This window comes from Pelecanus crispus, chromosome W (assembly GCF_030463565.1).
Source record: "Pelecanus crispus isolate bPelCri1 chromosome W, bPelCri1.pri, whole genome shotgun sequence".
Classification (NCBI taxonomy): domain Eukaryota; kingdom Metazoa; phylum Chordata; class Aves; order Pelecaniformes; family Pelecanidae; genus Pelecanus; species Pelecanus crispus.
In genome coordinates, this window is record NC_134675.1 from 4,876,013 (window position 1) to 4,948,101 (window position 72,089).

Here is a 72,089-nt window from a genome sequence, read left to right on the forward strand (position 1 = left end):
CCCAGCAAGAACTCAATCTGGCCACTGTTGTAAGAGAGAATAAAAAATGTTTTTGTAAGTATATCAGCAATAAAAGGAGAGCCAAGGAGAATCTCCATCCTTTGCTGGATGTGGGGGGGAACATTGTCACCAAGGATGAGGAAAAGGCTGAGGTACTTAACGCCTTCTTTGCCTCTGTCTTTAATACCCAGACCAGTTATCCCCAGGGTACTCAGCTCCCTGAGCTGGAAGACAGGGATGGAGAGCAGAATGGAGCCCTCATAGTCCAGGAGGAAGCAGTTAATGACCTGCTATGCCACCTGGATGCTCACAAGTCTATGGGGCCAGATGGGATCCACCTGAGAGTACTAAGGTAGCTGGCAGAGGAGCTTGCCAAGCCACTTTCCATCATCTCTCAGCAGTCCTGGTTAACAGGGGAGGTCCCTGATGACTGAAGGCTTGCCAATGTGACGCCCATCTACAAGAAGGGCCTGAAGGAGGTTCCGGGGAACTACAGGACTGTCAGCCTGACCTCGGTGCCAGGAAAGATTATGGAGAGGTTCATCTTGAGTGAACTCAACAGGCATGTGCAGGTCAGCCAGGGGATCAGGCGCAGCCAGCATGGGTTCATGAAAGGCAGGTCCTGCTTGACCAACCTGATCTCCTTCTATGACCTATGATACTAGATGTTTTTTATAATTTTATGAAGACAAGGAGAGTTTTGAACAGAGGCAAAAAATTTAAAATTTCATTACACGCACCCCCCTCTAATTTTGTCACCACCCACTTTCTTATAGAAAAATGTCATTGATGCTTTTAGAGAGAGTGACAACAATTAAAGTTCTTTTAAAATATAGTAACAATAATACATATAAACCATTGTTGATAATTAAAATGAACTGTTTCTTTTCAAAGTAGTACAGTGTTATCAGGACTGCCAGATGGTTATTTTTCACTATGACAAGATTAATCTTGTTTTTGTGTAATGTTCTGCTTGGTGTTAAGATGAAGGCCACAATCATAGGCATGTTGAAGAATGTAGGAAGAAAGATAATTTTAACAGGCTTGTGGGTTAAAAAAATAGTTCCAATATTTTTAGTTACACTTTCCCTATTTGAAGTAAAATTAAAGCTGCAATTGTAATGCAGCTTTATCCTTCTTTGACTTGGGTAGGGATATGGTCAGGCCATGAACTGAGGCCCCAGTCCATGCAGGGATTTAGGAGTTTTCAATGATAAGCATTGCACCATGCAGTGATGCAATAGGCGCCTGTCCCTCTTTGTCAACGGTGAACGCAGTTTTGTGTTATGCACTCAGGCTATCTGTACAACACACATGAAGAATGAGGTCCCTTGAAAGCACTGGATTGAAAACAGAGCTACCTGAGATAGGACATAAGAAAAATTCAGGACAGTAAATGCCTTAATTGCTATCTCTCTCCACTGCTTAGTCTTGGGGCTGCAGGGGGATTCTTCTCACATGGAGCACCTCTACAGCCCTGACAGTGAATGTATAAGTCTTTTCTTTTAAAACTTGGAGCAAGGCAGAGTGTCTTAAATGTATTAAGCGGAAAGAGGAGAGAGACAAAGAAGGGATTTTCACTCCTTTTTTTTCCCAGCATAGCACCCTGTTTGAGTTAAGCACCAGCAGCTAGAATGCTCCCTCAGGAAATGGTTCAGGTCCTGCCTGAAGGGATTCAAAGCTATTCTCCTGTGAGGATATGTTCTTTTTTTCCTGGTTGAGCCACTCCAGTGTACCTAGAAGACCTCTGTGACACATAGTTCAGCAAGCTATAGAATGGGAAGGAGCATATTTTTCCCCGTCAACTATTAAGTTACGAGACTTTATTCGATGTGTATGTGAGGCAATTATAAATAATGAAAGCCTTTATTGAATTTCAGAAGCAGAGAGGGACACTGTTATGCTTACAATGAGAAACCTGGCTTGGAGCTTCTTGACTTTTTGGACAACCAGCATTTCCAATTTAATGTTGCTACAATATAGCTTTTAAGCATGAATTTATATGCATGTTATTTTTGTCTTGCCTTCCTTGGAATGGATAAAAAACATCCTAGTTACAGTTCAACCTCCCAAAGTATTTCTGTATCTTCTGATGAAATACTATGAAATATGACTTGCCCTAATGATGGGGAAATTCAAATTGTAACTGCTCAGCAGTGGTAATTTGTGACCAAGGAATGATTTGGCACGGAGGGCAAGAAGGCCCAACTGCAGAACAGGTTAAACTGGCTGGAAGCAGGAATGCCAGAGACAGAATGACTTCATGTAAAGGAGTGAAATTTCCCTTGGTGATGAGATAAGAAATAGCCACAGCATTGTGTTGTAGCAATTGCAGTATTGTCTTGTAGCAATCCTGGAATGTGAGTGCTCAGGGGCCACTTTTGGGCAGCAGAACTGGTGCTGGGGTATGAACCGAACTCACTGGGCTGAGGCACCTGATGCTGATGCTCACATGATTGGTGCAGGTGTAAGTGTATATAAGGAATTGGTTCATGACACATCTTTGCAGACTCCTTGTAGAACTGCTTTTTTTTTTTTTTAATATTTAAGCACAAATATGTGTTTAATTCACCTCAAGGGGTACAAGAAAAATTCCCCAACACTAACCATTGCAATACACTGGTGTGCAGTCATAGGAGAAGAGAAGAAATGTAGCTTCTGGATAGTCAGTATAACTGGATAAATGACATAACACTTATGCACTTGGTTCTTATACCTTTGTCATCATTAGATATATGAATTGCCTTCAGCTGTGCATTAAACAACCTTGACTGATTGTTTTTCACTAGGAGGTGCTGGTCAGTTATGATCCCAGGAAGAAAGGCACACAGACTCTGTAAGATATAATTTAAAATGCTATTTATTAGAGCTAACACTATAAAGAAAGAATAGTATAGATAATCTTACATCCCTTTACATGGTGGGAACCTCAGGAGGTGTAGCATCAAATGAGCATCAAATGAGTCTTCCCAAGCAACCATCACACATGCTGAGGCCCTACTTTCCAGGAAGTGTCTGGACATCTGCCTGCCAATGGGAAGTAGTGAATAAATTCCTTATTTCGCTTTGCTTCCATGTGCAGCTTGTGCTTTCCCTATTAAACTGTCCTTTTCTCAATCCATGAGTCATCTTGCCTGCCTTCTATTTTCTCCCTGTCCCACAGGAGAGGTGAGTGAGCAAGCAGCTGTGTGGGTGCTTGGCTGCTGGCCAGGGTCAACCCACCACACCTGGCATTTATCTTTTAGATACGGTGAGACTGATGTCAAAGGGTTAAGGCAACCATGAGGGTCTGTTCTAAAACCATGATAACGAGAACAGAAAGTCCCTAAAATGAAGATCTGCAAATACCTGCCTCTGGGCTAGCCATTGTTCAAGCAGGAACCACAGCAGGAACTTAGTGGTAGCTGATAGGATAAAGGTACGACCTCTAGTTACCTTAGGTAATTGTAATCTTAAAAAATACACCCCTAGGAGGAGACTTTAGATGTAAATGTAAGCCCACCTTAATAAAATGAACCAAACTAAAATTAGGGCATGCATGGATGAACTTTTGCATATGTAACCAATCAGATATTTTAGTGTGATTTCTTCTTTGTTACGGTCATGTATAAAAGACCCCATGTATTTCCAAAAGGTGTGCTGGCTGATGTTAAATGCCTGGCACCCCACTCTGCAGACTGGCAATAAAGACAAATATCTCGACTCAGTGTGTTGATTGGTATTTTGCACACTGGGTGAAGAACCCTGATTTAGGGACAAGATGACTTTGAGCATTGAGCATCATTAATATAAATGTCTAAAACTGTAGCCTGTCTCCATGTTCTCTAATAAACCAGCTTTATGAGTACAGCGTGTTTAATATCTTTATGACAGCCTGTGCACCTAAGGGTTCCACTACAGCTTTGTCTATATGACAGATTTTCCCAAAGACTGATGTCTTTATGCCTTGCTATAGTTTCGAAGGGAAAGGCTTCATGTAACATTTGGCCCTGGAAATGAGGCAAAATTCTGGATCTTCCTTCATCTCATTTGTAATAAAGCAAGAAGGAAAATAGATACAGGCAAGCATCAATTCTCATTATTGTCTTGCATGGGAATACCAATGATGTCAAAATGACACAACCCACAATTACACTGGATGGCAACAGCTACAAACACAGAGAGTCAAAATTTGGAAAAATAAAAACCGAAACCCCAAAACAAGAACCATGCAGAATTCACTTTTTGGAACACAAAGTAAACACATGGAAGAGAAAATAAAAGAACACAATATTTGTGAGATTCTATGATTAGCTATGAAATGATCAACACATAACTCTCAGCAAAGTTTTCCATGGTTGAGCCATCATCGCTGGCTAATACCAAAGTCACATAAATACAGAATAAAGAAGTGTCTGGTGGCTGGTGATTGCTACTGTGCATGAAAGAGCTGTTAAAGGTCTTTTCAGTGGTAGCTCCATGACATGAACCAGACAAAAAGCATTGCTCACATGGAAAGTAAATTTTCTATGTATAGAAAAAGACCCCATTTATAGAAGATTTGGCCATTACTTGTCATAATTTTAAAGACTCAGGTGACTTCAACAATACATACATGTACTGGTTTTGACTGAGATAGAGTTAAATTCCTTCATAGTAGCTTGTATGGTGATATGTTTTGGATTTGTGATGAAAACGGTGTTGATAACATATGGATATTTAAGTTATTGCTGAACAGTGCTTACAGAGTCCTTTTTTATCATGTCAAACTGGTGAATCTTAAAAGTTTGCCAATCATTTTTGCTGTCAAACTTTGTAAGCAAGTTCTTCTATCAGCACTCTCTGACATTTTGTAGCACTGTCACACATGGAAATATTAAGCAAGAACAATCCAAGAAAACAAAAAAAAAGAGCAAGAACACTTATCATTTAAGAACTTTACCCTTTAATTATCTATTTGCCCCAAACAATATTCTTTAGTCCCCAAATACCAAGGGAATAGTTACAATACATCACTATTCCATATCATGTTACCTGTTTAATGGCATGCTGCCAGCAAACTCAAGGGTTGTTACAGGGACAAAAATAACATGATTGCTGTGGAAACCATGTTTTCTATCACACAGGGGAAAATATAAGGTCTGTGTGAGCTTGAAGGGTTTTAAAGCTTTAGTCTGCCTGAAGTATTTTATGGTTGTGAAAGTTAAGTGGATGAGAAACACATTAAATAAGATGACAGAATTTAGATTATACCTCTTCCCCTCTTCATGCCCCTTCCTGGTATTTATCTCAGTAGATGAATTCTTCCCCCCATCCCCCACCTACCCCTTTTTTTTCAAGTTTGTTAAGATGTTGAAATCTGCTTTGTGTGATTTATGAAGGAACTTGAAGCAATTAGTTGCACAGTGCATGAAAATTCCTCAAGTTCAGAGGGATGTCCAATCTGTTACACCATGAGCTGTTGACTGGATGAGAACATGAGCAGCTTGAAGCCATAAGGAGATTGTGTTGAGTTATTAAACACTTGTGGTAAAGCTGCTTATTGTTAATTCCCCAATGTTCTGTTGAAGTGATCAGATAAGATCAGATTGGATTAGATTAAAGAGCCTAGGAACCAGCCTTTCGAGCAGATTAATTTAATCAATAAAGAGGGCCTCCAAAGAGAGAGAAAGAAGCAGTACCAGGATCACAAGAGATTAGGGTAGGGAAAATAAAAAACAACAGATTATTCTCCTCTTATTTTTAAAATGTAATTCTGTAAACCAAAGCATGAGTGTGTGTGTGTGTGTGTGTGTGTGCATGTGTGTAAATTCTTGTAACCACACCAGCCAAAAAGGATATAAATGCTCCCTTAAAACTTCATGACCAAGCAGACAGTTTAAAACCAAGTATTTTCTAATACAGTAATACTTTATATGTCAAGCGACTGTAAAAGTATTATTAAAGCTATCAGTACCATGAAAAAAGAACTATTAATAATATATCAGAAGCAGTTTTTGCTTAAATGATTCCCTAAGAATAGGGGATTTGGGGTGGGTTAATCTGTACAATTACTGATCTTTCTTTTATGCTAAAAGAAAATCCAAAAGAAAAAAAAAAAAAAACACAAAACAAAATCCAAGAAAACCCAGCATTGCGTCAAGATATAAATGTATTAAATTAATAACAATGGCAGATATTACAGAATGTGTGTTCTTATAATACATTTAAATACAGTACAAATGCTGCTCTTAATGCCTGTACAGTGAATAGACTCATATATAAGTACTTACAGAACTTTGCTAAATCTTTACTAAAAGCCAGAAGCTGCCAGTAAATGATTTGAAAGTTAGCAAGCATTAAAAAAAATACGAAGAACAGAGAATCAATTGCTGGTTCTAATGAAGCCATAGTATAACTCCTTTCCAGTTTTAGAAGACCAGAATTTGGACCCAAATGATTCAGGGAGAGGGACACATTTCTCTCGATGGTTATTAGCCCTAATATCATTGTAAAAAAAATTACAACTGCTTTTAGGGGTTGTAATTTATATTCAGAGTTAAAGAAAGATACATATCTATAAAATCCTTTCTGTAAAATGTAAATTTCCATCTAGATATGCTGATGACTTCAGGCCCAGAATACCTTTAATGATGGTTAACTACTATTAGAATAGAATAGAATAGAATAGAATAGAATAGAATAGAATAGAATAGAATAGAATAGAATAGAATAGAATACAATCATTTACGTTGGAAAAGACCTTTAAGATCATCCAGTCCAACCATTAACCTAACACTAACAAGTCCACACTAAACCAATCAAGGGTAGACTAGACTAAACCATGTACCAAACTGCTGCATCTACCCGTTTTTTGAACTCTTCCAGGGATGGGGACTCCACCACCTCTCTGGGCAGCCTGTTCCAATGCTTGACTACCCTTTCCGTGAAGAAATTTCTCCTAATATCCAATCTAAACCTCCCCTGGTGCACCTTGAGCACATTTCCTCTCGTCCTATCGCTAGCTACTTGGGAGAAGAGACCAACACCCACCTCACTACAACCTCCTTTCAGGTAGCTGTAGAGGGCGATAAGGTCTCCCCTCAGCCTCCTCTTCTCCAGACTAAACAATCCCAGTTCCCTTAGCCGCTCCTCATAAGGCCTGTGCTCCAGACCCTTCACCAGCTTCGTTGCCCTTCTCTGAACACGCTTCAGCACCTCAATGTCTTTCTTGTATTGAGGGGCCCAAAACTGGACACAGTATTCCAGGTGCGGCCTCACCAGCGCCAAGTACAGGGGGACAATCACCTCCCTGCTCCTGCTGGCCACACTATTCCTGATACAAGCCAGGATGCTGTTGGCCGCCTTGGCCACCTGGGCACACTGCTGGCTCATGTTCAGCCGGCTGTCAACCAGCACCCTCAGGTCCTTTTCTGCCAGGCAGCTTTCCAGCCACTCTTCCCCAAGCCTGTAGCGTTGCATGGGGTTGTTGTGACCCAAGTGCAGGACCCGGCACTTGGCCTTGTTAAACCTCATACAGTTCACCTCGGCCCATTGATCCAACCTGTCCAGGTCCCTCTGCAGGGCCATCCTACCCTCGAGCAGATCAACACTCCCACCCAGTTTGGTGTCATCTGCAAACTTACTGAGGGCACACTCAATCCCCTCATCCAGATCACTGATAAAGATATTAAACAAGGCTGGCCCAAAAACAGAGCCCTGGGGAACACCACTCGTGACCGGCCGCCAACTGGATTTAACTTCATTCACCACAACTCTCTGGGCTCGGCCATCCAGCCAGTTTTTTTACCCAGGGAAGAGTACACCTGCCTAGGCCATGAGACACCAGCTTCCCTAGGAGAATATTATGGGAGACTGTGTCAAAGGCTTTACTGAAGCCCAGGTAGATGGCATCCACAGCCTTTCCATCATCTACCAGGCAGGTCACCAGGTCATAGAAGGAGATCTGGTTGGTCAAGCAGGACCTGCCTTTCATGAACCCATGCTGGCTGGGCCTGATACCCTGGCTGACCTGCACATGCCTGCTGAGTTCACTCAAGATGAACCTCTCCATAATCTTTCCCGGCACTGAGGTCAGGCTGACAGGCCTGTAGTTCCCCGGATCCTCCTTCCGGCCCTTCTTGTAGATGGGCATCACATTGGCAAGCCTCCAGTCATCAGGGACCTCCCCTGTTAACCAGGACTGCTGAGAGATGATGGAAAGTGGCTTGGCAAGCTCCTCTGCCAGCTTCCTTCCAGTAGGGTGGATCCCATCTGGCCCCATAGACTTGTGAGCGTCCAGGTGGCATAGCAGGTCATTAACTGCTTCCTCCTGGATTATGGGGGCTCCATTCTGCTCCCCATCCCTGTCTTGCAGCTCACGGGGCTGAGTACCCTGGGGATGACTGGTCTGGCTATTAAAGACTGAGGCAAAGAAGGCATTGAGTACCTCAGCCTTTTCCTCAACCTTGGTCACAGTGTTACCCCCTGCATCCAACAAAGGATGGAGATTCTCCTTGGCTCTCCTTTTATTGCTGATATACTTACAAAAACATTTTTTGTTATCTCTTACAACAGTGGCCAGATTGAGTTCTAGCTGGACTTTTGCCTTTCTAATTTTCTCTAATTTTTGTATTTGATTATTTAACACTGTTTTCCAAATCAGCCAAAATTTCCAAATCTCCCCCCCCACAATGGGATGGGGAGAAAATCGGAAGGGTAAAAGTGAGAAAACTCGTGGGTTGAGATAAAGACAGTTTAATAGGTAAAGCAAAAGCCGCACATGCAAGTAATGCAAAACAAGGAATTCATTCACTACTTCCCATCGGCAGGGTGGTGTACAGGAAAAGCAGGGCTCCATCATGCGTAATGTTTACTTGGGAAGACAAATGCCATCACTCCAAACATCCCCCCCTCCTTCTTCTTCCCCCAGCTTTTATACTGCTGAGCATGATGTCATATGGTATGGAATATCCCTTTGGTCAGTTGGGGTCAGCTGTCTCAGCTGTGTCCCCTCCCAACTTCTTGCGCACCCCCAGCCTACTCGCTGGTGGGGTCGGGTGAGAAGCAGAAAAGGGCTTGACTCTGTGTAAGCATTGCTCAACAATAACTAAAACATCCCTGTGTTATCAACACTGTTTCCAGCACAAATCCAAAACATATCCCCATACTCGCTATTGTGAAGAAAATTAACTCTATTCCAGCCAAAACCACCACACATGCATAAAATGACTGTAATCTAATTTGACATATTATTAATGATTATTATTGTCATAGATAAATTATACTGAGCAGAAAATAACCTTCATCCTTAGCATGTTTTAGCTCTCAGAATTAATGTGATTTGGTAAACACATATAAATAAAAGTCCAATGAGTCCAATGAGTCCAATGAGTCCTGCTGACTGCAGGGCCTGCTGATGCTGAAGTGTATCAATTTCTTGCAGATGATGAATTCCTTAAGCATTCAATGATAATCTGATGATTTGACAAGACTTTCTCATCCTATTCTAGGACTTTAATTTTTTGTGAAGTTCTGTGTTCATCAAGAGCGCACTTATCTCCTTCTATTAACCTGGCAGCCAATCCCAAGGTTGCCTACCAGTGCTGCTACCAGTCCCATGCCATTAGTATTAACACCATGTGACTGTCCATGGAGAGAAGGCAATCAATGGCTGATTAACATTCAGGTCACATGACATCCAAGGAGAGTAAATGAGTTACACAGTAAGACAGTAAATAAATTTTTGTCTTGAAAGAGTGATTGCTTTTTTTGCTGCTGTGATGTTTTGTAAAATTTGGTCTAGCCTTGTCCAATTAAGCTCCATGAGCTGAATGAGTAGTGAAGAGATTGGAGCACTGTGCTAGGACAACAGCTATGAGGAGTACCACTGAATAATAACTGCTAAAAAAAAAAAAGAAAAAATTGAGAAAACCATCTGGATAAATGGAATAATTGCTTTCAAATTTTTGGATGCTGTTTAGCAGTCTCTAGTACAAAATACAAATTGCTACTTGCTGTATAGGGCATTTGCTTTCTGTCTAACTTAGCAGTGGAAAATAAGTTTGCATTTTCTCTCATAATAAAATTTTTTTTAGATTTTAAACAAATATATATTAATTGGATTATTACTAGCAAATGTGCTAATAAACTTCTTTTGCAGTCTGCTAGAGACACACTGGTGACAGAAGAGCCAATCTTAAAGTATCAGCCAGCATTGATAAAACTACTTTTCACTTTATGAAACAGTCAAAAAAGAGAAGAAAGATATTTAACAGACTAAGTGGAGGAGTTTACACATTAGATTTTAGAAGAAAGTAGCTTTACAGGGCATTGATTTAAATATTGGGTGAGATCCTTAAATAACAATTTAGCAGAGCTCCATTTATATCATTTGAGGAGCTGATCCAGGATATACTGATTATTTTATTTTATTTTATTTTACTTTATTTTACTTTATTTTATGTTACTGCTATATATTTCTCAGGGAAACAAAAATGAATGTTTGAATAAAACTATAATCCTGTTTAGCAGAAAGCTTTTAAAGCGGGTATCCAAAAGTACTTTCTAGGAAATGATTGAAAACTACTTTCTAGGACATTTAGTCAGAAAGTCAATTGCATTTTAGTGCTGATACTGTACTAAATTCTGGTGATATGTTTAGAGTAGAGATCCTATGACTAATAAAGCTTTTATCTAGTCACTGAAGGGAGTTACAGTCACCTAATGGATTACTGAAGATATGAGAGTGTTGGATCTTACTTATTAAGTTCTAGTATGAAATTAGTCAAACTCCCGAGGTATTCTGAAGCAATATTATCAAGTTGGCTTAATAAGGGTGTTAGAGCATGCCAACTGGCAGTCTGAAATAAATAGTAGTTGGAGGCATAAGACAGTGTTTATATCTGCAAAGTTAACAAGATTTTAAGTGGGACTTCTTGGTACTATGGCTCAAGGTGCTGTAAGAAGGCAAGATGTGGAACACTGTGTTCAAAAGAATGTAAGTCAATTCTCAGCACTGCTAGTCAAGGATGGAGACTGCAAATAGAAAAGCAATGAATTTCTGAGAAAGGGAATGAGAAGGGAGACAAGAAGGTAGGGGGCTAACAGTTCAGTGAAAGAAGAAAAGCAAGGAATGTGAACGGGGTGTCAAGTGGGTATTATTGAACCAACCTATGGAGAATGATTTGGCCAAGCAGCTGCCTTTAAGACTGGAAGAGACTTGTAAAGGGGGCAGGATACAAAAAGGAAGGCCCATGCACAGGAATGCATTTAAATATTGATTTGGTGTACTGTTTGCATAAATCATTGTTCATACTATAGTAGCACAGTAAACTTCAAAGCTCAGCACTGCCTCAAGATGAAATATTAGCTCATTATATTAGTGGTTTACTTGTTCCTGCTGCAGCCATGCCAAAGGCTTTAAACCATTAGCTGCTCAAATGTCAACAAAACTAAAAATAGTGAATATTATTATATGCTACACCACTTGCTGACACCTTTAAATCAACAGTGGAGAAGGTATCTAACTTTCTGTCAGTACATTAGGCAGTTATGAATCAGAGTAGTCTACTTTCTGCATAACTTCGTATAATTAAGTTTTTCATGCAAACTGTTGTTTACTTTAATTGTTGTTTCAACGGCTGTTTTCATTAAATTGTAAAGTTCTTTATGTCTAATCCTTTGAGCTGCATTGTTGATAACAGGAATGCACTGAAGCTAGCTTTAGAGGAAGAGAGTCCCTGACAAGCTGGAAAGCAGTCGTGAAGTTACTTGAGAAATGAGGCCTATAGTGGGACTGATTGCGTAGCTAATCCATTAGTCTATTCAAAAGGACCTTACTCTGCACCCTTATAGCTAAATTGACTGAACAATCTATTAATGCTTTTATTTGCTGACTGGCTGCCTATGAAAGGTCTCCATGCTGGATCCAACCTGTAATCAAAGCCTCCCATCAATACCAGGGCCCACAAATGGCCAAACTTTTAATGAGGCTAGCCAGCTTCCAGCCATGCCATTTTGAAGATACAAAGAGGCTGTGTTGTGCTGTGGAATTCACTTTCTTGTTGTCCTGGTTTCGGCTGGGGTACAGTTCATTTTCTTCCTAGTAGCAGGCATAGTGCTGTGTTTTGGATTTAGTAGGAGAAGAATGTTGATAACACGCTGATATTTTTAGTTCTTGCTAAGTACTGCTTATGCTAGTCAAGGACTTTTCAGCTTCCCATGCTCTGCCAGGGGCACAAGAAGCTGGGAGGGGGCACAGCCAGAATAGTTGATCCAAACTGACCAAAGGGCTATTCCATACCACATGACGTCATGCTCAGTATAGAAACTGGGGGGGGTTGGCCGGGGAGCAGCGATCGCTGCTCGGGAACTGTCTGGGTATCGGTTGGCGGGTGGTGAGCAATTGCATTGTGCATCACTTGCTTTGTATATTGTTATTATTATTATCATTATTATATTATTATCATTTTACCTTATTTCAATTATTAAACTGTTCTTATCTCAACCCAGGAGTGGTTTTTTTCCACTCTTACTCCTCCGATTCTCTCCCCCATCCCATCGGGGTAGGCGGGAGTGAGCGAGCGGCTGCGTGGTGCTTAGTTGCTGGCTGGGGCTAAACCATGACACTTGTTTACTTCCTACAGAAACAAGAGCATAAACAGCACTCAGTGCATCATATCAGACTGCTGAGTTGTTGACAGAAACTTGGAGAGGCTTGCCAGCTTTCCACATGAAACATTTTTTTTCCTAATACACCCTCCACAGTCTGTGGCCCTGCAAATTGTAGTACATCAGAGTGGCCACTGAGATAATGACTGTGAAGTCTCATGATACACTTCAATGAAGTGTAACATTTTTTAAAGGATTTTTGTCTGACTAAAAACCACCCCATCAAAATCAAGGCTGATGAATAGCAGGCAAGGATGTGCTTCAACAGAGAAAAGGGAGGAGAATTTACAAAGACTCTCTCAGTGACTATGTGCACTGCAGATTCCTTTATTTTGCTTTTTAAATGATCTTTTCTTTTCAAATGAACGTATGCAACTTTGCTAAGAGAGTAATTTCTCCAAATATTTTGTATTTTGCATCAAAAATGACTCAGCATTTATCTTTATTAATGCTGAATAAATGCCTTTATTACACAGGCTAATGTTATTTCTTAAAGTCAATTTTTGCTAGACAAGTCCATAATACGTTGGGTGAACAATTGGCTGAAGGGTTGGGCTCAAAGGGTTATAGTACTCAGTCGCTGAGGCGAGCAGCTTCAGTGTCGGCACGATCCGCAGCAGAGCGCTCTAGTGCGGTGCACAGGATGGGTTCCTGAACCGGGGGAACCTCAGGGGGAGCAGAGAGGCGTGCCAGGAACTCACGCACAGTGGGTGACGAGACCTGGGCGGGGCCAGGAGCAACAGGGACCAAGCCCCCCCACACGTATAAAAGAAGCCCCTAGGGAGCACTTGGGACCACGGTACGGCGCGGTAGTTTGGGCGGAAGCCATGGCTTCTCTAAACTCTGCAACTGCCTCAACTGACGAAGCTTCCTAGACAGAGCTCCAATGGGAACGTGCTGCCACTCAGGTGTCAGGCTGTAGGGTGTGCCCTACTCTTATGCCAGTACCAGATGGCAGTAGTGAGTACACCTGTGGGGAGGTGTGCCCAGGTAGAGGAACTCTTCAGCTTAGTGACAGAGCTCCGGTAGGAGGGGTGTAGGTTGAGGAGTATCAGGGAGTCAGAGAGAGAGATAGATTAGTGGAATCGCACCCTACCTTCCCTGGGACAGGCCTGCCAGGTAGACAGGATGCATGAGATGGGGGAATCCCTAGCCTCTTGTTGTGGTTTAACCTGGTAGGCAGCTAAACACCACACAGCTGTTCACTCACTCCCCCCCCCTCTCCAGTGGGATGGGGGAGAGAATAAAATAAAAAAAGTAAAATTCGTGGGTTGAGATAAAGACAGTTTAATCGGACAGAAAGGGAAGGGAAAATAATAATAATAATAATATACAAAATAAGTGATGCACAATGCAATTGCTCACCACCCGCTGACCGATACCCAGACAGTTCCCGAGCAGTGATCGCTGCTCCCCGGCCAACTCCCCCCTCAGTTTATATACTGAGCATGACGTCATATGGTATGGAATAGCCCTTTGGGCAGTTTGGATCAACTATTCTGGCTGTGCCCCCTCCCAGTTTCTTGTGCACCTGGCAGAGCATGGGAAGCTGAAAAAGCCCTTGTCTAGTCTAAGCAGTACTTAGCAACAACTAAACCATCAGTGTGTTATCAGCATTGTTCTCACACTGAATCCAAAACACAGCACTATGCCTGCTACTAGGAAGAAAATTAACTCTATCCCAGCTGAAACCAGGACAGTATCCACCCTTTATTCTATACCATCTATGCCATGCCCAGGTCTTACGCTCTCCAATACATTCCAATTAATCACCACCACTTTTCCTGTCTTGATATATACACATGCAGATATCATTCCCTTAGTCTATGGGCCATGCCTCTAAAATGTCCATTGAGATCATTTAGTCCATGACTTTGGGCTCCATATGTCATCACAGTCTTTCAGGGCAGGAGAGATGGTGTGTGGTGTTGGATTGTTGCATGCTGAAGCCAGTTCTCGTTCCATCACTGCTGTACTTTGCTCGGTTTCATCAAAGTTCATTCTTCATTAATCTGGGTGATTAGTATTATATAGTATTATATAGCAGTTAACATCGTACAATTCAAATCATTGGCTATTTTCACCCAAAATCAAATCCCCTTGAGGTACACATGGGACTTACCCATCCTTTCCATGCCCCTCCAAGTGAAAGTTAACTGCAGCCTGCACTCTGCTTCCAAAGGCATTGAGAAAAACTAATTAGCGATATCAGTTGTGGCATACCGCTTAGCTGCCTTTGACTCCAATTTGTATTGAAGTTCTAGCATGTCCAGCATAGCAGCACTCAACGGCAGCGTGACCCAGACTGTCTTCCCCAGCATTTTTTTTATGTGCACTACAGGGACTTTATCCCCCTCTACAGTACGTAAAAGTTTTGAGTGGACAGCGTTTTGTCGTTTGACTTTGGCTGGATGCCAAGTGCCCACCAAAGCTGCTCTATCACTCCCCTTCTCAACTGGACAGGGGGAGAGAAAATATAACAAAAAAGCTCGTGGGTCGAGATAAGGACAGGGAGATCACTCACCAATTACCGTCCCGGGCAAAACAGACTCGACTTGGGGAAAATCAGTTTAATTTATTACCAATCAAATCAGAGCAGGGTAATGAGAAATAAAACCAATACAGCAGAGAGAAAACAGTCTAGGAGGTTCCTGGAGTGTGTGGAAGATAACTTCCTGACACAGATGGTGAGTAAGCCAACTAGGGAAGGGGCCCCACTGGACCTGTTGTTTGCAAACAGAGAAGGACTTGTGGGTGATGTGATGGCTGAAGGCCATCTTGGGCACAGTGATCATGAAATGATAGAGTTTTTGATTCTCACAGAAGTAAGGAGGGAGGTCAGCAGAACTGCTACCTTGGACTTCCAGAGGGCAGATTTTGGCCTCTTCAGGACCCCGGTTGGGAAAGTCCCTTGGGAGGCAGTCCTGAAGGGCAAAGGAGTCCAGGAAGGCTGGGCATTCTTCAAGAAGGAAGTCTTAAAGGTGCAGGAACAGGCCATCCCCATGTGACGAAAGACAAGCCAGCAGGGAAGAAGCTTTGGCTGGAACTCAGGAAAAAAAGGAGAGTTTATGACCTTTGGAAGAAGGGGCAGGCAACTCAGGAGGACTACAAGGATGTTGTGAGGCTATGCAGGGAGAAAATTAGAAGGGCCAAAGCCCAACTAGAACTTCATCTGGCTACTGCAGTAAAATACAATAAAAAATGTTTCTATATATACAGTAGGAACAAAAGGAGGGCTAAGGAGAATCTCCATCCTTTATTGGATGCCGGGGGAAACATAGTGACAAAGGATGAGGAAAAGGCTGAGGTACTTAATGCCTTCTTTGCCTCAGTCTTTAACAGTAAGACCAGTTGTTCTTGGGGCACCCAGGCCCTGAGCTGGAAGATAGAGGTGGGGAGCAGAATGAAGCCCCCATAATCCAAGTGGAAATGGTTAGCGACCTGCTACACCACTTAGACACACACACAAGTCTATGGGGCCAGATGGGATCCACCCAAGGGTACTGAGGGAGCTGGCAGAGGAGCTTGCCAAGCCACTCTCCATCATTTCTCAGCAATCCTGGCTAACTGGGGGTTAGCAAATGTGATGCCCATCTACAAGAAGAGCCGGAAGGAAGATCCGGGGAACTACAGGCCTGTCAGTCTAACCTTGGTGCTGTGGAAGGTTATGCCGGGCCCAAAGAGTTATGGTGAATGGAGTAAAATCCAGTTGGTGGCCGGTCACGAGCGGTGTTCACCAGGGCTCTGTTTTGGGGCCAGTCTTGTTTAATATCTTTATCAATGATCTGGATGAGGGGATTGAGTGTGCCCTCAGCAAGTTTACAGATTACACCAAACTGGGTGGGAGTGTTAATCTGCTTGAGGGTAGAAAGGCACTTCAGAGAGATCTGGACAGGCTGGATCGATGGGCCAAGGTCAACTGTATGAGAGTCAACAAGGCCAAGTGCTGGGTCCTGACCTTGGGTCACAACAACCCCATGCAACGCTACAGGCTTGGGGAAGAGTGGCTGGAAAGCTGCCTGGCAGAAAAGGACCTGAGGGTGCTGGTTGACAGCCGGCTGAACATGAGCCAGCAGTGTGCCCAGGTGGCCAAGAAGGCCAACAGCATCCTGGCTTGTATCAGGAATAGTGTGGCCAGCAGGAGCAAGGAAGTAATTGTCCCCCTGTACTCAGCACTGGTGAGGCCACAGGTCGAATGCTGTGTTCTGTTTTGGGCCCCTCACTACAAGAAAGACACTGAGGTGCTGGAGCATGTCCAGAGAAGGGCAACGAAGCTGGTGAAGGGTCTGGAGCACAGGCCTTATGAGGAGTGGCTGAGGGAACTGGGGTTGTTTAGCCTAGAGAAGAGGAGGCTGAGGGGAGACCTTATTGCTCTCTACGACTACCTGAAAGGAGGTTGTAGTGAGGTGGGTGTTGGTCTCTTCTCCCAAGTAGTTAGCGATAGGACAAGAGGAAATGGGCTCAAGCTGCGCCAGGGGAGGTTTAGATTTGATATTAGGAAAAATTTCTTTGCTGAAAGAGTGGTCAAGCATTGGAACAGGCTGCCCAGGGAAGTGGTTGAGTCGCCATCCATGGAGGTATTTAAAAGATGTGTAGATGTGGCACTTAGGGACTTGGTGTAGAGGTGGACTTGGCAGTGTTAGGTTTACAGTTGGACTCTAAGATCTTAAAGGTCTTTTCCAACCTAAATGATTCTGTTCTAAATGGGGTAACATCAGGCTGGTGTCCAGTCACCAGTGGGGTTCCGCAGGGCTCAATTTTAGGGCCAGTGTTCTTTAATGTTTTTATAAGTGATCTGGATGCAGGCATCGAATGTACATTAAGTAAGTTTGCCGATGATACTAAACTAGGAGGAGCTGTGGACTCCCTCAAGGGTAGAGAGGCCTTACGGAGAGATCTGGATAGACTAGAGAGCTGGGCAATCACCAACCATATGAAATTTAACAAGAGCAAGTGCCGGATTCTGCACCTGGGACAGGGTGATCCTGGTTATACATACAAATTGGGGGACGAGAGGGTGGAGAACAGCCACGCGGAAATAGATCTGGGGGTTTGGGTTGATGGCGAGTTGAATATGAGTCAACAGTGTGCCCTGGCAGTCAAAAGGGCCAACCATGTCTGGGGGTGCATCGAGCACAGCATAGCTAGCCGGCCAAGGGAGGTGATTTTCCCAGTCTGCACTGCACTGGTGTGGCCCCACCTTGAGTACTGTGTGCAGTTTTGGGTGCCTCAATATAAGAAGGGCGTCAAACTATTAGAGCATGTCCAGAAGAGGGCAACCAAGATGGTGAAAGTCCTCGAGGGCAAGACTTTCGAGGAGCGGCTGAGGTCACTTGGTTTGTTCAGCTTGGAGAAGAGAAGGCTGAGGGGTGACCTCATCACAATCTACAACTTCCTCAAGAGGGGCAGTGGAGGGGGAGGTGCTGATCTCTTCTCTCTGGTGACCAGCGATAGGACACGAGGAAATGGAATGAAGCTGTGTCAGGGGAAGCTCAGATTGGACATTAGGAAAAGGTTCTTCACCGAGAGGGTGGTCGGTCACTGGAACAGGCTCCCCAGGGAAGTGGTCACAGCACCAAGCCTGTCAGAGTTCAAGGAGTGTCTGGATGATGCTCTTAGTCATATGGTTTAGTTTTAGGTAGTCCTGTGAGGAGCAGGGAGTTGGACTCGATGATCCTTATGGGTCCCTTCCAACTTGAGATATTCTATGATCCTAACTTTCCAGGGTAATGTTTTGTAACAGCTGGGTCTGAAATATGACCTCTACCACCCCTAAATTATTTAGTGGCAATTGTGTGAACCATGTTAGCTTATGGTAAAACAATTGGAGGTGTGTTTTCCATGCAAACCAAAAAAAAAAGAAAAAGTAAGGCAGTCACTTAAACTTTTACCTTGGTTGTATCAGGAGTGCAATATTTTTCCTAACAGGAAATTCATTACTAGCAATGGATTCATTGATACATACCAGTGCTAAGGAGCCTGATTTTGGAGTAGAATTGTAGAATTTGGAGTAGAATTTCTTGAAATCACCGTTTGCTATGTATCTAGACCACCCCACAACACTGACAGAAGTGTGGTTAGGGGATCTTTGGGTTGAATCAATGGGAGTTGGAGTATATCACAGTTACAGAAACGCTTGTGCGAAATATCTTTGAACTGAATTAATGGCATAGGGGTGCAGAGGGGGAAGGAAGGAGATAAATGGAGTGGGAAAGAGAAAGCTGTTTTCAGTAGCTTTCAACATTTCCTGCTTGTAGAAAGTTGGTCCAGGGGGTAGTATTTTAATATGCCTTTACTGTTACCAGTACAAGAGCTCACATATTTCTTTTATGTCTCTTCAGTACTGTAAGCATAGAATGATTCTGTTTAAAAGCTCTTGCTCTCTTTTGCTGAATTCATATTTAAATATATTTTTGCCAAGCTCAAATTTTCAAAGCATCCTGAAGATCTACAGTGGCAGAGGAGGATACAGTAGTCTTCTGGAATAGAGAAAAATTACTGGTAATAGAACAAAGGTGCAAACTTCACTTTGAGCCCAGGTACACATCACATTGCAAACAACAGTATTATAAGTATGCAGAATTTTCTACAAGGTATAGGTAGAATATATATAGCTTCTTATGTTTCAGTTTACACCCCATATTTCACTTTGAATAAAGAGTACAAATAATTGGAAAAAAAATTAAAAAGGAAAACTTTTGCAGTTGGGAAATATGGAGGTTTCAGCAGTGTTGTCTAATTTTCTGGAAATGCTTCATTAGAGAGACACGCTACTTCAGTGGAAGAGGATACTACTTCCTGTTGAGATACAATTCTCTAGTAGAATAAAAAACATGCTAGCACTTTTTTAAAAGTAACTGGATTTCATTTTGTTTCTGCACAACAAAACCAGGCAAAACTTCTCATTTTATTTCCCCCTTCCAACAAATACAAAGCAGGTCAGATTTGCTAAGCAGTGGACCAGTCTTGATTGATAGACTTGTGGATTTGAGCAAGTCTTTCAGTGAGTTTCAATAAACCAGGCTTTCATACATTGCCATTTCTAAGCGAGGCCTAGATTGTGCCTTACACAAGGGATGTGCTATACCCTTCCATGAACACATCAGTGGATGTACACTGGGAAGCCAGTGCCTAAAAGGCTTTTGAGTCATTAGGTGTTTTAGGATGAATAACTCTAAGAAGTCCTTCCTGGTCATGTTTGCCACTAACTTGGTGAATGTCCTGTACACCTAATACAGACATCTTAGCACAACTAGCGGCCACAAAAAAGCCGAGAGTACAAAAGTACCTCCACCTTCTTGCCTTCTCAGAGGCAGAAGTCTTGTGCAAACGTTCACCAGCATATCCCAAGTGCCTTGCCATCTGCTAAAGGCGATAGGTCTATTAACATTAATGTCGCACTTAAAACATTATGTCTGTGGAAATGATGACCAAATTTTTAATAATGTGGTTTACTGGTGTTAAAGCAGTAGACCTTTCCTATCTTACAGAAAAAGCTAAAGGAACCAAATAACTGAACCCATCTTTAGGGAAAGTGCTAGCATTGCACCATGTATGTGTGAGCATGAGTGACCCAGGAACTATTCATACAGGTTAAGAGTGTTATTTCTCATCTCCTTCCTTTTTTTAAAAGAACATCCTGAGAGTATTAATTTTGGAAAGCAGTTCAAACAATGCAGTTATTCAAGCTGGCTTCATTTTTGCTGGCTAGTGGATGCCAGCACGCATGGAATAGGTAAACTTCCAGCAGCCTGGATGGGAATCAGGATAATTAGAATGCTTAAAGATTTGAACCATAGAGGCAAAGGTTGTCTCCCTCCCACCTCCATTTTTATCCATATATCACAAAAATGGGTAGGAAAGGGAGGACTGAATTAGGCATCTTTGCATCTCTGGGTGGGCATCTGTCATCTTTGCTGCAGAGAATATTCAAGAATAATATATTCCTAGCCGTACCGATGAATTTATTCATTACAGGTACCAGCATGATAATGCCAAATGAATCATAGAATCATAGAATCGTTTAGGTTGGAAAAGACCTTTAAGATCATCCAGTCCAACCATTAACCTACACTACCAAGTCCACTCTAAACCAATCAAGGGTAGACTAGACTAAACCATGTCCCGAAGTGCCACATCTACCCATTTTTTGAACACTTCCAAGGGAAAGGAAGAAAAGGTTGCGGGAAGAAGATAATGGAAAGAAGAGGGGAAAAAAAGACAATTAGCAACATAGGCACATATGTTTCAGTGCTTCTCAGATTTCCTGAAACTGAGCCTAACTGAAATGAATAATAGTTATGATTCAAATGCAGTATCATGACAATCCAGGCAGGCATTTTGGAAACCAGAAAGTCTTTAACGACTACTTGATATTATAGATTATGTTTGGAAGAACTAACATCTGTTGTATTCACCCAAAACCATAGATAAAATTGTATTTTTTTCCTGCAGTTTAATGATAAAGATTTTTCCTTCTTTTTTAATGAATCTGAGTATATCAATTAAAAAAAAAATTATTTCTGGTTTTCTTTATAAAAGTAAACCCACAAATTAGAAGAAACAGAAAATCTTAAGAGGAAAAAAATGAACCAAGAAATGCTAAGCACTTGCAATTTCTACAGAAAAGACTCACAACATATGGTATAAAGTTAGTTGGGGAACCTACTGTGGTTTGTACCTATGAGTATACACCCAAACTGCAAAGGTTTTAACATGCAATGAAACAGAATTTTTTTGAAGAAAATTCATAGGGTTTTTTCATATACTGTTATCAATAATTTTTTAATTGACCAATTTTTATTCATGACAATAATGATTAATTTGGAAACAATTCAAAGTCAACACCAAAGCAATGAATCTATACTTATTGCATAAAAATAAAAATGTTAATAATTAAAATAAAATTCACAAAGATCTATGCTACCATATTCAAAGGAGGCAACAAATTGTATTCCATGTATATGAACCTTCTACTGCTAAGCAGGGTCAGGCCCGGTTAGTACTCAGATGGGAGACCGCCCGGGAATACCAGGTGCTGTAGGCTTGAAGACAGCGAGGAGAAGGGCTCCGGAGTGGAGGTTCGCGACAGGGGACCCTTCCTAAAGTGGCAAATCGGTGGCAAAAGTGCCAAGGCAAAGGTGCAGGGAGAGAGAGGGTGCCCCAGCCCCCGCCCTGAGTGGGAAAGAGCGAGCTCCCGATGAGAGGCAGCTCTGACTCAGCGTGGGCGGGGACAGGAGTGACAGTGGCCAAATCCCCTCACCTATAAAAGCAGCCCCCAGGGAGCGCAGCGAACACGACAGGCAAACAGGGTGTGGCACGTCAGAACAGCATGGCACATCACTTTGTGCAGCAGTTCATGCAGGCAGGGTGACGGGGAAGGCCAAGTCCCCCTCCTAGCTCTAAAGGGAAACTCAGGCAGTGGTCATCGCCCTCCAAGACCTAGCAGCTATGGTTTCCACTCACCTAAAAGCCGTTGCCAGAAGGAATGCAGCAACCCAGCCGGAGCTCCTGCACAAACATGCAGCCGTCCAGGTCGCCGGCTGCAGGGAGTGTCTGAGCCTGTCACTCATACCGGAGGACAGCGGAGACAGCAAATGTCTTGGCTGTGACCAGGTAGATGATCTGCTCAGCCTGGTGGCAGAGCTGAAGGAGGAGGAGGAAAGGCTGAGGAGTATCAGGGAGTGCGAGAGGGAAATAGATTGGTGGAGCCACACCCTACAGTCCCTGGGGCCAAGGCAGCAAGCGGAGGCTCCACAAGGAGCAGAGGATCCCCTACCCTCTTGCCAGCAAGCAGGAGGAGGGGACCTAAGAGACAGAGGGGAATGGAAACAGGTCCCTGCCCAGGGAGGCAGGCAAGTCCCCTCCTGGCCTCCCTCACCTTCCCAGTTGCCCTTACACAACAGATATGGGGATCTGGAAGTTGAGGGCCAGGCAAGCGGGGAGGGAGGTGAAGGTGAAGGTCCAGCCAGGGGGTTGCCGAGGGCCAGTCAGTCAGCCCCACAGATTACGACTGCCCCTGTTCAGAAAAAAAGGAGGGTAATTGTGGTAGGCGATTCCCTCCTGCAGGGAACTGAGGGCCCAATCTGCCATCCAGACCCATCCCACAGGGAAGTCTGCTGCCTCCCTGGGGCCAGGGTTAGGGACGTTACTAAGAAACTCCCCGATCTGGTACAGCCCTCCAATTATTACCCACTGCTGGTTATGCAAGTTGGCAGTGATGAGATTACAGAGAGAAGTCCTATAGCAATCAAAAGGGACTTCAGGGCACTGGGGCGATTGGTCGCAGGATCGGGAGCAAAGGTAGTGTTTTCCTCAATCCTGTCAGTGGCAGTTAAGAGTGCTGAAAGGAACAGGAAAGCCCAACTGATTAACAAGTGGCTCAGAGGTTGGTGCCGTCAATGGAATTTTGGGTTTTTCGATCATGGGGAGGTTTACACGGCACCGGGCCTGCTGGCGGCTGATGGAGATCAGCTGTCTCCAAAGGGGAAAAGGATCCTTGCCCATGAGTTGGTGGGACTCATTGAGAGGGCTATAAACTAGGTTTGAAGGGGGAAGGGGATATAAATGGGCCCGCTAGTGAGGAGCCCAGGGGTGGCATGGCAACGTTGGGGGCGAAATTGATAGCCCATCTCAAGTGCATCTACACCAATGCATGCAGCATGGGCAACAAACAGGAGGAGCTGGAAGCCCTTGTGCATCAGGATAGCTATGACATAGTCGCCATCACAGAAATGTGGTGGGACAACTCTCATGACTGGAGTGCTGCACTGGATGGCTATAAGCTCTTCAGAAGGGATAGGCAGGGAAGGAGAGGCGGTGGGGTGGCTCTGTATGTTAGGGAGTGTTTTGACTGTACAGAGCTCGACAGTGGTGATGATAAGGTAGAATGCTTCTGGGTAAGGATGAGGGGAAAGGCCAGCAAGGCGGATGCCCTGTTGGGAGTCTGCTATATACCACCCAACCAGGATGAAGAGGTCGATGAAGCATTCTATAAGCGGCTGGCAGAAGTCTCGCAATCGCTAGCCCTTGTTCTTGTGGGGGACTTCAACTTGCCGGACATCTGCTGGAAATACAACACAGCAGAGAGAAAACAGTCTCTGAGGTTCCTGGAGTGTGTGGAAGATAACTTCCTGATGCAGCTGGTAAGTGAGCCTACCGGGGAGGTGCCTCACTTGACCTGCTGTTTACAAACAGAGAAGGACTGGTGGGAGGTGTCATGGTCAGAGGCCATCTTGGGCTTAGCGACCATGATATGACAGAGTTCTCGATTCTTGGTGATGTAAGGAGGAGGGGCAGCAAAACCGCTACCATGGACTTCCGGAGGGCAGACTTTGGCCTGTTGAGGACACTGGTTGGGAAAGTCCCTTGGGAGGCAGTCCTGAAAGGCAAAGGGGTCCAGGAAGGCTGGGCCTTCTTCAAGAAGAAAGTCTTAAAGGCGCAGTAGTGGGCTGTCCCCATGTGCTATAAGACAAACCGGTGGGGAAGACGACTGGCCTGGCTGAATAGGGAGCTTTTGCGGGGACTCAGGGGAAAAAGGAGAGTTTATCACCTTTGGAAGAAGGTGCAGGCAACTCAAGAAGAGTACAGGGATCTCGTGAGGTCATGCAGAGAGAGAATTAGAAAGGCAAAAGTCCAGCTAGAACTCAATCTGGCCACTGTTATAAAAGATAATAAAAAATGTTTTTACAAGTACATTAACAACAAAAAGAGAGCCAAGGAGAATCTCCATCCTTTGCTGGATGTGGGGCGGAACATTGTGACCAAGGTTGAGGAAAAGGCTGAGGTACTTAACGCCTTCTTTGCCTCTGTCTTTAACAGCCAGACCAGTCATCCCCAGGGTACTCAGCCCCCTGAGCTGGAAGACAGGGATGGAGAGCAGAATGGAGCCCCTATAATCCAGGAGGAAGCAGTTAATGACCTGCTACACCACCTGGATGCTCACAAGTCTATGGGGCCAGATGGGATCCACCCAAGAATATTGAGGGAGCTGGCAGAGGAGCTTGCCAAGCCACTTTCCATCATCTCTCAGCAGTCCTGGTTAACAGGGGAGGTCCCTGATGACTGAAGGCTTGCCAATGTGACGCCCATCTACAAGAAGGGCCTGAAGGAGGACCCGGGGAACTACAGGCCTGTCAGCCTGACCTCGGTGCCGGGAAAGATTATGGAGCGGTTCATCTTGAGTGCGCTCAACAGGCCTGTGCAGGTCAACCAGTGGATCAGGCCCAGCCAGCATGGGTTCATGAAAGGCAGGTCCTGCTTGACCAACCTGATCTCCTTCTATGACCTGGTGATCCACCTGGTGGATGAAGGAAAGGCTGTGGATGCCATCTACCTGGACTTTAGTAAAGCCTTTGACACTGTCTCCCACAGCATTCTCCTAAGGAAGCTGGCAGCTCATGGCTTGGACGGGCGTAGTCTTCGCTGGGTAAAAAACTGTTGGAGAGACAGCCTTGATGCTGTGGGAGTACTGCTCAGCAGTAGCCAAACACTGGTGTGCTATCAACACCTTTCTAGCTACCCCAGCACTATGAGGGCTGCCATGGGGAAAATTAACTCTATCCCAGCCAGACCGAATACACACGTCTAAAAGTAGATGCCAGTAATCAATTGTTTCATGTTATGCTGCTAGGTTTTCTGATTAATGTTACAGAACATTAATGTTCTCTCAGATAAAACTTCTTCCAAAAAGTCTTTTTCTTTAAAGTACAAGATCTTTCAACTGCAACTAGTAAGTTGCCAGAAGTCTTGCAGGAGGAGGGTTCAAATGTTTCTAGATCTCATACCAACAACAAAACCTAAGACTGCAGCATAAGAGCAATGAAAGGAATAGATCCTTTGGCGCTATTTTATAATAACTTATGTTTAGTATCATTTTAGTATACTTTTACTACTTTAGTCTGTAACACTAGACTGGTGGTTAGTGTTGTTTGTTGGGGGGGGGGGTTGTGGTTGGTTTTTTTTTTTTTAATGTCATCATCAGTGTCCTCCTGCATAAACCTGGAATGTTCTAGCAGGTATAAACATTAGTTGAGAAGTCCTAGGGCAAAACTTGTACCTTGTAGGGCATGAATGTGCTTGCAGTAAGGAAGTGGTGAATTTATTCATGGATGTTTAAGGTTACACTACAGCATTGCTATAGGGCTGGTGCATAGGTGTAGTGTTTTCCCATCTCTATTTGAACAAAAGAGCTCAGGAATAAATATGTGGTAGTATAGAACAGATTAGTTACTGTGGAAAGACTGTATGAGTATTAGAAGTTGATATTTAACTTTGTTTTCTATAGTAGAGCAAATACAGCATTATCTTGTCAATCTGTTCTAAGCTTTTTTTTTTTTTTTCCTTCTAAGAATAGAATATTTCAGTTGGAAGGGACCTACAACAATCATAGAGTCCAACTGCCTGAGCAATTCAGGGCTGACCAAAAGTTAAAGCATGGTATTAAGGACATTGTCCAAATGCCTCTTAAACACACTGACAGGCTTGAGGCATCGGCCACTTCTCTAGAAGCCTGTTCCAGTGTTTGACCACCCTCTCAGTAAAGAAATGCTTCCTAATATCCAGACTAAATCTCCCCTAGCACAGCTTTGAGCCATTCCCACACATCCTGTCACTGGATACCAGGGAGAAGAGATCAGCACCCTCTCCATTTCCCCTCCTCAGGAAGCTCTAGAGAGCAATAAAGTTGCCCCTCAGCCTCCTTTTCTCCAAACTAGACAAACCCAGAGTCTTTAACCGTTCCTCATAGGACACTAGAATCCTCATAGGATTAATTAAATTTAGCAGGGTGTAAGTAACACTTAAGTCACTAATCAGCTTGTGCCTCTTACAAAGGGGTTAATGGGCAACCTACCTTGTGAAATCTGGAGTAGAGAAGTGATGGGAGGTTGGAGGATACCAGATAGTCTACTGCTTCAGTTTTCAGCCTTAGGTTTATGGCTTAAATTACTTCAAGAAAGAGTAAATCTTTGCAGCACAGCACTATTGTAAATTCTTCTTCTCCCTATACACAATGTAACCCCCATACAACTTTTCTTGCATTTAATAAAGATGTAAGGAATTACTATATTGGACAAAATGACTGATGGATGGGAGAACACTTTCCCTGACTTGCCACCAACTTTGTGTCATGGGTTAAAAAAGAATGTCTAACAATGGTGGTTTAAAGGACTGGATATCACCAATACATGTAGCATTCAACAGACCGTGCTTTAAAACCCTGTACAAAATTGGGATAGTAGTATGGGCTTTAGCTAGAAGGAATAGTCCTGAACTTGTTTTTTTTAAATACCAGGTTCAGTGTTGGAAGAGGACAAACATTTCTACTGCAGATTTGTTATGATGGCAGCTGTAGCAGACACATAATGGAAGTCCTCAGGGTAAGGTGCAGCACTGACCTTTTCCTAACTGAAAAGGTTAGTTAGTAGCTCCAAGCAATCCCTACCAGAAACTGCCACATAGCTAAGTCTCTGCATTTTACCTATGGAAAGAAAGCATGAAGGCTTAGAAACCATTATTTAAAACAAACTGCATAGTGAGCAAGAGGAAGCTGAGCACTTGAAACATTTCTGAAAATTGAAATAAGGCACAAAACAGCTTCATGTATCAATTAAGTTTTTCATTTTTATTACATAATGTATAAACACCACTTTTTTAAAAAAAGCAAAGAATGACAGATCTAGTTTAGCAGAACACAGAATTGTGGACTGGCACTAAATGAAGAGACCATGGATTTGATTCAGCAGGTAGAAGAGATCCAGAGTTCAGTGCCAGTCCAGGCAGATTAAATCAGTGTTAAACTAATGCTCAGTCCTGTCATAGAACACTGTCTACCAGGTAAGCTGTCTGTACTGCAATCCTTTGTAATAAAAGGATCCTTAAAAAGTATTCTACAATTCTTTAATTAAAAAAAGGTAGCTCCTTACTGTTTATCTATTATAGATCTCAATCATCCTAGTTATTTAAATCAAGCATTCACCAGTAAATGCTTCAACAGAAGTACAGTTAAATACAGACACAAAACCAGTAGAGGCCACTCATGAGTAGGTCAGGTTTTCATTTTCCTAAGTAACAGGAATTTAACTGTGAAATATCTTATTAAGCCCTAAACCAGATCATACTTTGGGTCTCTAGTGCTTGAAAACATTGCCTTTTAGTCTCAGCATTCAGAATAAGGAATGACGGGCATCTTTAAGAGATATACACCCTCATCAGACTAATCAGTCTCCATTAAAACATTACAGCTCACAAACACATCTAAATAAGTAGGGGAGAGAGTTTCTGCCATAAATTAATCTATGCAGGTATTCAAGGACACTTTCAATACCTAAACCTCTGATCTAATACAGTGGTAAAGTCCTAGGAAGTCATTAGTGTTACTAGCATTGGTGGGGTGGTCAGGGTTTTTTTTTTGTTGTTGTTTTTTGTTGTGGGGTTTTTTTTTAATCTTAACAGTATATTGACTAGTGTGCTAGACAGAGGCACATAAGTTATCCTTAACTGGTTATAGATGGATTAGGACTAACTGAAACACGCTAGTCTCTGTGCAGCCAACTTTCTTTAGAAAGATCAGTCTTTTGCATCTTTACCTTTAGACCAGTTTTGCAGATTATTTTAGCCATTAAGTGCTTTATTCTGATAGTTCCTGAGCTTACCAAGTTTTGAAAGAATATTTGGCTACTTTGATTTTCCCCTTCTGGTCTGCATTCCAGATGACTCAAGCAGATACTATAAATAACTCAATCTGCAGCACACTTAAAAGGTGAAATGTACACAAAACAATGACAGCTTATTCAAAAAGCTCCATCAGTATCGCATTTTCCTAGAATTGAATGGTCTGGTCAAATCTATTTCCTCCAAATTCTGTTTCAGAGTGAATACAAAAACTAAAGTAGTAGTAGAAGGAAAAAAAAAAACAAACCTTTTATCCTGGTTTTGGCTGGGATAGAGTTAATTTTCTTCCTAGTAGCAGGCACAGTGCTGTGTTTTGGATTTAGTAGGAGAAGAATGTTGATAACACACTGATATTTTTAGTTGTTGCTGAGTACTGCTTATGCTAGTCAAGGACTTTTCAGCTTCCCATGCTCTGCCAGGTACACAAGAAACTGGGAGGGGGCACAGCCAGAATAGTTGATCCAAACTGGCCAAAGGGCTATTCCATACCATATGACGTCATGCTCAGTATATAAACTGGGGCGGGGTTGGCCGGGGAGCAGCGATCGCTGCTTGGGAACTGTCTGGGTATCGGTCGGCGGGTGGTGAGCAATTGCATTGTGCATCACTTGCTTTCTATATTATTATTACTATTATTATTATATTGTTATTATTATTTTACTTTATTTTATTTCAATTATTATACTGTTGTTATCTCAACCCAGGAGTGTTTCTCACTCTTACTCCTCTGATTCTCTCCCCCATCCCATTGGGGCAGGGGGAGTGAGCGAGCGGCTGCGTGGTGCTTAGTTGCTGGCTGGGGCTAAACCACGACACCTTTATACACTTCTTCCACCTATAAAGATCAGTTTACATTTTGTGATTGACAATAAATACAGATTGGCCACACTGGAAAACATTCCCATTAGACCTGAAAGCATTTGTTACAGAAGTCTCTTCACTCAAAAGTGGTTTGAAAACTCACTTTTGGAAATCTATAGTACAGGACAAAACCCATTTGTTTCAAGTCATGTAACAGAAGAGTTCCTGCTGTAGTAGTCTTCATTTTGTCAAATTCTGCCCTCTCATCTATGCATTAATCAGCATAAACTTTCAAAGGCAAAGTTCACATTTTCTCTAAAACATTATCTAAAAAGTCACTTCCTCTTCTATAATCAGAGCTTTTTTTTCTTATCAACTTGTAACACATAATCAGAGGCATATAAAATTAATTTGTTGCCAATTAAATATCAGTAGAATTCAGCATAGAATTAGAAAATTAAACTTTCTGGAGAAGTTAAGCTCATACTTGGAATACTGGGAGACATAGGTATTAACTTGAGCTCCAACTACTAACTAGCACCCAGCACATCCCATTCTTCTTCAGTTATAAAGGAACTCAGAACCTAAAATTCCAAACCTTTCAACTTAACACTAAATATCTTAATACTGGAAGAGCAAAAAAACCCAAACACCCACACAAAACATGTCACAAGTTGTATGAAGCTAGAGTTGTAAAATTTTTGAAAAGCATACAAAAGGTTTGTATTTCCATTTCTATTATGTCAACATCAGGATTTGCCAAAATCTATATATCCTTGCATCAAATCACTAGATTGACAGTCAACTTTTCTACAAAAGTATACGTATGAAGGTGTTTAGTTTCATCAGTCCCAGACTGTTACTAAAAAAAACCCCAAACCAACCGTACATCTGAATATTTAATGCTACTGACTTAATACTTGAACCCATCTATCTGTGTTTAAAAGGATGTTCTTTCATGTTTGCCTTACGTGTTAAAAATATCAAGTTAAGACTTCAGATATGTTTCCTTTACACCAGATGCAAAAAGAGCTTAAATATCAGGCTAAGATTTCCCCAACCAAAGGAATGAAAAACATCTCAAGCTTTCTCCAAATGCTCTTGCATCCAAAAAAGCCAACTTCCAACTTAATGCAGCATTGTGATGTGCTGTCTATCTCCAGGAGTTCCCTCTCTGGATCCAAAATTGTTTCAGCAGAAGACACTAGGGTCATTCATTCTTCCAGCAGAACGGTGCACAGTGCATCCTCTGTATCAATCATTATTGAAGCTATCGCCCCATCATTGAACTCGAAAGATGTTCCTCCATCTACAACCATACATGCATCCCAACAACGGGAACGGACACAGACTCTGCAAAAACCCAAAAAATAAGCTTTCACAAAATAGCTTAAAAAAAAATAGGTATTTCACACAAGCACTTATCTGAGCAATGAGACTGGTTCTTGGACATTCCTTTATGTGGGTCAATAAAGGCTTAATCACACAGGAGCATACTTAGAGAAGAATTTAGCATAGTACTAAGCACCAGAATCCCCCAACCTATCGGTACTTTGCTATACAAATAGCAAAGAGTCCAGAGAGAACTGAAGGTCCTGTTCAAATGGAGACTATTACTCCAAGAGTCTGAGAACAGCCTGTAACATAACACTTGATATTGAAAGCTGCAGTTTAGGTGCTTTTTTTTTTTTTTTAAAAAAAGCAAGCTACTGATTATCCCATTTAATAGTGATTTTCTTAGTCTTTCACAGAAAAGTTTTATATTATTTTACAATTCTAGTGTATGGTCTTCATGTTAAGTGGAACATGCAGTTTCAACTAGCAATGCTTGAGATTCAAATAATTTAGATATTAATATAGTCTATTTTGTTACATTAATAATTCACAGAGAGAAGGGAAAGTCACTTCAAACAAAAGTTGAAGGTCAGAATGCTTGCCAGGCAACATCATTAATAGGTATGGCAGTGTATTACCATCAATATTAGAGTTTGACTACTATATATTTAAGCTAATAAATTTAAGCTTAAATTTTATAAGGCAGCTTTTCTACAGATGGACAAGACAGAATAAAGCTACTAACCATATTCTTCATTTACCTTTAAAAGGAAAATTAGCTCAACCACTGGGATTTATCCTTTCAAATATGTAGAAAGTGAAAACACTATTAAACAAAGAATTCTCCAAACGTTTTTCATACTGCTAGATGGGAACTAGTAGTGATGCCAGAGCAGCTGCAAGACTGCAGTCTCGCATGGATGTGCTTGATTGTTCCTGACTTAGGCCTTGGTCTAGACAATCTTCTGATCTCCAAAAATTAATCAACAATTATTCAATGACTTAAATTTTCATGAAGACACATCTTTCACAAATATGGAAAGCTAGAAAGCATGGCCACAGTGTCAAAGCTTAATTGGGCTGTGCATCACTAAAACACAGCCAAGTCTGGACACTGCAGAAGAACATGGAGACATGCTCCACTCCATTTCACTCTGGGCAGCTACTATGTCAAAAGAGATGAAGAACAACAGAGGGGAGATCACTAGTATCAAGAACTAAAAACCAACTGTGACAGGCAGCAAATTCTACTTCAGAAAGGAAAAATGGGCAGATATCCCTCATAGGTATGCAGACATTTGTTGCTCCAGTATAGTTTTTACAGTATATCCCATGCTGAGGACTCCAAATAAGACAAGACTTAGTCCTGTAGGACCCACAGATGAAAATGCAATTATTTGCTCCTATTTTAGCCTCTCCTCTTACAATCTCTTAAGATTTTCTCACCCTTGAGACATCCCAGATCAAAATGACTAAAAAGCAGTAAGCATTTAAAGACATGAGTCATATGCAGTAGGCCTCTAATATCATAATATTTAGCCCCAGTAGACAGAGAAGTCCTTTATTACCAGGTCATAAAATGTTTTTGTAACACTGATGTGGCTCAAAAGGAGTGGAATTTGAGTCTCCTTCCACTCAAAGCAGACCTTACTTGAAAGACAGATTAGGTTGCTTAGGGCCTTGCCCAGTCAAATTTTGAATATCTACAAGGACAGCAATAGCACAATCTCTGGGTAACCTATTCTACTGCCTGACCATCCTTACTGTGAAAAAGTTTTATTTGTATCAGAATCTTACATCCCATAAAATCATGGCTGTTGCTTCATATTCTGCTCTGAAAAAGAGTTTAACTCAGCCTCCTCTGTAACCATCCATTAGGTAGCTGAAGACAGCAACTGGATTCCCCCTGCTTAGTCTTGTCTCCTCCAGGCTAAACAAAAGCAGCCTTTGAGTCTCTCTCATACACCATGTGTTTTGGCCCCCTAATCATCTCAGTGGCCCTTTCCTGAATTCACTCCAGTTTGTCAATGCCCGTGTCTCATACTTGGGGAAATGGCACACACCCAGAACTGGGAACAGTGAGATTATTTTATTCTGTAAGATTGTGCATGGATCAAACATTAAAAAGGCATAACCCAACTTGGAAGCATTTTTTTCCTGTTCTTATGAGAACAATACTCAAGAGCTCCTCAAAACACAAACTGGATGTTGAAACACTTCAAGTGAAACTCCTGGATTACTCATACTTCGACAAATACACGGAATGAAATAACTCTTCAGTGACTGCTGCAGCCAACACTTACTTTGAAGAGAAGCCATGCTGCCAACTACTTGAGAAAACTCTGTTTACAATAGGTTCTCAAATACTGAAAAACATCTTTGGTTCTTCTGGACTACAGAGCAGGGAATCATTGAAATCATTTGTTACTGTAAATAGAGAAATCAGCCATTAGTTTTTCCAGAGAAAATTAGTTATCCTCAGAAACACATATTCTTCCAGAAAAGAGCAGCTTCCCTAACGAGAGGAAATATTGAGTCTTGCCAGATGTTTGATAGCCTTCATCTTCAAAATAATTTTACAGAATATCCCTTTCAGTTCTATTGCATGACTAACACTCACCAGCTCTCTTCCTGTGATTAAGTACTAAGTGTTTCAAACCTTAGGAGAACTGAAATTCTCCTGAACATCTATACATATGAAAATCTAAATAAGTGCTTTCATATTGAGTCAGACATTTTTCACCAAATGTGCCTACTAAATAACATTTGTAAGACAGACTAATATTGTAAGAACACTAAAATACTGGAAACAGTGCTGAGTATTAGAGTACTATCAAAATGAACTGGTCAAAGTTATGATACCTTAAAGAAGTCTTGCCTTTTTCACTAACCTTTTTGTACTAGTTCTGTGTTCAATAGCATATTCAAGCTTCCATGCTTTTTAGCTGTTGAGCCAAGAGAAAGAGCCCCAATTAGGTAGGAGTATCTTTATATAAACTTAGCCAGTAGTGCCACACTGTTCACTCACCAATCTTAAGGATCTCTTCAACAGCTTGATTTGCTACCTTGTTAATATTATAGGACCTAGACAGAGAAGTAGAAGTCTTGTTTGCTAAGCATGCAAGGGGGGGAGGGGGAGGAAACACCATCAAAACACACACACAAAAGCATCTTGCATACAGATGAAGAACTAGGTTCCACAACAGGAATAATAATAATAAAAAAAAAGCTATTAACTGTGAGCTGACATCAATCTCTTCCCAAAAAATGCCTTAAAGTAACTCTTGACTTGACATCTACCTGTGGTTTTGTAAACCTTAATAATCCATTAAGTAAAGTCTTCAGAAAAGCATGATACACAGGGTATAGTCTCCTTATCAATAATCCTCCTGCCTTAAAACCCCAATAATTGGTGATTTAAGTCTGCATTAAAAAAAACCTGAAACATGACAGTTCCATAGACTGTGTGTGTTCTTATCCCTTCTATCCACCTCTTGCTAATTAATTCCTTCTGTTAGTTCTAATTTATGGGACCCGACACTTCTTTATAAATATTATGCCTCCCTGTCCATACCCTAAGGCATGGGCTTGAATCTCACAAGAATCTGTGTATACAGAAAAGGAACAGTTACATCAGACACTTTTGCATTTGCCACATTTGGATGCATGACAAGTCAGCATAAAGCCTCAGTCTGAACCAAGTCTAAACTCCAATAGTCTCCCTCCTGTGCCCAGGATCAAAAGGGATTAGGTACTAATCACAGCCTCCATGCAGCAGTACTGTGAATATCTCAGTTGCCCAGGTCTCAGTAGAGCTTACAATCCTCAGCCCAGCACTTCTGTTGTGGCAGTAAAATACATCAGACTGCAACAGACATCCACTATACATCTAACAGACTACAGAGCTGCTGAGAGTGGTTGTTCAAAGCTCTTCCTCTTACACTCATTGCCTATCTGCAAGCCTGAGCAGATGCTCAGGAAAAATGGAGATGCACAGTCTGAAATTATTCTCTCAACTACATATCCTTTTACACAAGTTTTGACAGCTGAAGGAAGCACTTGGACATTTAAATGCATCTCAGGCTGAGGAGGTCTGAAATCCTAGGAGAGCCCCTAAACCACAGGCTAAGGAAGATCACCCCACTGAGGCTTGGCCTCAGTTTAGAAAAGTCCAGCAGTACACACCGATTACAGCAACAAAGATGGGCAATCCTGGAATTCAGTCCCTGGTTCTGGGATTGCTCAGTACAGAAAGTATAATGAAATTAAATGCATAAGAACAGCTTTGAATTAAGACTGTACATTCCCGAGGTACTGAACACTAGGAAAGTTCCCCTAGCAGTCTGCCAATTTCATCCTTGGCAGCCTCCAGGACCACGTTACACTGACTGAATACAAAATTCTGAATTACAAAGAGTAAAACTCAGTAACCATGGTTACAGCATGAATATTCATTTTTTAATTTCATTAAAAGCTTTGGGTTTAGTGCATCTTAGCTTGCCACGTAAATCCAGGGCCTGTTGTACAACTTTAAACTATAAGCACAGCCAGATTTCCAAATGAAAGAGGCTCTCACTGTACACATCTCGCATCTCAAAACTAAATTGGTTAGACTTACGTGCAGTACTGAAGTTTGTTTAAACTGAAGTTAGGAAAATTTACCCCTTTGATTAAGCTAGCACAGCTCCGCTTAGATATGCCCATCTTTAAGGGGAATATTTTGGCAAAGAAACTGTGCCCTTTCAATTAAGTTTGAAAGAGGCTTGGTAGGAGAATGGACAGTAGATGCACCAGAGAACACTTAATACTGTTTTTCCAAGTACATGTTTTCCCAATTCTTCTTAGAGCTTAGATCTTTATAAAATTTTTCCAAGCTACTTCATCTAAACATTTTAATTTTAGCCAACAAGAGTATTTCAGACACTACCCCCCCCCATCCCAATATGCTCTGCAAGTCAGACAGAGAAGTCTCTTTCCTTTGCCACCTCCAACCATTCATCTCCACATAGGGAATGGAACTCTTTCACCAAAATTACACCTAAGGTAAACTTCTGTCTCAATGCCTCAGCTCCTCATCCTTTCAACTCTTCTTTCCATACCTACAAGTGAGGGGTGCTCTGCTCTTCTCATACACCTGAGACAGCTTTGAACCATACCTACAGTGACAATATTTGGACATAACTGACATGCACTGACTTACCCATATCCCAATAGTCTCAGTATGGACAAAATGCTTAAGCTAGATAGACCTATTTTGCTTATCTGAAACAATATTTTATATCAAAGCAGCAACATGTACTTACCATGCTTTTGATCCTGTTCCAGTACACACATTAAGGCCTGAACTCTTCTGTTTTTCCCAAGGGCCATCATCAACTGATATTTCATAATAGGAGGCCATATAAAGCGAGAATTTAAAACTGGGTTTGCAGGAATTAAAGTTCTCCCTGAATAAGACAGAACACACAGCCTTATCAGGCACAAACATTTTGAGGAGCTAGCTTCAAATCTGGATGACAATTTCACAGGCTTTGTACAGTGTTTCCGATTTGGCAGACACTTTTGATTCACTGTTTTATAGCACTTATTATAATGGACAAAAGTGATTTGCAGAATAAACTTTTAGACAGTTTTTTTGCAGCTACTTTTACGAATTAAATGCCATGCAAAGAACTCGTATACAAAGCAGAGTTTGCTGGACTTATAAATGAAACTACAAATACATTACCTTCCTTGCATAATTGTTGAACTATCGCATAAACTATGTTTATGCTGTGATTCGGTCTCATAAATTTACATCAGGGAACACTAAGAGGTAAGGAATTCCAACATCAGTAAGTAATAGCATGGCTTCAAGCTGAATTCTTTATCACTTGAGTAATTAAAAAAAACCCACTGTGATTCTTCACAAACAGTTTTACAACAGTCAGCAGGCTTAAGTTTCTCTCCAGGGAAAATTCTTCCTAAAACTCAAGTGTAGTAAGTCTTGGGGCACAATCATCATTCTGCATGGTATTATTCATATATCAGGGGGATTCCTAATGTTAGGCCTATGGCAACCAGAAAGTCTCTTTCCATAAGCTTCATAACATCCAGGTGTATATTTATGAACTAAAGTTCTTGATGCTCATAGTGCCTCATCCAAACAGTATGATATAGTCCTCAGATTAATAGATACCCTCTTAGAAAAACACCACATTCACTGTGTTCATCATGACAGGGTTTCACCCTTTTTAGTAAAAGGGGCTTACTGAGCTGTTTCAGGTGATGAAAATTTCAGTCTGAATTGACTAAGAATACACCTCTTGAATATTTGATGTCAAACAGTTTAGACTCTTAGTAACTAAGAGTGTTGTGTGTACTCACTCTTTAGAGGATGGGAAGATTAAAGAACTAGAAGCAAGTTAAGAATACAGATGCACAGCTTGATTCAGTTTAAGAATTTTTGCGAGCTAGGTACGAAAGGTTTTTTTCCCCTTCAATTTCCTTGTTTTCTTAACTGACATGCAGAATAAGCCCTTGGAAAAAGCACATAGAGTCATTTTGTCTTAATATACAGCAGACTTGTGTATTTGAACCTTACAGAAGATTCACCTGTGTGACGTCATTATTTAAGTCTTCAAGAGTAAGGTTCTATTAACACAAAATTTATTACTAGAAATTTGTTCCTACAGGCACTGTGTTCCCCAATACTTCTCAAATATACAGGAACCAAAGACCACAATGTATTTGTGACATTCAGAAGTAGAGGGCTACTGTAAAGTGTTGGAAAGCAGCTTTGTGTTCCTCTATCACTGTACATTAAAGAAACTTTTTAGAATCTTGATAAAATTAGGTTTGTTTCAGTAGAGAGCAAAATTTGTATATCTCAGACTAATTCCTTCTGCCAGTCTGAGGTTGCAGTCCAGATGGAAGATAAAGCACTCATGGAACATTTATACTGTTTCCAGCAGCAATCACAGCATCCCAGGCACTGTACAAACACAAGACTACATTACACTCTAAAGTTTAAAAAAAAAAAAAAAAAAGGAAAGAAAGATAAAGAATAAAGGGAAAAGGGATATAAAATACAAATTACAAATAAAAGTTTGGCCAAGTGCTGACTAAGGATCATATTTTAACTCCTTTCCTACAGCCCCAATCACATTCCCCACATCCTTCTTGTTATAGTTTGGCTAGCAGAAATGCATTGATCTTCAGGACAGAAAGGACAGTTAAAGGTATCCCAGATAATGCAGTACCAGGATTTGATACAAATTGGTTTCTTAAAAAGAAGAAATAAGTGTTGGACATTTTCCCACAATAACAAAGCTTCAGCCAAAGGCAGGATGATACCTTTGCCTCTAATGACAGAGAGGCAGGGAAAGGAGAAGTTATTAGGATTTAAGTTTGGTCATGCCAAAAGCTTATGAAGAGATGCAGGAGAGGATACAGTTTAAGGATGGATATTTAAATCTTCAATCCACTGTAAAGATAGTAATTGAAGGTATTTGATTATGTAAGAACTAGCCAGGAAAGGAATAAAACAATGAAGAAGAAAGCAAACAGCCAGGAATAACGAAAGATGGAAAGGCCAGACAGGAAGGTGGAAAACCAGAAATCACTGCACTTAAATCTCTGAATATACACTTTGTAATCAGCAACAATACAATCAGTGTTATATATTCATGGACCAGAACAGAAATTTGACAGCAAAGACATCCCATCACTGATTGCTCATTGCAATATCATAAAAAGAAATTAAGTCAATTGTTCCTTGCTGCAACAATAAACAATTAAACATACCTGGATGAAAGAGATTCCCCAATGAAAACTTCACTGAGTGCTCTCACTGGTAAAAGATGTGGACCAGAAATGTCAGATCCTGCAGATATTGAATATAACAGTTATAAATCATGGCTCTAAAACCCAAATTTTCAAAAACAATTCACAATTAACAATTTAAAAACTCATTGGAGGACACACTCTACTGCCTGGGTTTGCATTCTAGACCTAGTACTCCATCTTCTTCAAGGACTCACTTTTTCCTTTACTGGAGACTGCCTTATTGACCTTGGTTCAAATACTTGTAATGACACTTATTTTCAGATAATGCTTTCCCCAAAAACTCATGGGCAACCAGACATATTGATGTCTTCTCTTCTGTCACTCTAACCTAGTTAAATTCACTGACAGTGACTTAACAGACATTTCTGATAAAGTTCAAAGAATTAAACTTTATACCACAGGGTAATTAAGGGGGATTAACAAATTGTTCATGTTGACTAAGGACTTATCACTGAGGAAATGCAGGTGTCCTGGTTTCGGCTGGGACAGAGTTAATTTTCTTCCTAGTAGCAGGCATAGTGCTGTGTTTTGGTTTTAGTAGGAGAAGAATGTTGATAACACGCTGATGTTTTTAGTTGTTGCTAAGTATTGCTCATGCTAGTCAAGGACTTTTCAGCTTCCCATGCTCTGCCAGGTGCACAAGAAACTGGGAGGGGGCACAGCCAGAATAGTTGATCCAAACTGACCAAAGGGCTATTCCATACCATATGACGTCATGCTCAGTATAGAAACTGGGGGGGGTTGGCCGGGGAGCAGCGATCGCTGCTCGGGAACTGTCTGGGTATGGGTGGGCGGGTGGTGAGCAATTGCATTGTGCATCACTTGCTTTGTATATAGTTATTATTATATTGTTATTATTATCATTACTATTTTACTTGATTTCAATTATTAAACTGTTCTTATCTCAACCCAGGAGTGTTTCTCACTCTTACTCCTCTGATTCTCTTCCCCCATCCCATCGGGGTAGGGGGAGTGAGCGAGCGGCTGCGTGGTGCTTAGTTGCTGGCTGGGGCTAAACCACGACAGCAGGGCTAGACACAGGTTTAGGACAGAACTGTGTATCTTCAATGCATCATAAAGAAAACAGTTGAAGGTATCTGATGACCAAGGATTTGCCCAGGAAGAGATTCTAGTTTCTCATTTGCTTGCAGGCAGTCTGTGACAGCTTTTTCAATTGTGAGGTGCCAAATTTGAGGTAGGTTACAAATTAAGAAAGCGCACACACACTATTAGTGTGGAGCAGCTAAACGCATGGTAAATTGTTCATATGGTAACCCGAAGTGTCTATAGTAACCCTAATATATACCATTTTAAAAGAGTTCAGGTATTTTGCCAGCAGATAATACTATTTAAAAACATCTCTATAAATTAACTGTTAATTCTGAAAATTAGTTCTAAGTGTACAGTCCAGAATAAACATATAGAAACTAAAAATACTCCCTTATAATCCCCCCCCCCCCCCAAACCCCACAAAAAAACCCAAACACCTTAGTCTGGGTCTTCAGCTAACAAGAACCATCTCTCCCTGCCTCTCAAATATAGCAACCAGACTTCAAATACTTCAACTCTTACAAATCTTTATCTCCTATTCCAAGTTATCATAGCAAAGTGATTATTCTTGTCACAGATTTAACCTACTTTGATGCTGGAATCTTTCATTTATGTGAGCCCTGCTGTGTTGCTCTTGACTTAGCTGCTGTTCATGTAAATCTACAGGGGTAGGGTTAATACCAGTTCCTTCAAGATATAGTCGGATTCTTTGCCGCCACTGCCACCTTAGAGAGGAGGAAGTTGGTATCATTAGCTGAAATATTAATTACAGAATTAGATAGGATCAGAGAGTCTTTACTCTCAAAGCAGAGCATCTTAAGATTAAAAGTTAAATATATTTGAAGTCACATTTCAAGTTTTACAGCTTCCACTATCACTTCTAAATTTAGTAAGTTAATCATACTAAAATGTAAAATACTCTACACTTACCGATTTGCTACCTAATGCTTTTTTAGATGCGTAAAGAGGACACTGGCCAAAAGCAGTCTACAAACATTACATTATACATAACAATCCATCTTTTTAGGCATGTGTTCCTAACTTATGAATTCATGACTGATGCAATGAGTTTGAGAACAAGCTCTCAGAAATTTATACAGCAATACATGCTATATTTTTACCATCTTCTGTTTGTATTTGCAAATGTCCAGAAAAGCAGCTCTATCTACCTCTTTATACATAAGGGCAGCTGCAAGTATCCTCTAATTTTAAGAATCACTCCTGGCCTAGGAACTTTAGGATGCTTAAGAGGAGTTCAATTAAGAGAGAGAAGGATATAAAAGGCATTCTTCCTTAAGCTGTTACATCATTCAGATTTTTTGATTTTTTTTTCCCCCTAGAGAAGATATCAATTCCTTTTTCTTCTTACAATTTAGATATTATATAAAAAAAATAGTAATAATATTTTTGATTAAGAACGCAAATCACAAGGAAGTGTTTTGAGCACATCTTTTCCCAGTTCACACTGTTGATATCCAGGTGACAGTAACCAGCTTACATGTTTCCCAAAATTACAGCAAGACAGACTTACACTTTATATGAATACATTATTAGTTTTCCCTCATTGTCACTAGCTTCCTTACAATACTCATGTCAAAACCCCTATAAAATTAGAAAATGGGACTGTACCCCTATTATACCCCTATTCTGAGATCCTGTTATACTGTTTACGATCAAAAAAAGAAACGTGGGTAGTCTGATATAGTTTGTCCTTTATAAATCAATGATGTTGGTGGTTTCATTGGACGAGATAAGTGCTTACACAGATTGTTGCACTAAAGTGGCTGACACACTTCATGGATAAGGACAAGGAGAAAAGATAATCCCCTTTTTCCACTCTCTAGCACCTCACCATCCTTCTGGAACTCTGAGCTACCAAAAGCTCTTTCAGACAGGCTGATCCAGTTACCCACCCATTTTAAAGTTTCCGTAGGCCCAAATAAATCTGAGAATTGCCAAGTCAAACACCCATTCATGTCCTTGCTTAGGAATATCAGTTACTATTCTGAAAAAATAAGCAGGAAGATCTTTTCTGTTTCACTCTGGTGAGGCTTCAGCTCCATAACAGGCAACAACAGGAGTGTCAGCAACAACAATATAACATAACATCCAACAAAACATTAAAAGTGACTAGAGTATCAAGGGGGGTTACCTGCATCAGCACTACCAGCTTTACCTAAATGACTTAGCATGATGGAGAGTTAAAATCTGGTTTTTAAGTCTCAGAATATTTGATTTGAAGGTACCTTTTCATTTAGTAATACCTATTGAAACCCCTTCAGTTATTTATAATCAGTACTGATGACTGCTTTCACCTTATTCTAGAAATTTTCTATGGCACAAATACAGTTACACTTCAAGCTACAAATTAAATATCCTAGAAGTATAAACAAAAAAACAATTGCAATATATTTTCATGTGAATTACTTCTTTCTGTTTGATGGTTTGCCATCATAAAAGTATCCTGGAATGTTAATACACCACAGAATGATGTCTCTAAGAATTATTGAAAAAACTCTTTCCTAGTCTGTCCTTTAAAATTCAGATTGCTTCCTTCTCAATTCAAGGGAAATTCTTCTATTTTAAGAATATCTAGTATTGAAAACATCAAGCTATCTTCAGCATAAAGAAAAGCTTTGCCTAACATTAATCTCGTAACAAAATTTCAGCCACTCTACCATAATCACCAAAACCCCAGATGCATCACACTGACCATTTCCTAACTCTATAGCCTTCATTAGCTTATAGAATGCTTTGGGTTGGAAGGGACCTTTAGAGGTCATCTAGCCCAACCCACCTGCAGTGAGCAGGGACAGCTTTAACTAGATCAGGTTGCTCAGAGCCCCGTCCAACCTGACCTTGAATGATGCCAGGGATGGGGCCTCTACCACCTCTCTGGGCAACCTGTTCCAGTGCTTCACCACCCTCATTGTAAAAAATTTCTTTCTTATGTCTAGTCTATATCTATTCTTCTTTAATTTAAATCCGTTATTCCTTGTCCTGTCACAACAGGCCTTGCTAAAAAGATTGCCCCCATCTTTCCTGTAGGCCCCCTTTAAGTACTGGAAGGCCGCAATAAGGTCTCCCTGCAGCCTTCTCTTCTCCAGGCTGAACAACCCCAACTCTCTCAGCCTGGCCTCATAGGAGAGGTGCTCCAGCCCTCGGATCATTTTGGTGGCCCTCTTCTGGACCTGCTCCAACAGGTCCATGTCCTTCTTGGGCTGAGGGCTCCAGAGCTGGATGCAGTACTCCAGATGAGGTCTCACCAGAGCAGAGTAGAGGGGCAGAATCACCTCCCTCGACCTGCTGGCCACGCTTCTTTTGATGCAGCCCAGGATACGGTTGGCTTTCTGGGCTGCAAGCGCACATTGTTGGCTCATGTCCAGCTTTTCATCCACCAGTACCCCCAAGTCCTTCTCCACAGGGCTGCTCTCAATCCCTTCATCCCCCAGCCTGTACTGATATCGGAGGTTGCCCCGTCCCAGGTGCAGGACCTTGCACTTGGCCTTGTTGAACCTCATGAGGTTCACACAGGCCCACCTCTCCAGCTTGTCCAGGTCCCTCTGGATGACATCTCGTCCTCCTGGTGTGTCAACCGCACCACTCAGCTTGGTGTCGTCTGCAAACTTGCTGAGGGTGCACTCAATCCCACTGTCTGTGTCATTGATGAAGATGTTAAACAGCACCGGTCCCAGTACGGACTCGTGAGGGACTCCACTTGTCACCGGTCTCCATGTGGACATCGAGCCGTTGACCACGACCCTTTGGATGCGACCATCCAGCCAATTCCTCATCCACCAAACAGTCCACCCATCAAACCCATATCTCTCCAATTTAGAGAGAAGGATGTTGCGGGGGACTGTGTCAAAGGCTTTACAGAAGTCCAAGTAGATGACATCCATTGCTTTTCCCTTGTCCACTGATGCAGTCACTCCTTCATAGAAAGCCACTAGGTTGGTCAGGCAGGACTTGCCCTTGGTGAAGCCGTGCTGGCTGTCTCGAATCACCTCCCTGTCCTCCATGTGCTTGAGCATATCTTCTAGGAGGATCTGTTCCATGATCTTCCCAGGCACAGAGGTGAGGCTGACAGGTCAGTAGTTCCCAGGGTCTTCCTTTCTTCCCTTTTTAACAATGGGCACAACATTCCCCTTCTTCCAGTCAGCAGGGACGTTACCTGACTGCCATGACTTTTCAAATATCACGGAGAGAGGCTTGGCAACTACAGCAGCCAATTCCCTCAGGAATGAGGGAATGTCTGTCTGAGGAGAAGGATTTGGAAAGTTAGAAAAACAAAACAGGTTCTTTATTTAAAAAGTACTAAATACTGCATCTTTTGAGGATCTGATGAGAAACATGTAGTTTGAAAAGTCCACCTCTTATTCATGACTATTCTGGTCTTTATTACATTTATCACAATGCCTGAAGAAGCAAAGAAAAAGGTGAAAGGTGAACATGGTGAAAGCAGCAGGCTTGGGAAAAGACCTGTGCAGCAGCACTGTGAATGCATGTGAGTAGGACAAATCTGCATTTTGCAAGTCCAGGGGAAAAATGAAATAATCGATCCTGAGCTACTTTTTAATATTGTAAGCAAGCTATCTGGAAATACTGGGGTTTTTTTAATATCATTATTAATACCTGCCTTTTTAGGTGTTATCTTTCACACACAGTACTTCTACACTGAATGCTTCATTTATGCACATTTTTCTAATTACCTTGTGCCCGTTCTTTCCCTGGGGGAAGTTACAGCTTCTCCCTGTGGGGAAAGATTGAAGCAGCAGCTTTTTACCTCTCAGTGCAGCACTCTTCTACAGTGCTTTGCTAAATATGAGAGTCTTAGGAAATCAGACTAGCTAAAGCCATTCAGCCCTTCCCTACTCTTGTATAATAATACAAAAGCTCCATCCAGTCTTTACTGACGGGTAGGAGGATTTTTTATCTACTGATTAACTTAGCCTTGAAGGAAACTACCACAAACCAGATTACTGGGAGAGTAATTAAACATAACTAATTCCCTTGCTAACCAGAAAATGCCTCATTCTGTATAACCATTAACTTTTGGATTGTACAAAGCAGTAGATAATACAAGATCCTGGAGACCAAAAGGGATATAAGAGATTTTGAAAATTTACAGCTCTGTTCTGAATGGTATCTCTTTTATAACTTATTTGACCATTGAGCTGCTCCTCTAGGATTCTGTGCTTCACACATTACCCATTTATATTGAACCGTTTTGATCTTTGTTTGAAAAACAAATCATCTTCAACCTCTAAGGCAAGCTTGAACATGGAGCAGTATTTTACCCTGAGTCCATGCGATTATCATGTTATGGCCTTTTGAATTAATGCCCACAGCAAGCATTATAAGCATAAAATATGAAAATATATATTTTAAAATGTAAATTCAAAACAGTATATGATATCTTAATGTTCTGGAAGCAGAGCTAAGGCACAGAACATGAAGTGATTCATCCAGGGTTCCCAAAAGGAAGTCTGACAGACTATCTGAAGGGTACACAGATCATCTGACACCCCATTCTGTATGTGGAAAAAGGTTTAAACTTTCCATAACACATAAAATAGAGTTTATGGAATGTTACTTACAGTTTGCATCTTACTCTGTAGATGGACCTACTTACAAAATGTTCAATAGACACTACTTAACCTCTCCCTTACTACACCTTTTGATATGAACATACACCTGATACGTAGGAACAAGACACAAGTATCTGTCAAATAACACTTTACTTACTTTGAAATATATTCACAATTTGTGACATGACGTGTTCATGCCCCATCTTCAATGACTTCAGAGCAATACACCCAGTGTATTAATGGACAGATTAGTTCATACAGAATTAAATTAATAAGCATAGGCATTTTAGTCTGGTATTCTTATAGGATACGAGTATGGTGCAGGGGTGAATTCCCACTTTAATAACTTTTTAAACCCTTGTCTGACCACAACAAAATTTGTTTTAAGCACAGAGTACTTAAAAATTCCTCCTGGAAACGGACACCTCAGTACTGCCTGCAGCAAGGAAAATGCTTCAGAGTAATACCCATTTTAGACACCAATGAGTTACAATCCATGAGGTAAATTTCAAGACACAAATCCATAGAAAACCAGGCATCCTTAGCTTTACATTCTTCAAGTTATATAATGGACTTTAAAAAAACCCTATATAATAAACTTAAAATTATCTATTCTGTGTTACAAAACAATGTAACTGGAAAAATTTCTATGTAAAAACTAAATTATTCCTAAGTCATTACACTAGCTGCAAAACTGGTAATGCGTGACCGTACCAGCAGCTTTACATAAGAAGTTCTCCAAATGTAGCTTTTTTTTCATCCAAAAGAATTTATATATTGCTTCTAGTGCAGTTACAATCTAGGACAACTGTTCATTTCTACTCCTTATTAAAGTCTGTAATGACTTCTTGTGATTATTTAATTAATAACTAGTTTTATGATTAACTAATCCAATCATTTACATTCTCTAGATTTTCTTTATATGCCCCTAAGTACTGATACCTGAAAATGATAATGCTATCTTTGTGTTAAAAATTATAATCAGTGTTAGTTGCATTCACAGAGGAGGTAAACAGACCATCATGGTAACGTTTCACAAAACTGAGTCCTCAAATTTTGAGCCCAGCTGACCATAGCTGTTAGTTCTGATTATTCAGAGGAAAACTCCAGACTAACACTTCGAGAACATGTCACTCGTTCAAGACATCAAAATCTTACAAGGCAGGTAGATGAATACATTAGCAGGTATATTCTGATTGAATTTCTGATCCCGGCTTCTATCCATGTGTGCTTGCATTTTGCTTGCAACATAAGTACCCTCATCAGCGATTACATAGTTGGGTCATATAATTTGCTTCATAAATTCCAAAATAGAGGAGGATTCTTCAGAAAAAAAACAAAATAAATGCAGTTATTCTTATGAATACAAATTATTGATTTTTTTTCACACAAAACCAATGAGAAGGGGCAAGCTTTCATGTCTGCACTTTCATTAGAATATGTTTAGTTAACAGAAATTTACTTTTCTACTTTTCTTCCCAGTCTTTGTTTATGCAAAGCAAACTACACCATCTAACACAACTGACTTCAACATTTCAGAAGAAATTTGTATATGCACAAACAACTGCACACATTGTTTTGTAAGAATGAATTTAGTGTTTGTGAAAGATGACTCTGTGTGGAGTAATTGCTGGAGGTGACTTGGACAATAGACTTACTTTTATGTCTTTTGATGCATCTGTATTGTCCAAAGCTTTGGTATTTGCATGTGCCTTGCAGTCAGTGAATTTATCACCGGTAATCCAAAGAACCTGTGTGTCTGTTGCTTTAATAAATTGCTTTGATGTATTGGTCTAGCCGTGATAGTGGTCATTGAACGCGACCAGATGCTTTAAGTGTGGCTGTGATAGTTCATGCAGCACAACTAGATGAAAGGTGCCTACGTTATTTGTGAATCTGTAATCGTGATAGTTCAGTGCACTGAACGCGACCGGACTTATAACGATAAATTGGGTACCTTCCAAAGCCTCTCTTGACACAACACTCTGGAATCTGAATTCCACTTTTTAGACAGACAACTGCTGTAAAACAGGCAATGTTTGGTTTTTTTCTAGATTTTCCTGCCAGCATGCTCCAGTGTTATGTCCTCTAAAACCCATTTAGGGAAAAGAGGATGCTCTTTCCCTCCCTGTCCATTTTGTACAGACTGTCAGTAGCATTGAAAGCTACTGCAAATGTGCTAAAGGTTTTCCATGTATTCATTCATTCAATAGAGACATTACCATACAACTTCATACAATTTGCCAAAACTAATTCAGAGGTCACTAAAGATCATGACATAAAAAAATGAGTGACAAGATTTAGGAAGAGACAAAGATTTTTGATGTGAACACCTCCAGAACATAAAATAAGCCATTTAGCTATCCTATCCAAGTAAATTTTGCCAGAAATTCATAATCTTAGTGGCAAATATCTGCATATGTAACAAATAGGAATTGTTAGTTTTCCCTCCTTTTGAAAATTATTCCTGTACTAATACCTAAGAGCTTCCAGCTCTGTATCCCTTATGTATATAAATTAATCATTGGGATTTATTAGATATTTTGTATGCAAAAGGCATGTTCTGTAAATAAATAACAAACATTCATCTGAAAAAACACAGAAGAACAGATTGCTCCACAAACAGCAAAATTAGTGATGTATAGTTTCATATGGATTTGGGTCACATCCCTACACCACTCTTCAGGCCACAATAATCCCAGGTATCCATCCTTCCATGGTTTTCCTCTCTCCTCCCCTCCCAGCAAATGCTGCAGCTTGTTCAGAACCAGGAAAGCGCCACTCAGCCCCACAAGGCTCACAGAAAATACCAAGCTTACCCTGAAGCTTTTTCCTCAAAGGATACCTTCCTCTGAGTTCTGTCACTCAACAACTGCCAATTTTCATGAAGAACTTAAATTGTCTTTAAGCTTTCTACCTTCCATCAATTTTTTCTGAAACTGAACATTGGGCTCAAAGTGGGTCTGACAGATGGATGGAGTACTCAATTGTTTAAACCTTGTTTCCTTAGGAAAACAGGCTCAAAATACTGTGGCATGGAAGGAACTGTCTATAGGAAGCTCTAACTAGGACACAAAGTAAGACAACTAGTTAGACGGAAATTAAAGCTGTAAGAAAATTGTTTATTGTTTGGGCATAGAAATTCTTGCTCCAGCTGTCATAAAATGACAAACTTTACATTTTCAAAACCAAGTTAATATATTACATATTAGCATACCTTTAGTCTTGAGAAACAATCAATTTTAGTGTAATGAGACTAGATGGAATAAATAAAGTATTAGGTTCTCAAGAGTAAAAATTCATAGCATAAATGTCTGCACATATATGTATTTATGTCTTCTATTACCACAGTATCCAAACTCTTCAAAATAGTTAAACATCTCTTTTCCTCTTCAGCTTTTAGGAAATGTAGCTTCACGTTTAAATGTGTGTGTGTTTGTGCGTATACTTGTGTATGTATGTAATGATCTTGAGAAAAGGCAGATCAAAAGAGAGTTTGTTTATTTGTGGCTGATAATAAGCCTTGTTCCTTATGCTGTGGGAGCAAATTACAAAGTTTAAGTCCTGTGTCTGCAAAAGTTCTGTTGCGCCTGCTCTGGAACGCCCCTTCATTTGCCAAGGATTTTACAGCTGTAGTAGAATTTAGAGGTAGTAGGATTTAGAAGGATATCATGAAACTCAGGTGCTTAAATCCTATTTCATGGAAGGCTTTGATTATCAGGACAGACTTTGAAATCAAACTTTGCATTCAGTGCATAACCAGCTGAACTCCAGGGCAAAGTTATCACCATGACCTGTTACTAAATACATAGAGCTGTTGTGTTTTACAGCTGCTGAAGTTTTTATAACATGGAGCTTTGTTCCTGAGTATGAGTTGCAGCAATGAAATATGAAGGTCAGTGATGCAAATATTGTTGTGGTCAGGAGTGAGGCTGATAGAAAAGGACACAATGTACAGCTAGTCATGGAAAGAACATTTTTATTATCAGCAGACTGAAAAGTCAAGGAGAATCCCAGTGCTTCAGTATTTGAGACATGCTCTATTTTGAAGCATTTCCCTTTTCCTGAAGGCAAAAATCCAGTCCCACTTAAGCTTACTGTCATCCAGATGCTAAATCAATGTCAGACAAGTGCTAATTTTGGCAGGCTATTTAAGATTCAGAGTAATCCAGATACTAGTTCAGCTTCATCTGGATGCTAATCTTGACGGGGTACTGAGAATTCAGGAAGAAGCTGGAATTCTTCCAACTTCATACATACGTTCAGATGGGAAGACTAAATTGTAATTTGACTCTTCAGGCGTGATGCAGCTTTTAAGGTTGAGAAATCGTTACAACTATCTTAATTAAAAGGACTTCAGATATTTCAGAACATTTATTCAGCTCTGAGGATGACAAGGAAGTAATATTTGGTAACCAACAATATACAAAGCAGCAGAGAGTTGCAGCAGAATGACTACAGACATATTTTCTTTATCTGTTGACAGAATGAATAGAAAGCACAGAGCATTAAGTAGTGTCTGTACTGTGCATAGGCTTATGAAGGATCCAGTAAATCTTAATTCACAGGTGGCATTAGAGAGAATTGATTTTTCTAATTCCTCATGAGAATGGTTAGGTAGTAGGCAGTAGTTTGTGGAATCACTTTTACAGAGTGATTGGATCTTTGGCACTGTTTGGTTTATTGCACATATTAGGACGTGTAACATTCATCTCATTACAAGGAATGATGCTGTTTAGGGATAGCTACAGCTAATAATAAAGCAGAAGTAATCACAGATAATCTGACACATTTTTATGCAGATATCCAGTTATATTATGTGTGCATTTATTTGTGTCTATCAAATGGACAATTAACAGTGCAAGTGCTTGTTTTGTGCAAGTGAAAAGGTGTTCATGAGTGCAAGTAGATACACTTTTAGATTTTAAAGCTCAGATGCCCCCTAGAACTACTGGCATACAGTTCTTCATGATGAATTCTCCTGGTGCTCATGGGTATAAAAGCAGATCTTGGTTCTTTGCCCTTTAACAAAATTCTACAACCAGTCTACAACTCCACATATTTTCAAAACAAGCAAAGACTTGTTTAGTTATGAAGGGTGGTTTCTATAGGCCTTGGTCATGCTAACCTGCCACTCACAATTCTGCTTGTATGTACTTACAAACAGGATGCTGAGTGTTATCACACAATTTTAAATAAATGTTTTCAGTGAAGCCCAATTTAAAGCTTTCCAAATGTATATTTTAAATAACAGACAAAAATTATCAAACATCTCTTCAGGTATATTATTCATTCATGGTTATGTGGTTTTATCCATCAATATGATGAATAAACATTGATTCCCTATAAAATTCCTTACTTCAATAATGCATCTAAATATATTTAATTCTAAAATCTGAAGCCTTTGTAACACTTCTTGAATATTGAAAGCCATCATGTCACTCCCATCTCAGTGCAAAGCAGGCCAACTGGAATCCTAAAAGGTGCATCTCAAGTTCTTTCCCAAAGCATTAAACTTAAGCTGTTCCTAAAATTAATCTTTTCTTAAAAGTCATAAAGCAAAATACATCTGATTCCCTCCCTCCAGGGACTGATGAGCCAGCTTAGACATTTTGGGAAGATGAGTTCCCAGCCATGCTGTTGTAACCTCTGGTAGGTGTCATGAGCAGACTACAGGCTGCCTGTGGTTCCATCTAGAGTGATCTGAAACAGAATTTTAAAAATCTTGCTCATTTGAGTGTATTCATGTTTTGAAAGAAACCAGCATTTCATAATACCAAAGCAGTAGGTTATAGTTTGGATATGATCAGTTCCTGGTTTAGGTAAATATCTAACTAGATAACACAGGATTATTCACAAATATTTTAACGTGTGAATAGAGAATAAAGACTCTGACTCCCTATGTCAATAAAGACAAGCACATAAGCACTAAGGATTCAGATGTCTAGATCGGACAATGTGTCTGGGATGTAAATCATCTTGCTCTATAAGGGGAACACTGTCTTAAGTAATTTGATGTTTTTAACACTTCATAATAGATGCTCAGTAAACTGTGAGAAATCCAACATATCTTCAAATAACTCATTGGTCATGATAAAGTACCCAGGGGTGGTTTTGGTGGGTAATCTCTATGACTAGGACTAAGCTGCAAAAAGTAGATATTGCAGACTAATGTCAAATACATAATATCACTATCTCAGTATCTGCTTAAAAATTGCTGCTACCGTCTGGCCACTGCTAAACACTTACTAAAAGTTTTAAACATCTTACAGGTAAACTGAAAGGCCTTGCATTTGTCAGAATATTAAATCTGATTTCCACCCCTCTCTTTCCTGACATGTCAGCTTTTAAAGCCAATCAGAGAGTTGTCTTTTCTACTCTGCTTTAGATGTTACTCATATCCACTGCAAAGAATACAGAAACTTGGACTCCAACAAAGAAGTTAATTCTTAACTTTTCCTCAGTTTTAATCATTATCAAGTATATGTGTGTGTTAGATTTACGATTTGCAATCTTAACTTTAACACTTGGTAAGAATTTAACTTAAATTGACAAGAAGTGTCAAAAAAAGACAGCAGTTTTTCAGGAGTTCCTATGGTGCTGCTGATCAGTAGTTCCCGAAAAGGTCAGGAAACGGAATTGGTGGTGGTTTCCTGGGACATGGACAGCTGCAGCAACTGCAGAGGACTAACAAACCATTTTCATTCATCTCTCTACAGAACCAAGAAGAAGAGGTGGAAGAGGAGGGAAAGTAAGAGGGACATTTGCAGGCAGCAGCAATCCCTGCTGTTGAGTCTCTCTGCATTTTGGTTTTTGTACATAAATGTCAGTAGTTACACCTTGATTGCTAATTCAAAGCAAATATAAAAAAAATCTTTTCTTAGCAATGAGCAGGTCTGGCTGCAATGTTCACTATTTTTTAGCATGTATATGGAGTTTAATAAAGTCGTTTGTTTGAATACTTGTTGTCAAGTTATCTGTGAGAAAACAGCTATGCCAAAAAAATTTTACTGAAGTATTTTAAAGCATCAGACACTTTATGCAGATCAGAAGAATGACACTTACACCTCCCTGCAATCTCGGGAGAACAGTAAGCACCTAGTTGCATTTAAATTAGTATTTAACTTGTCAAATAAGTCAACATTTACCACAGTTGTGATATACAGAATCAATCAGGCACAGAATACCCCAAGCAGATTAGCAATTCCTCTTTAAAAAAAGAAAAAAAATACGCTTTTAAGTCTTGTTACTTGTCAGCACTGAAACACTGCATAGCATTTCTCTATCCATCTACTTCACAAGAGAAAGCCACTCACCTATCTTTTCCTAGATATTCTGCAGGTGACAGAAGGTAAATGGATTTGGAATATTGATACCAACTGATTCTGAAGGCAGTACCATCATCCCTTTAGCTTTTCTAATATGTGTATTACCATCATTCTGAATCTGCTAAAAATCCAGCATGCTGTGTGGCTCCATGTTGTCCTCACAGGGCACCATCACAGCATTAATTGTGACAGAAAAGGACAGGCTGGCTCTTCCAAAATCACAGTGAACATCTACCCGCTAATGATGCTGCTCTTGTTGATAAGGATTAAGAATCTAAGCTGTCTGTGCATGTAAAATCCCTTATCTCCTCAGAACTCTGGCATTGTGCATCCCAAATTTTGTGTGCAGGAACCTTTATCTGTGGCCCATCAGGCCCTGAAGAAGACTGGAATAGACTCCTTTGCAGTTAACATGTTCTCTGCCCTCTTTGGGTGGGAGGGGGAAAGGAGGCAACATCACAAATGTGTTATTTGTGGCCCTAGAAATTTTGGAATGTCATTCTCTCATTAATAACTGGTCTCAGGTATATTTCTGATGCTCACAACTTCCAGGTAAATAACTCTCATCAACTATCAGCAAGCAGTATTAATACCCACAAGATAACCTGCCGACACTAAGCTGGTTAGCCACAGACCTATAGCATTCTCATGAGCCAGTTTCCAGAGAGAGGTAATAGCCCACTTTTGCACCAGTATGAGCTTTTTCAGTCATATACAGAGGCAAGGGCATGGGGCAATGTCCTAGTCCAAAGAAGTCAGCTTCCTCATGCAGAAAATCTAAAGTCCATGCTGGTCAACCCCTGCCTGCACAAAGCTAGTTGTTCATGCCAGAAATTCTGGCATGTGCACAGAAGTAGAGCATCAGTTGCAGCATTCACCATGTCTTCCAAATCAGTCCTGTATGGTTTTCTTCATGCCTCCTGTGTCCAATATGTGGACATATTTTGGTAATTCCTGAGTTTCTCTGCATCTGTATGGGGCGGCTATGCAATCAGAAGAGAGTTCTCCAAAGGGACACAAAGATGACTGTAAACATTCAAAACTGGGACATATTTTGAACTGACAAAGCTGCATGAGATGGCAAACCAAAATAGTTTCTGGCTTGGGGGGTTGCTAATGAGAAACAAACTGTCCCACAGAGATCAATTCCTGGCAGGAGTCCGTTCCTTATGGCGTACAGAGCTCATGTCAGCACACACAAATCCTGGCACTACACACAAATACCAGTGAGCACTGTGTGGATGTAGATAGCACAGGCTTAGTACCATGTTAGACGTAGGACAAAAGGGCATGCCATAGGCCAAGTGACAAAATGGTGTAGAAATATAATAAACAAACTTACCGTGTTGTTTTAGAGCTAGAAAGATTCATCGTAGTAGATGACCTCACTGCTGTTTTGGAACTTATTGAATTATCAGCTGAGGAATAAGAGCTGTCTTCAGATAGCTAGGAGTATATAAAACCAGGTTAATTAATTAGTCCAAGCTTATTTTCTGCTATAAACAGGTCTGCTAGAAATCCAGAGTCACTGAGATATATATGTGGTAGTTGGCAGAGCTTCCTCCAACTGTGTACTAAGCCAGTGCCCTTAATCAATATGCCAAAATGTTACTTTCTAAATAAACAAAATCCAAAAGACCCCCAAACTTGATTTACCCACAGAACCCTGGTATCTGAAAGTTGAGACAGCCTGAAGAGATGTTTTTTCAAACACAGCACAAGTTTAACAGTTCCCACCATAGTCAGTGATCCATCAATTACACTGAAACTGATATGGGAACTTCCTTGAAAATCATGCAGTAAAATAATTAACTGCTTTAAAACAGCATTGTTTTTTTAATTTGATTGAGTGCCAAACATATATTAGCCAGTAAAATTACTTTTCTTTTTACCTGAACATGTGCTTCTTTCTTAGTCACTAGAGATACTACAGGATTTTCAGGACAGGTCAGGGCTTGTGGGGATTGTAAAATAGCAGGTCTAATGACATTCCACAATTGACTGTGACAAGGATCCTTGCAAAATACAAAGACAAAATATTTAAACAGAGACTTTTTCTTCACATCTAATTCATACCTATGTGTCTTGCCTCTTTAACTGAAAGCTTCAAAGCATATTTAAATAACATTTATTGTTGTTTACTTGTTACATATTCTGAAAAATTTTAATCCCTTCTAAAATACACAACTCTGCAGTGACACCAACCCCTGTTATCCTATCAGAATAAAAGGATAATGCATTATATATAAAAATATATATTTATAAAATATATTTATAGTTATATATTTATATTTATACTTATATTTGCTGCTTTGTGTTAGATCTGTCTTCTGGTATTTCAAATTTAATCCTGCACTTGCAGATGCCAAAAGAGTTCTTCATTGCCTTCTCCAGGAGCAGAGTTTTATCCTCATTCAGTCATGTATTAGAAATGTGGAATTTCACTATTAAAGGTTATATTCGTTCCACTCAGGTATTAAGTAGTTAGAACAGAGGCTTAGAACAGAGCTCATGGGATATTTACACTGTCAAACAAATAACTTATGAACTTCATAAAGATACTTAGCATATCACTCAGCATAGAGGAGAGCTGTCATTTTTATGTCTTCTGTATCTGTTAAGAATGTCTTTGTGGAACTACAGTGAATAAATATCGCAGTGACCTTCTTTGGTATTTTTGATCAAGTCAGTATTCCTTTGAAGAAGAGCTGAGGTCATGAATATGTTGCTATTCTTTCCTACAGAACAAGGAATTTAAACTTTAATAATGAGTAATAACAAACCTTAAATTATTAATTCATGTTTCTGTAACCCCTCCCCATTTGGTAGTACCTGAGCAATAGTCTAACCTATCCATCTAAACAAAATCTCTGAGATAACTGTTACTGTCTTCATTTTACAGGTGGGTAGACTTAGGCACAGAAAGCACCATGGGTTTTTTGGCTATGTCAGAGACAGAAGTCTTTTGGCTATTAATGGATGCTTTAATCTCATAAAATCCTTCTTCAGCTTTGAAAACCAGGTGCTGATGGTTTGCAAAAGCCATTGAAATGGCAATGCTATCTGGTCCAGTCTTAGGCATTTTTAATATGAGTAAATGAGGCCCAAGAACGTGGGAATAAATTAATGTACCCTGCCTTGTTCTGGTAAAAAGGCTTTCATAACTTACTATAATGATGGCAGTGCGCTACTGATGCTTTCACTATTTTTATAAAGACTAAACACCAGCCAGAAAGTGATATCAACCATGTACCATGTCCTGTAAAATGACACAACTGATACTCTACACACAATCACTACTTTTTCATTGCAGACAGAGTGTGATTTGTTGCTATAACAATGTTGTGACCTCTTAAGATTGTTTAGAAATCCTTTATGCCAAGGTCTGCCAAGGACCTCTTACCTCTCTCTGGTAAGAGACATAGACTAAGATTTAAGACCACTCCATCGTTCCCATTAGTGGTAAGTAGGAGAATGCTCCCAGGGTCACTGGTTAGGTGGAAGACAGGCTCCTAGGATAGAAAATTATATTCCTATAGGAACAATCACCATTAAATTGCAAGCAAATTAATTCATGCAATTACTTTAACTCCATTCATTTTTTTCAAGAATAATTTGTACCACATGGTGTAAATGCCTATTTGCAACTTATTCAAAGATTCCTCCCTAGTATTGCAGGATCCTCTAACACCAAATGCAAAAAACATTTCTTCTGTTGAACTGCCAATCCTCCTCCTAAAGCATTCCTTTCTCCAAATAACAGCCTAGTCCAATCCAGTCCAGCTCTGTCCTACAGAAAAAGCATTTCTCTATTTTAGTTAATATCTGCTTTTCTACATAAATATTTATTGGTTTTATTGTTTTCTTTTTTTTTAGTTACCTGTTTGGGAGGGAGGAAAGGTAGGAAGGACGGTAAAGAAAGATGATCTCCCTCTTTTCTGAGCAAGTGTTGTATCTGAAAGAATAAGAGACTGAAATTATCATTTATTTGGAGAAAAAAAAGATTAATTTTAAGGTTAGCCAATATAACGTCATGCCTTCATTGGCAGTATAATAAATTATCTGCTAACTACCAGCTTTCTGAAGTAGACTGTTAGGTTATGTCTATACTGCTGAATCAGAGAGGTCTCTGAGGCCAAGTGGCACAGCTCAGGCATGCTGCTTATGGCTAGTCCACTCTATAACAGTTCTGTCTTGAAGACCACCAGTTGGAGAGGTTCAAAACAGAACCAGGGAGTGAGCTATCAGTTAAACGGTGTGGACAATCAAGAGGCCAAACACTCAAGGTTGCTCCTGCACCCTGCTTTATTTTTTGGTATAGCTACACTCTAAAATTTCTACCATATCTATGATTTTTTGTGTATGATCTCAGTATAATTTTCAAAGTAAACAGAACTTGGCTTATCTTAAATCCTCTTAGCTACATTTAGGTGTGTCACAGGACTAGATAAAACAAAATATAGTGTACACATATTAATGCCTAAATTCAGAAGTAATTTTCTGTTCCCATCCCTATGTTAAATAAATACTGTAAAAAACAGATCAGTCCTACTCCACAGTAGCCTTCAGTGACTTGTGTACATTTCCCATGGAAGCAATACACAATCCTTAAAGGGCCTTCCAGGTCAGCTGTTGACTAGATGGAAGGAGGAGACCTTTGAAAATTGCTTTACATTTTCAGGGATTGCACAGGGAACACTGATCTCTTCCACAAACCAGGGAATCTCATTCCTTTCCAGACCTTCTCCTCCCTTGACTGTGTGAGCAATTCAAGAAAACAATATGAAATATACAGATTTTTCACTACTTTATGTAACATTATTTAAGTATGGAAAATTAATATATTTTTACTTAAAAAGGGATTTATTAGAAATTACCAGCAATTTTATATCAATGTTTAAGTTTTCGTGACTTGTAGCATTTCTAGCGCAGAAATGTTTCTTAGACAGGAAAATTCCTTCTCTTCTTTACCAGATGAGAATACAGAACTATAGTAATTAAAACATGACTGGAGCTAAACTGCATACCTGTGTTAGACTGAGAGTCAGACTTCTGCCATCCTTTAAGAACAAGGGTGAACTGCAGCTTTGGTTCTCAGAAAAATGCAGGGATGTGAAATGCAAAATGATCCCAAAAGGAAAACAAGGAAATGTGTTACACTTGGCCTTTCAGCTACATTCACACTTCTCGTTCTTTAGGCTTTCAGGTAAGTGAATGCCCAGTGTCAGTTTTAATGTGTGAGTACAATATATATAAACATGAAGTTCTATAGACCAAATTCTACTCTCAGGCATACCTTTGCATTTCTTAGGTATGACTGAAACCAACTTTGGATCCATGTTCTTTTTTTTTAATGAAACATTTTTTCAACATACAATCAAATTTTATGTTGATTTAGGGTTCACTACTTCTACATCTTACTTACATGACTTCTTCAGACTACTTACTTTGCTAAGAATGAGACCTTCACAGCCTGTGCAACTCTAATGGACTAACTTGGTTGTCAGTGTGAAAGAAGAAGTTGTTTTCACCAGTACCACCAATTAGTGACACATTTATTATGCCAAAAAATGGAACACTTAAAGAGCAAAGAAGCAGACACAAATAGATTTTTTTAGACCACTACATATAGGATTCACCTCATGATAGCTTGAGATGTCTGTAACATGCAGGCAAGAGAAACAATCCGGTTCTGAGCATGAGATATCTGACCTGGTTTAGCTGTGTACGTCGGGAGATGAATGGTGCCCTAAATGCATATATTTCTCTCCATGGGTGATAAGGACAGAATAGGGTGACTACTGAGCTATATGACTAGCAGTTGGCTAGAGAAATCCCACACTTGATATCTTGTTAGTTGACATTTGACAGAATATCTATCATATACACACCATTTTTATAACACTGGTTTCCTCTGTTTCATATTAGAATACTTACCTGTTCAACAAAAATGTCCATGTGAAAATATATGGATCAATATTTTTATCTTGGCTTTCACTCCTATCTGTGACCAAACCACTCTAGCACTGGTATCAATTACTTAAAGCTTTAATAAAGCAAACACCAACCTATCATGGAGGAGATAAAATTACTAAATAAATATATATAAAAATAATGGCAACAATTAAGAAAAAAGTAAACATTGTTAAAATAAATGCTGCGTGTATGTAAACTGGGGCAAAAAGCATGAAACTATTACTCAAACCCAGTGATGTACAGACACAGCAGTAATAACTAATACAGTTTTTCTGTTGTTGAAGTTGATTTTATATTTACTTGGGCATTATGTGTGTGCAAAGGACTGAATTTAGCAAACTTGTTATGCTTTGCAATGAAGATCTGGTGCTTAATAGAAAAAGCAGAAAAAAGCTCACATTGTTCAACTCCAAAAATGATAATTCTCTGTCACTGAAAGTTAAAGAAAATTTCCATAATCCATTTGCAGCTTGTCGTGGTTTAGCCCCAGCCAGCAACTAAGCACCACACAGCCACTTGCTCACTCCCCCTGCCCCAGTGGGATGGGGGAGAGAATCGGAAGAGTAAAAGTGAGAAAAATTGTGGGTTGAGATAAGAACAGTTTAATAATTGAAATCAAGTAAAATAGTAATAATAATAATAGCAACATACAAAGCAAGTGATGCACAATGCAATTGCTCACCACCCGCCGACCGATGCCCAGCCAGTCCCCGAGCAGCAATCACTGTCCCCCGGCCAACTCCCTGCAGCTTATGTACTGAGCATGATGCCATATGGTATGGAATAGCCCTTTGGGCAGTTTGGGTCAGCTGTCCTGGCTGTGCCCCCTCCCAGTTTCTTGTGCACCTGGCAGAGCATGGGGAGCTGAAAAAGTCCTTGACTAGCATAAGCAGTACTTAGCAACAACTAAAACATCGGTTTGTTAGCAACATTCTTCTCATACTAAATCCAAAACACAGCACTATGCCTGCTACTAGGAAGAAAATTAACTCTATCCCAGATGAAACCAGGACACAGCTGTGGGTCCGTGGCATGGCATGAGATGGAGCAATTCCACTTCTATTCACTAGAGGGAAGTGGCACACATAAACAATAGTATTTCACTGAAATATGATTTATTCAATATAATAGGCTTTTTTCCCATCTTTTTTTTTTTAAAAAAAGGACTTGTATTCTTACTGAATGAAGGAAAAATACAAAAATTAAACCATGATTACAGAAATCTTAATATTCTCCACAGTATCTCTCAAAGTTCAGAAGCTAGCAATATTTTTAAAGGTACATTTACTACTCCAAAGCAAAGAGTGAATTGCTGCGAAAGAGGAACTGACTTTCTGTCACAAAGTTAACTTTTGCTGGAGCTAAAAGGCTGCAGGGAAGCAGCAGCCAAGGCTGGGTGCACGCAGATGCGGAGGGATGGGAACTGGGTGGGCTGAAGCTACCCCTCCTCCTCATCACCAACAGGACACAGACAGACACAGGCTGGCTAGTACTTGGTTAAGACTCCAGTCCTCATCAGCTTGGCACTTGTGGATAAAAGAAGCTGTTGGAAAAGTCACCAGAAAAACCTGCCAAATGGGCTGCCTCTGGCTACTGGGACTGGAATAATCCACCAGCCTCAGCCAAGAGTCCAGACACAGGACTTGTCTGTCTGCCCATGAATAATCACCACGGACTGGGCTCTCATTTCCTCGCTACAGTTCCCCTGAAGCTGCTGTATTAGAAAGGTCTTGGCCTAATGTTTGCTGCATTCAGATTTCAAAATAAGCCCTTGCCTGGAAGACACATTAGAAATGTCCGGTTCCCTTGTTTGAGATCTTATCTGCATGGCCTCCTGGCTCCAGCTGCCTGTCCTGCACTCTAACCGGAGCTCCCTGACATGGAAGGCACCCAGCTCTCAGGCCTTGTGCCTGCTCTGCTCTACTCATCCAGTGCGGGCATCCCCGCTCCATCATTCTGCTCGGTGCTCTGCCTTAGCACTGTATGCACAGGCAACTAGCAAATTACAGTTGTTCAGATAGAGACTGCAGTTCTAAAGTTCAGTTTGAAAGAAAATAGAGAGATGCATTTTGGGAAAAATAATTGCTGGCTGCTGCCTAAGCCTAGGAAGCACTAGTCAGAATGACATGCAAGAAATAATGTAACATTGCTTTCACCAACTTTGCTTGTATCCCAAAAGCCAGCATTGTCCATGAGGTATATTGGTCCTTCAGCCTTTGCTGTGACATTCCACTCTTTTATTGCTATTGCTTTTCCTAAGCTGTAGAAACTTCACAAAATATATACATTAAAAAAATAAGCAGGACACTGAAGGTTTTGAAAATTTTAGAGTTATTATTATTATTGATCCATCTTGCCCAGAGAACAGATAAATGATCCTTAACCTTTGAAAGACAAGAACACAGTGGAGACAATATGAGCCCAAATCTCTCTCCAATTTTCAGGCAGAAGGAAAACCTGAAGTCATATGTCAAAAGTGGCTGACAGTGCTATGGCTCTATTCCTCCCAAAGCAAAGCAAAAAAACCCCAAATCTTTAAGAGGATAAGATAGGAATTTGTGATCTCAGTAGAAGTTTTTTACCTCTGACTTTTAAACAGTTAATTTTTACATTTTCAGATTCAGAAGAAAATAAATTCTGTTGCATCTTCACCATTATCAAACTTTCCAGAAGTGTGAAAATATTTTAATTCATATTCATACCAAATAATTTCACATTTTTTTATCTAAAGTTAGGAACCTATAACAGCTTTCACTGAAGTCAGCCATCCTGAGCTGTGAGTGTCCATTAAATCTAAAAATCAAACTGATTTTATATATGCATTAAAATGCTAAAATGCAGGCATCAGAGTTTGACAGCAATTACAGTTCTTACACGTGAATCATATTTTTCTCCTCCAGTCTTAGCAATGTATACTATTATATAAAGGAAGTACAGAAACTGATTTTCTCATTCAAACATGTTCTGTTCAAATCAATTTCATTGACTGGGGGGAGCTGGCTGGGGGGCAGCGATCACTGCTTGGGAACTAGCTGGGCATCAGTCAGCGGGTGGTGAGCAATTGCATTGTGCATCACTTGCTTTGTATATTCCTTTATTGTTATTATTTTTTTTTTCACTTCCTTTGCTGTTCTATTAAACTGCCTTTATCTCAACCCACGTGTTTTACTTTTTTTTTTTCCTGATTCTCTCCCCCATCCCACCGGGGGAGGGGGTGAGCGAGTGGCTGCATGGTGCTTAGTTGCTGACTGGGGTTGAACCATGACAGTCCTTTTTGGCATCCAACGTGGGGCATGAAGGGTTGAGATAATGACAGATCTGACCAGAGTGTGTTAAAACAAATTTGTTATAAGCATTTGTTATATTAGTTTAGTAATTGCTGGTCACAACGTTGATGTTCTTGCTCTCGGAGTTTTTGCATTTCTTCTCAGAGTTGTACTATGTAATACCTTACTTGCTGTATGCACTCCCTGTGGTGCTGTTTATCGCCTCTCAGAACTGGATTAAAGTTATTGCTTTGCTGTCTGTTGTAACATTGGTTTACGGTATGATAAAATCATTGGTCATGAGACTGTACTCAGCACTGCTGTCATTCCTGTACTTTGGGAGCTTTGGGAGCCATTTCTCAGAAACTATTAATGATGACACTTTTTACCTCTTCTCAGAGAACCGATCCATTGAGGAGACAGAGGGGGACACTTTCCCCTGCTGCTTTACCATCCCTTCCTCCTTCAGGCTAGTTACAACAGCTTTTGAAAATTTTTAATATCCTTGGGATATTCAAACCAGCACCCTCCTACTGCTATGTCTCCTGAATGCGGTTCAGGTCTTGTTTAGGGTTAAACAACTATTTAGGGTTAAACAACTATTTAAGAATATCATCCAGAGATCAACCCCCATGACGGGCACCGCGGCCGCTCCAACCCCCGTGACAGGCACTGCGGCTGCTCAAACCTCGGCGACAGCCATTGAGGTTACTCCAAGCCCCGTGACAGGCACTGTGGCTACTCAAACCCCTTGAGCTAATTACAAAACTGAGTAGCTATTTAAGGAATTAGGCTTTCTGTGGTGTCAGAGGTATGCAACATCACCCAGATTTTTTAATTCCTGCTCAGTGACTAGACAATACCTTCTTCAGTGACTAGCTGGTCAGTTTTGAAGAAAGCTGTAACTACTTTTCCAATAAATTAACCAAATGCCTCACCAAATGTAAGGTTAGACACCTTACATTGTGTTCTGCTTTTCTGTTTTATATTAGATTTAAAAATTAGGCTTAACTGAAAGCCATATGGAAAACTACTTTAAATATTTCACCACAGAGCTGGCAATAGTTTGGGGGTTTGTTTTTATTCTGTCAATTGAGTGCCATTGACCAGTTAGTTGGCAGGATTCTCGTCTCTGTTCTTTCAACAGTTCCATACAGAGAATTTCTTTAAATGCCTAATGCCAGTCCACTAGATTTTGCCTGAGCTTTTACTATTCCTAGAACTTTATATATAATTTGTATAGCTCTTTACAAATAACCACCAATCCCGCAATCAGATATTTCAGATTGGTTTAGCTACAAAACTGAATCCTTCACACAAAACCTGAAAAAAAAAAACCCTCAGTAGTTCATAACTGCCAACAAAGAAGTAACACTGATAACAAAAGCTGACTCAAAACCCCACCATTTTCTCATAATTCCTTAAATTAAAATAGCAACTTGTACCTCTGTTTTTGTAGCAATCCCATTTGCACCTCATGGGAAAACTTTAATTCGAAAACAGAAACTATAATTTTTACTTTATACAGTAAAAAAAATGAAAATAACTTCTTAATCAAAGATCATTTTCTCAAATAGAATAAGATTCTGGAAAATTGTATAATCTCCAAAAAATGTCACTAGCAGTATCTGACTTACAAAACCTTTAACTGCATCCAGCTTTCTCTCACAACATGCTAGTAAGCGTCACACAACACAAAAACTACAAGAAAATTTATAATCACATTATAATTTTATCCTATCAAGAGATAAGGCTATGACAGTTTTAGCAAGTTTCTGCACTCTGATACACTATAGCATGAATTTCACTAGCTTTGTATATTATTGCTATGATTTGCAAAAATAAAAGCAGAAACACTTCTGCATTTTGATGTTACAGCTTAGATTGCTGGTTCCCAAGTCATAGAACTCAAACCAGATAAAGTTAAGCAATAACAACACATTCTTGCATGTAACATTGTCGTTTTGTTTGTTTCACATAAAAATTAGCTAAATGGGAACATGTAATTGGGAAAGATAGAATCATAGAATCATTTAGGTTGGAAAAGACCTTTAAGAACATCCAGTCCAACCATTAACCTACACTACCAAGTCCACACTAAACCAATCAAGGGTAGACTAGACTAAACCATGTCCCAAAGTGCCATGTCTACTCGGTTTTTGAACACTTCCAGGGATGGTGACTCCACCACCTCTCTGGGCAGCCTGTTCCAATGCTTGACCACCCTTTCCGTAAAGAAATTTTTCCTAATATCCAACCTAAACCTCCCCTGGCGCAGCTTGAGCCCATTTCCTCTCATCCTATTGCTAACTACTTGGGAGAAGAGACCAACACCCACCTCACTACAACCTCCTTTCAGGTAGTCGTAGAGAGCGATAAGGTCTCCCCTCAGCCTCCTCTTCTCCAGACTAAACAATCCCAGTTCCCTTAGCCACTCCTCATAAGGCCTGTGCTCCAGGCCCTTCACCAGCTTTGTTGCCCTTCTCTGGACACGCTCCAGCACCTCAATGTCTTTCTTGTAGTGAGGGGCCCAAAACTGGACACAGTATTCCAGGTGTGGCCTCACCAGCGCCGAGTACAGGGGGACAATCACCTCCCTGCTCCTGCTGGCCACAGCATTCCTGATACAAGCCAGGATGCTGTTGGCCTTCTTGGCCACCTGGGCACACTGCTGGCTCATATTCAGCCGGCTGTCTACCAACACCCCCAGGTCCTTTTCAGCCAGGCAGCTTTCCAGCCACTCTTCCCCAAGCCTGTAGCATTGCCTGGGGTTGTTGTGACCCAAGTGCAGGACCTGGCACTTGGCCTTGTTGAACCTCATACAGTTGGCCTTGGCCCATCGGTCCAGCCTGTCCAGGTCCCTGTGCAGGGCCATCCTACCCTCCAGCAGATCGACACTCCCACCCAGTCTGGTGTCGTCTGCAAACTTACTGAGGGTGCACTCAATCCCCTCATCCAGATTATTGATAAAGATATTAAACAAGGCTGGCCCAAAAACAGAGCCCTGGGGAACACCGCTCATGACCAGCTGCCAACTGGACTTAACTCCATTCACCACTACTCTCTGGGCTCGGCCACCCAACCAGTTTTTTACCCAGCGAAGACTATGCCCGTCCAAGCCATGAGCTGCCAGCTTCCCAAGGAGAATATTGTGGGAGACAGTGTCAAAAGCTTTGCTAAAGTCCAGGTAAATGACATCCACAGCCTTTCCATCATCTACCAGGAGGGTCACCAGGTCATAGAAGGAGATCAGGTTGGTCAAGCAGGACCTGCCTTTCATGAACCCATGCTGGCTGGGCTTGATCCCCTGGTTCACCTGCACTTGCCTGTTGAGTTCACTCAAGATGAACCACTCCATAATCTTCCCCGGCACCGAGGTCAGGCTGACAGGCCTGTAGTTCCCCGGATCCTCCTTCCAGCCCTTCTTGTGGATGGGTGTCACATTGGCAAGCCTCCAGTCATCAGGGACCTCCCCTGTTAACCAGGACTGCTGAGAGATGATGGAAAGTGGCTTGGCAAGCTCCTCTGCCAGCTCCCTCAATACTCTCAGGTGGATCCCATCTGGCCCCATAGACTTGTGAGCATCCAGGTGGCATAGCAGGTCATTAACTGCTTCCTCCTGCACTATGAGGGCTCCATTCTGCTCCCCGTCCCTGTCTTCCAGCTCAGGGGGCTGAGTACCCTGGGGATAACTGGTCTGGTGGTTAAACAGAGAGGCAAAGAAGGCATTAAGTAACTCAGCCTTTTCCTTGTCCTCGGTGACAATGTTCCCCCCAACATCCAGCAAAGGATGATGATCCTCCTTGGCTCTCCTTTTATTGCTGATGTTCTTATAAAAGCATTTTTTATTATCTTTTACAGCATTGGCCAGATTGAGTTCTAGCTGGGCTTTTGCTTTTCTAATTTCCTCCCTGCATGACCTAACAAGATCCCTGTACTCCTCCTGAGTTGCCCGCCCCTTCCTCCAAAGGCGGTAGACTCTCCTTTTTTCCCTGAGTCCCAGCAAAAGCTCCCTATTCAGCCAGGTCAGTCGTTTTCCCCACCTGTTGGTCTTATGGCACACGGGGACAGCCCACTACTGCGCCCTTAAGGCTTCCTTCTTGAAGAAGGCCCAGCCTTCCTGGACCCCTTTGCCCTTCAGGACTGCCTCCCAAGGGACTTTCCCAACCAGCATCCTGAAGAGGACAAAGTCTGCCCTCCGGAAGTCCATGGTAGTGGTTTTGCTGCCCCTCCTCCTTACCTCACCACGCATCGAAAACTCTATCATATCATGGTCGCTAAGCCCAAGACGGCCTCCAGCCACGACATCTCCCCCGAGTCCTTCTCTGTTTGTAAACAGCAGGTCAAGTGAGGCACCTCCCCTGGTAGGCTCACCTGCCAGCTGGATCAGGAAGTTATCTTCCACACACTCCAGGAACCTCAGAGACTGTTTCCCATCTGCTGTGTTGTATTTCCAGCAGATGTCCGGCAAGTTGAAGTCCCCCATGAGAACAAGGGCTGGTGATTGCGAGACTTCTGCCAGCCGCTTACAGAACGCTTCATATCTCTCTACATCCTGGTTGGGTGGTCTATAGCAGATTCCCAACAGGACATCTGCCTTCTTGGCCTTCCCCCTCATCCTTACCCAGAAGCACTCGACCTTATCATCACCACTGTCGAGCTCTATACAGTCAAAACACTCCCTAACATACAGAGCCACCCCACCGCCTCTCCTTCCTTGCCTATCCCTTCTGAAGAGCTTATAATTGAAACAAAATAAAATAGTAATATTAATAATAACAATATGATAATAACATTAATAACAATATACAAAGCAAGTGATGCACAATGCAATTGCTCACCACCCACCGACCGATACCCAGACAGTTCCCGAGCAGCAATCGCTGCTCCCCGGCCAACCCCCCCCAGTTTCTATACTGAGAATGACATCATATGGTATGGAATAGCCCTTTGGGCAATTTGGGTCAACTGTCTTGGCTGTGCTCCCTCCCAGCTTCTTCTGCACCTGGCACAGCATGGGAAGCTGAAAAGTCATAGAATCATAGAATCATAGAATCATCTAGGTTGGAAAAGACCTTTAAGATCATCCAGTCCAACCATTAACCTACACTACCAAGCCCACTCTAGACTAATCAAGGGTAGACCAGACTAAACCATATCCCGAAGTGCCACATCTACCCGTTTTTTAAACGCCTCCAGGGATGGGGACTCCACCACCTCTCTGGGCAGCCTGTTCCAATGCCTGACCACCCTTTCCGTAAAGAAATTTTTCCTAATTTCCAGTCTAAACCTCCCCTGGCGCAGCTTAAGCCCATTTCCTCTTGTCCTATCGCTAGCTACTTGGGAGAAGAGACCAACACCCACCTCACTACAACCTCCTTTCAGGTAGTTGTAGAGAGCGATAAGGTCTCCCCTCAGCCTCCTCTTCTCCAGACTAAACAATCCCAGTTCCCTTAGCCACTCCTCATAAGGCCTGTGCTCCAGGCCCTTCACCAGCTTTGTTGCCCTTCTCTGGACACGCTCCAGCACCTCAATGTCTTTCTTGTAGTGAGGGGCCCAAAACTGGACACAGTATTCCAGGTGTGGCCTCACCAGCGCCGAGTACAGGGGGACAATCACCTCCCTGCTCCTGCTGGCCACAGCATTCCTGATACAAGCCAGGATGCTGTTGGCCTTCTTGGCCACCTGGGCACACTGCTGGCTCATGTTCAGCCGGCTATCTACTAACACCCCCAGGTCCTTTTCGGCCAGGCAGCTTTCCAGCCACTCCTCCCCAAGCCTGTAGCGTTGCATGGGGTTGTTGTGACCCAAGTGCAGGACCCGGCACTTGGCCTTGTTGAACCTCATACAGTTGGCCACGGCCCATCGATCCAGTCTGTCCAGGTCCCTCTGCAGGGCCATCCTACCCTCCAGCAGATCGACACTCCCACCCAATTTGGTGTCGTCTGCAAACTTTCTGAGGGTGCACTCGATCCCCTCATCCAGATCATTGATAAAGATATTGAACAGGACTGGCCCTAAAACAGAGCCCTGGGGAACACCGCTCGTGACCGGCCGCCAACTGGACTTAACACCATTTATCACTACTCTATGGGCTCGGCCACCCAACCAGTTCTTTACCCAGCGAAGAGTATGCCTGTCTAAGCCGTGAGCTGCCAGCTTCCCGAGGAGGATATTATGCGAGACGGTGTCAAAAGCTTTGCTAAAGTCGAGGTAGATGACATCCACAGCCTTTCCATCATCTACCAGGCGGGTCACCAGGTCATAGAAGTCCTTGACTAGCATAAGCAGTACTCAGCAACAACTAAAACATCAGTGTGTTATCAACATTATTCTCATCCTAAATCCAAAACACAGCACTATGCCTGCTACTAGGAAGGAAATTAACTCTATCCCAGCTGAAACTGGGACACTGGTCCAAAACCATGCTGACGTGTTTTATGAGAAGTCATATTTTCAGCATTATTGAAGTACTTGAAACATATTGAGATGAAATTTTGGATAAACTTCTTCATTTTTTGAAAAGCAACATTGTTGAGAATTTTATTTCTAGAGAACTTAAACATATACAACAGACATTTGGCCGCCTAGCTGTGCTTACTCTGGCCCATGAAGTGATTGCTGAACACAGCACTGCATGCTGTTCAAACACTCTGTATGAAATACAAAGTATACATTGCTTATCTTGGGTTCAGAGAGCATCCTGTAAATACAGTTTGGGGAACTGATAAATAGCTTTACACTTCCCTCTTTAGATCAACAGTGAGTACATTGTCAAAGAAGTGAGTTTCCATTTCATCCTACTCAAAAACAGGAAAGGTAAAGTTCATCCAACTGACTATTGCAAAATAAAACTTCTGGAAGAATTTGTCCTAGGACAGCTTTACTGTACTGTTAAGACTCATTGTCATACAAATTGTTCATAACCCACATAAATAATTTCACTGTCATCACTGAGACCAATTATGAGAGCATGGTTTCTTCATCCAGGCAAAGCTGTGCAGAATCAGGCCCTAACTTTTTAAGGCATGTTCACCCTCTCTTCAGTCACTCTTCTCAATGCTACAGAATCTAAATTCAGTTTTCTTGATCAGTGTGGAAAGAGTTCTTTTACCCAAACAATACCATTTATTAATCCTAGCTTCCACTATGGGTTTATAGGACACCATCTGAGATTTAAAAAATAAAATGCTGCTTCTCTTTAGCCATGGAAACTCAGCTGACAGCCTGCAAAAGTGTATAAGTGTAGAAATACAGCATATGTCACATCCATTCATCTCTGTAGAGCACAGTCCTTGTCTTTATATAGGCAAGACATAAATAGGCATTAAAACAACAAAAAAAGAGCTACCCCAGCAATACTTTAACATAATTTGTAAGAGAAATGAAACCCAGTTGGCTTTATTTCAAACATTAAGATTGAAGAAAATATTTTTGGGATTCTCATCACTACCATGTGATTCTAGCAGTGATGCAATGCCAGAAGTAACTGTGTCACTAGACCAGCAGGAATCTGCCAAAGTATGTAACCAAAAATAGTTTTATAAACACTGAAATTTCCAACATCCCAGTGATACAGAATGTAAGATCTATACTTTTGCATCAAAAGTTCGGCATGTGACTTTAACTCTCAGTGGAGAGAAACTGTGGACTTGCTTAGAGATTCTTTGAAACAGTATCTCTGTACTGTAAGATTAACAAACCTTGAACAAGCTCTTTAAATCACAGCCTGAAACCGGCAGACACCAAGGTCAGAAGAACTAGGAGCATCATCACCCAAGATAAGTGCAGAGAAACTAGTTAGGACTAGAACATATTGTAGCAAAGCTGTGATAAGCTGCTCAGTGAGCCAACTCATGACTATATATGGGAAAAGGATCCAGAGTTCATGGAAAGGACACTGAAAGACCCCTCTACAAAGACCACTAGGGACCCCCAAGGACCACCGACCCAAATCACTGAGCATGTGCACCTGGGGAGAGAATATGTAAATCAGTTCTGGGGATTCATTATCCTAAGACCACCTTTTCCAAGAAATATGATGAATATGTATATTTCTGTCCTACATAAATTGTATGTCTTTGGTTGTGCAGTATGCACATTAGGTGGAAGTATCCCCTGTGCATCCGGCGCCATAAATAAAGAATGCCTGCTTTTTAAAGCTCCAAAATGAGTCTTAGAGAGTTTTCATAAGCCGTAATTTTCAGTATCATTTTGGCGACCCAGATGGGACTTCGCTTCTGAGACTTGACGGACGTGGGTTCGCAGGACCTCCAGCCGGCACCGAGATTTCTCAGGGAGACCCTTGATCCCCGCTCCTCTGAGATCACAAGCCAAGACCCCTGGTAAGAATATTTAAGGCATTCTTTTAACTGTGTGATAGTTTGTATGCCTGCCTGTCAGTCTGGGTGAAAGCCCAGCAGGGTTGGGGCTAAAAGGATCCTTGAGGGGTTTGAGTCCCCATTTGATAGTCCCCTAGGTGAAAGCCTTGGGGACGCCCGGGTTTGATTGGGGCTCGAGTCCCCTTTTGTTTGTTATTTGGGGCTCGAGTCCTCTTTTGTTTGTTAATTGGGGTTCGAGTCCCCTTTTGATTGTTAATTGGGGTTCGAACCCCCTTTTGATCGAACTTTGTTGGTATTGATTTGGTATTAGTATTTTGGTAACAAATTGGGTAATCGTTATATTTGTGAACTGTTGGCTTGTTGTAAGATTATATTGACGATACGGGAGCTGGACTCCCGGGAGGAATCTTGAGAAAGTCACCCTTAGGGTGTATTTTAAGACGTTGGAAACAATTTGGTGGTATCCCAGGTGGTAATGTGCGTAAAGAAGATTTGATCAAGTATTGTAATCAGTGGTGGCCGTTGTATAAATTGGATGAGGGGGAAAAGTGGCCTGTGAATGGAACTTTGAACTATAACACCATGCTGCAATTAGTGTTGTTTTTAAGGTGGGAAGGAAAATGGGATGAAGTAATGTATTGTGATATGGTTTTCACTTTGAGAAATCACCCTGAATGGTAAAGAGAGTATGGGGTTAATACACTACCTAGTGACTCTTTTGTTCTCTCTTTGTAGAAGGATAAGAATGCTAACGGAAAGGGAAATAGGCTGAAAAGATGTTGTTTGGCTTGTAGTATAGGGCAGAGGTGTTTGAAATTGTATGAGCAAGAACGAGAGGAGGACACCGAGCTAATCATTGCACCTCAAAGGCGAACGGGTCCTCCTGCAGAATCCCATGCAGATTCGGGACCAAGCAATAGAATAAATGATCTAAGGAATAATGAACTCTCCAATTCTAGTCCTATAGCAGGATGAACTAGAGGCAGACAGGGAGATGTGCTTCAAGCCCCTCTCTGCCAAGCAGTCGGCAACGAAGGACTGGTAACTATAAAGGTGCTGCTCATAGTATTGGGAAAAATGTTTGAAAACAGAAGAGAGATGTGCAGTTGTTGGTTTCCCCAGATAGGGATCAGGATGTTGCTGTTGGTAGAAGAAGGGGTAGTAAAGAATTTATCCCCGTAGCAAGCAGAATGAATTGGAAGGAGTCTGCTGGGTCATATCGGGAAAATCCAGAGAAAATGTATCGGTCCTTTAAAACGATAATTGAGAAACATGACCCGGATTGGAAAGATGTGCAGGTGTTGCTAAACACTTTATTCCTGCCTAAGAAAAAGAGAATGGTGCTAGAAAAAGCTCTGGAGGAAAATGAGAGACTAAATGCAAGGGATGGTCCAGATTGTTTTATGCTAGCACAAGAGCCAGACCGGGATCCAAATACAGGGGCGGGCAGATTAATGAATAATCAATATCAGCAGTTGATATTATATGGAATAAAGCATGGGGTAACTAGACCTAAAAACCTTGCAAAACTATATCAGGTGGTGCAAGGTAAAGATGAGGACTCCTCTATCTTTTATAAGAGACTGTGTGAAACAGCCTGGAAGTGGACGGATTTGGATCCTGAGGATGAGGCTAATAGAATGACTTTTACTACTTTGTTTGTGGGGCAGTCAGCACCAGACAGAAGGAGAAAGTTGCAAAAGGTAGATGGCATGACTGGAATGTCAGTATCTCAGTTAATAGGAATTGCATATAAGGTATACAGTAATGTCGTGGTTTAGCCCCAGGCAGCAACTAAGCACCATGCAGCCGCTCGCTCACTCCCCCTGCCCCGATGGGATGGGGGAGAGAATTGGAGGAGTAAGAGTGGAAAAAAACCACTCCTGGGTTGAGATAAGAACAGTTTAATAATTGAAATAAGGTAAAATGATAATAATAATAATATAATAATGATAATAATAATATAATAATGATAATAATAATAACAATATACAAAGCAAGTGATGCACAATGCAATTGCTCACCACCCGCCGACCGATACCCAGACAGTTCCCGAGCAGCGATTGCTGCTCCCTGGCCAACCCCCCCCAGTTTATATACTGAGCATGACATCATATGGTATGGAATAGCCCTGGCTGTGCCCCCTCCCAGCTTCTTGTGTACCTGGCAGAGCATGGGAAGCTGAAAAGTCCTTGACTAGCATGAGCAGTACTTAGCAACAACTAAAAACATCAGTGTGTTATCAGCATTCTTCTCCTACTAAATCCAAAA

At 41.1% G+C, this 72,089-nt stretch overlaps 1 protein-coding gene across 1 annotated transcript; it reads right to left on the bottom strand.

Annotated features, from left to right (window-relative positions):
* Positions 1–30,317: 30,317 nt before the first annotated feature.
* LOC104030829 (NAD kinase 2, mitochondrial) lies at positions 30,318–53,605 on the bottom strand. The gene is given in 8 exon segments (XM_075725753.1): positions 30,318–30,456; positions 32,742–32,865; positions 33,330–33,383; positions 33,467–33,522; positions 35,742–35,885; positions 38,224–38,302; positions 39,904–40,040; positions 53,577–53,605. Coding segments are annotated over 8 exon segments (762 nt in total).
* Positions 53,606–72,089: the final 18,484 nt, after the last annotated feature.